Here is a 71,535-nt window from a genome sequence, read left to right as displayed (position 1 = left end):
AGCTTCCGAGATCGGACGAGATCGGGCGTATTCAGGCTGGTATGGCCGTAAGCGAAGGGACGATTCTTGGTACACTATATAAAGTCAACGTGTCGCTCACTCATAAGAGACAGCGAAATGTCCACTTTGTGACACACTCTGAAAAAGCTCAAACCTTGCTTACATTTCCACGCCCTATATTTGACTCTTGTGGGCGGGGGGGGGGGGGGGGGGGAGAGAGGGCATATCCTATGTTGACACTTATGACAACTTCATAGACTAGGGCCCTAGAAAATACGGCTCGCCCACACGGAGTCACGGAATCCAGACATTAAACCGAAATTCAACAATATTCTAAAATGTATTGACCTAAGGAGGAAATCAATTAAATCCCTTCAACTTGTTAGAAAATGCATTCATTTGCCCAAGTGAATCATAAGACTTGAACAAAATGCATCAGCGATTCGTTTTTCCATGCAACTTTCAGGAACGGCACAGGACTGCCCAATTTCTGTGCGCATTCGTGCGGAGCGCGCGCATGTCTACACTTTGTGTAGCCGTTAGCGATGAGGCTAATGATAACCTTCTTGTGGTAGAGAAGGAAAGGCTTCCCCCAAAACCTTCTCAATTAAATGTTAACTGCAAAGTAGCCTATGCCAGCCTGGCAGAATTATATCATGATTATTTGCGTCAATCCAGTGGCCATTTGTTTTGCAAACTCCGCAATCACATGAGCGCTACAGCAACACCGCTTAACCAAACAAAGGTCTCTCCCTGGCGCACACTCGGGTTTAAAGGCAGTCTATGTTCAACAATTGCCTGGTTATGTATTATAGAATCATATTATCAATTTTAGCAGTGACGTGCTCAAACAGGAAAATGACACGTAAATAACATGAAAGTAGGCTATAAACATGAACATCCAAGTTTGAGGTCACTTAGCTCACACGATTATTCTCTTTTGACAACCTTAGGGGGTGCACTGTTCCTGGAGGTACTGCAATACCAGGTCGATGCGTGGAGTAGACAGGGCAAGCCCCTATTCCATCTCACCGCAGTGCTGTCAGGCTGTGGCCGCCGGGACCTTAGGTGTTGTGGGGGACCCTTTGCCTTGGGTCGAGGCCCCCTTTCTTCTGTACCACCCCAGGGCATCCGTGGCAACCAAAGCCAATGCCTGTGGTGTGGTCTCTACCCGTTTTCCTACCAGCAGGTTTGCGGGAGGACCACAGTGCGTCCTTCAGACGCCATATAGCACGTGCGTTAGGGGGCATTCTCTCAACCAGCTTCACCTGGAATACTTTGCCAACAGTCTTAAAGGAGTTCCCACATATGCTGAGCACTTGTTGGCTGCTTTTCCTTCACTCTGCGGTCCGACTCATCCCTAACCATCTCAATTGGGTTGAGGTCCAGGGATTGTGGAGGCCAGGTCATCTGATGCCGCACTCCATCACTCTCCTTATTGGTCAAATAGCCCTTACAGAGCCTGGAGGTGTGTTGGGCCATTGTGCTGTTGTAAAACAAATGATAGTCCCACTAAGCGCAAACCAGATGGGATGACGTATCTCTGCAGAATGCTGTGGTAGCCATCTATGGTCATTACAATTGATGAGATACGTTAATTAATTTGTCGAATATGTTATATAGATTTGAATATCATTTAATATTGCATGAAATGTACAAAAGTTCGCTGAATTTGTCACATACATTCACAATACGCTAAATTTATAGGTTATGAAATTTTAGTTATGCTCGTCGAGGTAGCGTGGCCGAGTGGTCTAAGGCGCTGGATTTAGGCTCCAGTCATTTCGATGGCGTGGGTTCGAATCCCACCGCTGCCAGAATATTTTCTATTTCATTTTGAGAAATCAATGCAAAACGTACATTATAGACTACTTGACATTGACGTAATTTCAACTGCAACCTTTTATGGTGTTGCTGTATGATTTGTGGATTATGCAATTGCTCCCTCATGTAGTGCACGTATCATAGTACAGTCTGACATTTGAAAAAGTTTAACGCTTCTTTCGTTTGTCACGAGTCTTTTTCTGGAGGCAGAACTCAGCGATGTCCCCTGAAATAGGCAGTGGTGTAAAGTACTTAAGTAAAAATACTTTAAATACTACTTAAGTCGTTTTTTGGGGTATCTGTACTTTACTTTACTATTTATATTTTTGCCAACTTTTACTTTTACTTCACTACATTCCTGAAGAAAACAATGTACTTTTTACTCCATACGTTTTCCCTGACACCCAAAGTACTTGTTACATTTTGACAGAAAAATTTACCAAATCACACACATCAAGAGAACTTCCCTGGCCATCTCTACTGCCTCTGATCTGACTCGCTAAACACAAATGCTTTGTTTGTAATTATGTCTGAGATTGAAGTGTGCCCCTTGCTATCCGTCAATAATTGTTTTAGTTTACTGCGGAGCCCCTAGTCCCACTGTACATGCCTCAGATACCTCCTTTGTCCCACCTCCCACACATGCAGTGACCTCACCCAGTATAACCAGCGTGTCCAGAGATGCACTCTCTCTTATCATCACTCAGTGCCTGGGCTTACCTCCACTGTACCCGCACCCCACCATACCCCTGTCATTATGCACATTATGCCCTGAATCTATTCTACCACACCCAGAAATCTGCTCCTTTAATTCTCTGTCCCCAACGCACTAGACGACCAGTTTTGCTAGCCTTTAGCCATACCCTCATCCTACTCCTCCTCTGTTCCTCGGGTGATGTGGAGGCTAACCCAGGCCCTGCGTGTCCCCAGGTACTCTCATTTGTTGACTTCTGTAATCGAAAAAGCATTGGTTTCATGCATGTTAACATCAGAAGCCTCCTCCCTAAGTTTGTTTTACTCACTGCTTTAGCACACTCCGCCAACCCTGATGTCCTTGCCTTGTCTGAATCCTGGTTTAGGAAGGCCACCAAAGATTCTGAGATTTCCATACCCAACTACAACATTTTCCGTCAAGAAAGAACTGCCAAAGGGGGAGGAGTTGCAATCTACTGCAGAGATAGCTTGCAAAGTTCTGTCATACTTTCCAGGTCTATGACCAAACAGTTTGATCTTATAATTTTAAAAATGAATCTCTCCAGAAATAAGTCTCTCACTGTTGCCGCCTGTTATAGACCCCCCTCAGCTCCCAGCTGTGCCCTGGACACCATATGTGAAGTGATTGCCCCCCATCTGTCTTCAGAGTTTGTTTTGTTAGGTGACCTAAACTGGGATATGCTTAACACCCCAGCAGTCCTACAATCTAAGGTAGATGCCCTCAATCTCACACAAATTATCAAGGAAACAACCCTAAATCCGTAAACATGGGCACCCTCAAAGATATTATCCTGACCAACTTGCCATCCAAAAACACCTCTGCTGTTTTCAATCAGGATCTCAGCGATCACTGGATCATTGCCTGCATCCGCTATGGGTCCGCAGTCAAACGACCACCCCTCATCACTGTCAAATGCTCCCTGAAACACGTCTGCGAGTAGGCCTTTCTAATCGACCTGGCCCGGGTATCCTGGAAGGATATTGACCTCATCCCATCAGTTGAGGATGCCTGGTCGTTCTTTAAAAGTAATTTCCTCACCATCTTAAATAAGCATGTAGAACTAAGACCAGAGATAGCCCTTGGTTCACTCCAGACCTGACTGCCCTTGACCAGCACAAAAACATCCTGTGGCGGACTGCAATGGCATCGAATAGTCCCTGCGATATGCAACTGTTCAGAGAAGTCAGGAACCAATACACACAGTCAGTCAGGAAAGAAAAGAAAAGGCTAGCTTTTTCAAACAGAAATTTGCATCCTGTAGCTCTAACTCCAAAAAGTTTTGGGACACTGTAAAGTCCATAGAGAACAAGAGCACCTCCTCCCAGCTGCCCACTGCACTGAGGCTAGGTAACACGGTCACCACCGATAAATCCATGATAATCGAACATTTTCAATAAGCATTTCTATACGGCTGGCTATGCTTTCCTCCTGGCTACCCTAACCCTGGCCAACAGCTCTGCACCCCCCGCAGCAACTTGCCCGAGCCTCCCCAGCTTCTCCTTCACCCAAATCCAGACAGCAGATGTTCTGAAAGAGCTGCAAAACCTGGACCCGTGCAAATCAGCTGGGCTAGACAATCTGTAATCTCTCTTTCTAAAATTATCCGCCGCCATTGTTGCAACCCCTATTACCAGCCTGTTCAACCTCTCTTTCGTATCGTCCGAGATCCCCAAAGATTGGAAAGCTGCCACGGTCATCCCCCTCTTCAAAGGGGGTGACACTCTAGACCCAAACTGTTATAGACCTATATCCATCCTGCCCTGCCTTTCTAAAGTCTTCGAAAGCCAAGTTAACAAACAGATCACTGACCATTCCGAATCCCACTGTACCTTCTCTGCTGTGCAATCCGGTTTCCGAGCTGGTCATGGGTGCACCTCAGCCCAGCTTAAGGTATTAAACGATATCATAACCACCATCGATAAAAGACAGTACTGTGCAGCCGTCTTCATCGACCTGGCCAAGGCTTTGACTCTGTCAATCACTGCATTCTTATCGGCAGACTCAATAGCCTTGGTTTCTCAGAGGACTGCCTCGCCTGGTTCACCAACTACTTCTCAGACAGAGTTCAGTGTGTCAAATCGGAGGGCCTGTTGTCCGGACCTCTGGCAGTCTCTATGGGGGTGCCACAGGGTTCAATTCTCAGGCCGACTCTTTTCTCTGTATATATCAACGATGTCGCTCTTGCTGCGGGTGATTCCCTGATCCACCTCTACGCAGACGTCACCATTCTGTATACACCTGGCCCTTCTTTGGACACTGTGCTAACTAACCTCCAACGTGCTTCAACACCATACAACTCTCCTTCCGTGGCCTCCAACTGCTCTTAAACGCTAATAAAACCAAATGCATGCTTTTCAACCGTTCGCCGTCCACACCCGCCCGCCCGACTAGCATCACTACTCTGGACGGTTCTGACCTAGAATATGTGGACAACTACAAATACCTAGGTGTCTGGCTAGACTGTAAACTCTCCTCCCAGACTCATATCAAACATCTCCAATCCAAAATCAAATCTAGAATTGGCTTTCTATTTCGCAACAATGCCTCCTTCACTCACGCCGCCAAACTTACCCTAGTAAAACTGACTATCCTACCGATCCTCAACTTCGGCGATGTCATCTACAAAATAGCTTCCAATACTCTACTCAGCAAATTGGATGTAGTCTATCACAGTGCCATCCGTTTTGTTACCAAAGCGCCTTATACCACCCACCACTGCGACCTGTATGCTCTAGTTGGCTGGCCCTCGCTACATATATTCGTCGCCAGACCCACTGGCTCCAGGTCATCTATTAGTCTTTGCTAGGTAAAGCTCCGCCTTATCTCAGCTCACTGGTCACGATAACAACACCCACCCGTAGCACGCGCTCCAGCAGGTATATCTCACTGGTCATCCCCAAAGCCAACACCTCCTTTGGCCGCCTTTCCTTCCAGTTCTCTGCTGCCAGTGACTTGAACGAATTGCAAAAATCGCTGAAGCTGGAGACTTATATTTCCCTCACTAACTTTAAACATCAGCTATCTGAGCAGCTAACCGATCGCTGCAGCTGTACATAGTCCATCTGTAAATAGCCCACTCAATCTACCTAAATCATCCCCAAATTGTTTTTATTTACTTTTCTGTTCTTTTGCACACCAGTATCACTACTTGCACAGTATCACTACCATCATCTGCTCATCATCATCTGCTCATCTTTCACTCCAGTGTTAATCTGCTAAATTGTAATTACTTTGCTACTATGGCCTATTTATTGCCTTACCTCCTCATGCCATTTGCACACACTGTATATAGACTTTCTTTTTTTCTATTGTGTTATTGACTGTACGCTTGTTTAGTCCATGTGTAACTCTGTGTTGTTGTTTCTATCGCACTGCTTGGCTTTATCTTGGCCAGATCGCAGTTGTAAATGAGAACTTGTTCTCAACTAGCCTACCTGGTTAAATAAAGGTGAAATAAAAACAAAAGAAAAGAAACAAAAGAAAATGGTGCCATCTGCTTTAATTAATATAAGGAATTAGAAATGGTTTATACTTTTACTTTTACTTTTGATACTTAAGTACATTTTAGCAATTAAATGTACTTTTGATACTTAAGTATATTTAAAACCAAACACTTTTAGACTTTTACTCAGGTAATATTTTACTGGGCGACTTTCACTTTTACTTGAGTAATTTTCTATTAAGGTATCTTTACTTTTACTCAAGTATGACAATTGAGTATTTTTTCCACAACTGGATATAGGCAAAGTCAACATTGGCTATATTGTAAAAAATTCATTAAACAAATATATATTTTTGGTCTGAATTTAAGGTTAGGTTTAGGCATTAGGGTTAGCAGTGTGGTTACGGTACGGGTTAAGGTTAGGGTTAGGTTTAAAATCAGATTTTATGACTTTCTGTCCCACTGTCACAAAATGACAAACAGTTGTGTTTACTAAGGCTTTATTCCATTCATGTCATTCAGCAAAACATATTATTTAATAATTGTTTCATATTGCAATATTTGAATTGAAGAAAAATGGAAGAGCAATGGAGCAATTAAATATTTCTCAGATACACACCATAAACATAAAAACTATTCTTAATACAAAATAGTAATTGGCATTCAACATAGAAAGGCTTTCTCTTTTTTTCCAAAAGCTAATAAAATGACTATGACTGGTTGATTAAATCCTACAGACTAAATGTGAATCACAACAAATCCCTCACCAAAGAAGATGAGGGGGAAGAATGCATTATTAGGAATGACAATCAACATGTTTATATATATATATATATATATATATATATATATATAGCACCAGTCAAAAGTTTGGACACACCAACTCATTCAAGTGTTTTTCTTTATTTTTTAAATGTTTTACATTGTAGAATAATAGTCAAGACATTAAAACTGAAATAACACATATGGAATCACGTAGTAACCAAAAAAGTGTTAAACAAATCAAAATATATTTTAGATTATAGATTCTTCAAAGTAACCACCCTTTGCCTTGATGACAGCTTTGCACACTCCTGGCATTCTCTCAATCAGCTTCACCTGGAATGCTTTTCCAACAGCTGAGCACTTGTTTGCAGCTTTTCCTACACTCTGCAGTTCTACTCAAACCATCTCAATTTGGTTGAGGTCGGGGGATTGTGGAGGCCAGGTCATCTGATGCCGCACTCCATCACTCTCCTTATTGGTTAAATAGCCCTTACACAGCCTGGAAGTGTGTTAGATCATTGTCCTGTTGAATAACAAATGATAGTCCCACTACACACAAACCAGATGGGATGGCGTATTGCTGCAGAATGCTGTGGTAGCCATGCTGGTTAAGTGTGCCTTAAATTCTAAATAAATTACAGACAGTGTCACCAGCAAAGCACCCCCACACCATCACACCTCCTCCTACATGCTGGGAACCACACATGCAGAGATCATCCGTTCACCTACTCTGCGTTTCACAAAGACACAGCGGTCTTCTCAATTTGGTTGATCTCCATATGTGCTATTTCATAGTTTTGATGTCTTCACTATTATTCTACAATGTAGAAAATAGTAAAAATAAAGAAAAACCCTTGAATGAGTAGGTGTGTCTAAGCGTTTGACTGGTACTGTATATATATATATATATATATATATATATATATATATATATATAGTATATAAACATCAATGCAAAGAGGAATCCTTTTTACTAAAACTTCAGTTTTCACTTCAGTCCAATAAAATGTTTAATTTCTAATTTCACAGAAAGTCATACCATTTACATTTACGTCATTTAGCAGACGCTCTTATCCAGAGCGACTTACAAATTGGTGCATTCACCTTATGATATCCGTTGGAACAACCACTTTACAATAGTACATCTATATCTTTTTGGGGGGGATGGTGGGGGGGGGGGGGGGTTAGAAGGATTACTTTATCCTATCCTAGGTATTCCTTAAAGAGGTGGGGTTTCAGGTGTCTCCGGAAGGTGGTGATTGACTCCGCTGTCCTGGCGTCGTGAGGGAGCTTGTTCCACCATTGGGGTGCCAGAGCAGCGAACAGTTTTGACTGGGCTGAGCGGGAACTGTGCTTCCGCAGAGGTAGGGAGGCGAGCAGGCCAGAGGTGGATGAACGCAGTGCCCTTCTTTGGGTGTAGGGACTGATCAGAGCCTGAAGGTACGGAGGTGCCGTTCCCCTCACAGCTCCGTAGGCAAGCACCATGGTCTTGTAGCAGATGCAAGCTTCAACTGGAAGCCAGTGGAGTGTGCGGAGGAGCGGGGTGACGTGAGAGAACTATACCATGTAGTAGCCTAATACTTTGCAAGTCTGGTATGATGTACTTGCATATAGACTGACACCTACACGCACCTACACAAAACTGCTATAGAATCAAAATACGTTTAAGGAATGGTCAATAGGTTTATGACCATATTAAAGCACTGTACTGTATTCACATTATGATTCTCTGGTTCAATATAAGAACCTCTTTCTCAAGAAAATAAACCCAGATATATGATACACTCCACCCTATGAAAGGCAATAGGGTTTGAACAAAGCACCATATTATTTCAAATATTCTACATACTACACATTTGATCATCATCCATCTACAGCCTTAGTCAACTGTACGATAACATGATATACCATGATAAACATTATAGAAGGGCGGAGTTGCTAGCATTAGGTCAACAGTATGTGGTATATTCATATGGTCTTCTATGTGTATCTAGATGTACACTATGCATGCTTTCTATCATTGCTTTTAGCTTGACGTAAGGCCAAGACCATAGGTGTCCAGAAAGGCGGCTAACAAATAAAACGTATTAGTGAATGTATTAGCTGTGTTAAGATTTAGGTTGGGTCTTAGTGGGTGGGCTGTTACTTAAGTTTTAGCCACAGTAGCAACCTAGTGTTCCCAGAGCCAGGAGCAAAGCAGGAGGACAGCCAGGCTGAACCCCAACACCAGCAGGAGGACCAGGAGCAGGGGAACAGTCCGAGAGGGGCCTAGGGGGGAGGGCCTGGAGCGGGATGGTCGGGACCGTATGTACTGGTCCACTGAGTCCCCCAGGCTGTAGCGTCTGGGGCAGTAGCCCAGGTCTCGACGGGCCTTCTCGATCTTGAAGGTGTGGCTCACTGCAATGTTCCTCACCTAGGAGGATGCAGAAAAGATTCAGGGAAATGGTAGCCAGGTACCTGACTGTCTCTGCATTCAACAAAGTTAACTGTCTTGGTTGTTAAGACTTGACCCGTTGGTTAAAGCAGAAACAGACTGGCACCCAACACCCAGTTAAAGGAAATAGAGTTAAACAAGCTGTTAAGGAGAAGAGTGTTAGTGGTCTGTACTGTGCCCCTGTCTCTCGCCCCCGCCTCTTTGCCAAGAAGGCAGCTTAACAAACTCAACAGCACTCCTTCACTCATGTCCAATCAGGGTGCACTGAGATGGGCATAGTGCTCAGTACAGCCTGGGAGGCGGGTTAGGAGCTCTGGAGCTTCAATGGAGTTTGACTCCATGCTAATGTCTTTGAATAACCTTAGTTTACCAACATCCTGCCACCCCGTGTGAAGGATGTCTCTCTGGTCCCTATTTCCCTTACTGCACGGAGGATACGATGTCTGCATGGAAAATACCTGTAGTGACAGAAGCTCTCAGACAAACCCGGTGGCTCAGTGTAACACAGAGATCCAGCAAGTATACTATTGTCTCGTTGGGGTAAATCCATTTGAATTCACTTTTTGACAGCACCCCTTTTGATGTGGACGAAACCTTCCATACGTATTTGCCTTCCATACAAGTTCTCAGAAAGGGACTTTTTGAACCTGAATGTCAAAACATTCAAGATATAAAAGTGCTCCAAGTTGCCCCCTTTTGCATACCCCACCATACCATGAGACATCAATGTCTTCATCACTGGAAAATATAAACGGTTGAGATTGATATCATTTAAAAGCTCATGAACAGGATTTAAAACTATTTAATAATTTCTTGATATTTTTTTTTTATAATAACATTTTGAATTTCTTAACCATTAATGTCAATTCTCTAAATATTTGCATATGTTGCGGCTTTGACCCTATTTACATAATCTGAGATTTTTGTGTTGTGCCCACCATTAAAAACTATACTTTTGAAAGAAATTATGAAATAGTTTGACAACCCCGTTCATAAGCTTTTAAATAATATCAATCTCAACTGTTTATCTTTTCCTGTGATGAAGACATGGATGTCTCATGGTATGGTGGGGTATGCAAAAGGACTGAACTTTAAACACTTTTACACTATATATACAAAAGTAGTGGACACCCCTTCAAATTAGTGGATTTGGCTATTTCAGCCACACCCGTTGCTGACAGGTGTATAAAATTCAGCATACAGCCATGCAATCTCCATAGACAAACATTGGCAGTAGAATGGCCTTACTGAAGAGCTCAGTGACTTTCAATATTGCACCGTCGTAGGATGCCACCTTTCCAATAAGTCAGTTCGTCAAATTTCTTCCCTGCTAGAACTGTAAGTGCTGTTATTGTGAAGTGGAAATGTCTAGGAGCAACAACAGCTCAGCCACGAAGTGGTAGGCCACAAAAGCTCACTGAACGGTACCGTCGAGTGCTGAAGCGTGTAGCGCATTTAAATCTTCTGTCCTCGGTTGTAACACTCACTACCGAGTTCCAAACTGTCTCTGGAAGCAATGTCAGCACAATAACTATTCGTCTGGAACTTCATGAACTGGGTTTCCATGGCACGAGCAGCCGCACACAAGCCTAAGATCACCATGCACAATGCCAAGCGACGGCTGGAGTGGTGTAAAGCTCGCTGCCATTGGACTCTGGAGCAGTGGAAACGTGTTCTCTGGAGTGATGAATCACACTTCACCATCTGGCAGTCCAACGGACAAATATGTGTTTGACGAATGCCATGAGAACGCTACCTGCCCCAATGGATAGTGCCAACTGTAAAGTTTGGTGGAGGAGGAATAATGGTCTGGGGCTGTTTTTCATGGTTTGGGCTAGGCCACTTAGTTCCAGTGAAGGGAAATCATAAAACCACAGCTTCCAACTTTGTGGCAACAGTTTGGGGAAGGCCCTTTCCTGTTTCAGCATGACAATGCCCCCATGCACAAAGCGAGGTCCATGTAGAAATTGTTTGTCAAGATCGGTGTGGAAGAACTTGACTGGCCTGCACAGAGCTCTGACCTCAACCCCATTGAACACCTTTGGAATGTTACTTTTGGTCATGTAGTGTCTCTTTTGAATGTTTTGGTATTCATGTCTAAAAATACACTTTCTGACCACTTCTTCCATAGGCAAACATGTATGGAAAGTTGTGTTTAAAACAACAGTGATTGAATTCAAATGGATTTACCCTTTAGAGACTTAGCATGTATGTCTCTCTGTACAGCTGTCTGTCTCAGTAATCTCTGTTTGTCTGTCTCAGTATCTCCTAAGGAGATAACCCTAAAGCAAGGGAGCTAGTTGGAGTTGAGCCTGCAATGAAGTCAGTTCCCGTGTCCCCAGTGTTGAACTTCCTGACCCAGTCAATCGAGGTAGATGTTAGCTCTAACCACAGATCTGGGATTACCTTACAGTAAGTCACAGACAATCCTAGGAGGAGTAAAATAATGTCTGACCCTGGATCAGTGATTATGGGGCAACTTCTCCCTACTCCATCCCACCCTTCCAGGAGAAATACACACAACAGGCTAATATTTTATTCACAGGACAATTATCGATCTCCCGGTGGCAGCCGCCAGAATGTCTGACTGAAGCAGCTCCTGGACCAGCAGCCCTGTGGGCACGGCTTTGGTTTCTGTCTCATCACACATTCATGAAGTAATGCCTTCCTGGGTAAGACAGATAGCAGCTCCTACAACAAACAGCTCCTCGGGCCCTCCTCAGTGCCAGGGCAGGATGTATGCAATACTACTGCCATCAGTATGGCTGCTTTCCATTCCAAAAACATATTTTTCTACCTCCTTTGACAGACCTTGAAAGGTCGGAGATGTGTGACATCACACCTGGGTTCAAATACTATTTCAACTATCTCAATTACTTTCACATACATTTGAAGTAAGTATTCAGATATATTTCATTTGAAAAGACAAGTCATTCAATATTTTAATGCATTTGAATGTTCACAAGTGTATAAAACAATTATTGCCCTATTGCCCTCAGAACAGCCTCAAATCATCGGGGCATGGACTCTAAAAGGTGTCGAAAGCGTTCCACAGGAATGCTGGCCTATGTTGACTCCAATGCTTCCCACATTTGTGTTAAGTTGGCTCGATGTCCTTTGGGTGATGGACCATTCTTGGTACACACATGAAACTGTTGAGCGTGAAAAACCCAACAGTGTTGCAGTTCTTGACGCACTTAAATTGGTGTGGCTGGCACCTACTACCATACCCCAAATCTTCTTTTGTCTTGCCCATTCACCCTCTGAACGGCATACATACACAATACATGTCTCACTTATCTCAAGGTATAAAAATCCTTCTTTAACCTATCTCCTCCCCTTCATCAGCACCGATTGTGACATCAATAAGAGGTCATAGCTTTCCCCTGGATTCCCCTGGTCAGTCTATGTCATGGAAAGAGCATGTGTTCCTAATGTTTTGTACACTCAGTGTACACTTGGAAAGTATACAAAACATTTAAATACACTGACTCAAATACACTCCCATGCGTTTAAACCAGGTATTTGAAAAACAGTATTTGAAATAAGTATTTGAAAGTCCTTTAAAATAAACTGTCACTGTCAACTGTGTTTATTTTCAGCAAACTTAACATGTGTCAATATTTGAATGAACATAACAAGATTCAACAACTGAGACATAAACTGAACAAATTCCACAGACATGTGTCTAACAGAAATTGAATAATGTGTCCCTGAACAAAGAGGGGGGGGTCAAAATCAAAAGTAATAGTCAGTTTCTGGTGTGGCCACCAGCTGCATTAAGTACTGCAGTGCATCTCCTCCTCATGGACTGCATCAGATTTGCCAGTTCTTGCTGTGAGATGTTACCCCACTCTTCTACCAAGGCACCTGCAAGTTCCCGGACATTTCTGGGGGGAACGGCCCTAGGCCTCACCCTCCGATCCAACAGGTCCCAGACGTGCTCAATAGGATTGAGATCCGGGCTCTTTGCTGGCCATGGCAGAACACTGACATTCCTGTCTTGCAGGAAATCACGCACAGAGCGAGCAGTATGGCTAGTGGCATTGTCATGCTGGAGGGTCATGTCAGGATGAGCCTGCAGGAGGGGTACCACATGAGGGAGGAGGATGTCTTCCCTGTAACTCACAGCGGTGAGATTGCCTGCAATGACGACAAGCTCAGTCTGTGCTGTGACACACACCGCCCCAGACCATGACGGACCCTCCACCTCCAAATCGATCCCGCTCCAGAGTACAGGCCTCGGTGTAACGCTCATTCCTTCGAAATGCGACTCCGACCATCACCCCTGGTGAGACAAAACCGCGATTCGTCAGTGAAGAGCACTTTTTGCCAATCCTGTCTGGTCCAGCGATGGTGGGTTTGTGCCCATAGGCGACGTTGTTGCCGGTGATGTCTAGTGAGGACCTGCCTTACAACAGGCCTACAAGCCCTTAGTCTAGCCTCTCTCAGCCTATTGCGGACAGTCTGAGCACTGATGGAGGGATTGTGCGTTCCTGGTGTAACTCGGGCAGTTGTTGTTGCCATCCTGTACCTGTCCCGCAGGTGTGATGTTCGGATGTACCGATCATGTGCAGGTGTTGTTACACGTGGTCTGCCACTGCGAGGACGATCAGCTGTCCATCCTGTCTCCGTGTAGCGCTGTCTTAGGCGTCTCACAGTACGGACATTGCAATTTATTGCCCTGGCCACATCTACAGTCCTTATGCCTCCTTGCAGCATGCCTAAGACACGTTCACGCAGATGAGCAGGGACCCTTGGCATCTTTCTTTTGGTGTTTTTCAGAGTCAGTAGAAAGGCTTCTTTAGTGTCCTAAGTTGTCATAACTGTGACCTTAATTGTCTACCGTCTGTAAGCTGTTAGTGTCTTAACGACCATTCCACAGGTGCATGTTCATTAATTGTTTATGGTTCCTTGCACAAGCATGGGAAACAGTGTTTAAACCCTTTACACTGAAGATCTGTGAAGTGTCATGACGTTGGCCTGTGGGTAAGGTTTATGACCCCCCCTTAAATACCTTTCTCCCTTCCCTCTCTCTCTGACTCTACTGAAGGACTCTTGAATAGCCTTTGTTAAACATAGAGAGTCTGGGAACATCAAACAAGCGGGGGGAAAGGAACCATATTTTGGTAATAGAACCAGTTGAAAATATGCGTTGTTACTTAATGAGTATGGATGTCAGTTCGGTTGTCATCTGAGACATTATGACTGATGACAGGAGAACATAAACTGTATCTGGGAAAGTCTACACATTCTAGTTATCAGATTCACATGGAATTGTTGTGCAATTTAAATGTTTGAATATGAAGCTATTTGTGAAAAGATTAAATGTAATTTTAGCTTCCAAATGAGAGAATTGTGTTTTCATAAGGTTAGAGCCCTGCTCAATCAGTGGCCCGCCCCTGTGAAGAGACATGGGTTATAAACTATGAAACACACCCTTCTCTCCCTCCACTATATAAGCCCTTGACGAAAATGTAACCTTCTGTTCCGAGGACGTGAGGACGACGGTCCCATACGTTAAAAGGACTAACATGTCACCTACAGAACTAAGCCAACCTACATGTAATTCTGTGTGATTAGTTTGGTATTTAGTAAATAATGAAACCCAATTTTGTATTGCTGATTCAACTTGTTAGCCAGGGTTCGTGAAGATAACCAAGAATGTATAACTTTCAGATGAGACTGAAATAAGGTGACAATTAATATTGACTGCTATTGAGGTAAAATATTACTAGGTTTTTAAGAGTTTATTCGGAAGATAACAGATCTATAAACACTCTTTCGTGGTGCCCCGACTTTCTAGTTAATTACATTTACATGATTAGCTCAATCAGGTAATATTAATTACAGAGAAAGGATTTTATAGAATAGCATGTCATATCACTTAATCCGGCATAGCCAAAGACACGACAGAAGTTATTTGGATTTTTAAGAATTATCTTTGAAAGATATGATCCTGAAAAAGGGACGTGGTTGACTATTTGGTTTTTACAAATTAGCATTCAAATACTCAAATAAAAGTACTTGTTTTGCGATGTGTATTTGAAAATACTAAAATACACAGAAAAAGTATTTTAAATTCCAGATATTCAAATACACATGTATTTGTCCCCAGGTCTGTTTGACATAAACCATTTCCAGTCCAATCATATCCATGAAAGAGAGGGAACATCTACATTTTAGTCACTTAGCAGACACTCTTATCCAGAGCAACTTACAGTAGTGAGTGGATACATTTTCATACTGGTCTCCCGTGGGAATCAAACACACAACCCTGACATTGCAACCACCATGCTCTACCAACTGAGCGACACAGAACAAGGTAAAAAGGAGGGTGCCTATACATTCTGGGCAGTTATTGCTGTTTGCAGTAACAGATCGACTTTTTTCAACTGCATCTCAATGGTCTCATCAGTTCCTCTCCTGACTGCATCTAAATGGTCTCATCAGTTCCTCTGCTGACTGCATCGCAACGTTCTCATCCGTTCCTCTCCTGACTGCATCTCATTGGTCTCGTCATTTCCTCTCCTGACTGCATCTAAATGGTCTCATCAGTTCCTCTGCTGACTGCATCGCAACGTTCTCATCCGTTCCTCTCCTGACTGCATCTCATTGGTCTCGTCAGTTCCTCTCCTGACTGCATCTAAATGGTCTCATCAGTTCCTCTGCTGACTGCATCTCAATGTTCTCATCAGTTCCTCTCCTGACTGCATCTAAATGGTCTCATCAGTTCCTCTGCTGACTGCATCTCAATGTTCTCATCAGTTCCTCTCCTGACTGCTTCTAAATGGTCTCCGGGCAGCCGAGCGGAAATTGAGGAAAACTCGCCTCCCTGCGGACCTGGCATCCTTTCACTCCCTCCTCTCTACATTTTCCTCTTCTGTCTCTGCTGCTAAAGCCACCTTCTACCACTCTAAATTCCAAGCATCTGCCTCTAACCCTAGGAAGCTCTTTGCTACCTTCTCCTCCCTCCTGAATCCTCCTCCCCCTCCCCCCCCCCTTCTCCCTCTCTGCGGATGACTTCGTCAACCATTTTGAAAAGAAGGTTAACGACATCCGATCCTCGTTTGCTAAGTCAAACGACACCGCTGGTCCTGCTCACACTGCCCTACCCTGTGCTTTGACCTCTTTCTCCCCTCTCTCTCCAGATGAAATCTCGCGTCTTGTGACGGCCGGCCGCCCAACAACCTGCCCACTTGACCCTATCCCCTCCTCTCTTCTCCAGACCATTTCCGGAGACCTTCTCCCCTACCTCACCTCGCTCATCAACTCATCCTTGACCGCTGGCTACGTCCCTTCCGTCTTCAAGAGAGCGAGAGTTGCACCCCTTCCGAAAAAACCTACACTCGATCCCTCCGATGTCTACAACTACAGACTTCTTTCTTTTCTCTCCAAAACTCTTGAATGTGCCGTCCTTGGCCAGCTCTCTTGCTATCTCTCTCAGAATGACCTTCTTGATCCTAATCAGTCAGGTTTCAAGACTGGGCATTCAACTGAGACTGCTCTTCTCTGTGTCACGGAGGCTCTCCGCACTGCTAAAGCTAACTCTCTCTCCTCTGCTCTCGTCCTTCTAGACCTATCTGCTGCCTTTGATACTGTGAACCATCAGATCCTCCTCTCCACCCTCTCCGAGCTGGGCATCTCCGGCGCGGCCCACGGTTGGATTGCGTCCTACCTGACAGGTCGCTCCTACCAGGTGGCGTGGCGAGAATCTGTCTCCGCACCACGTGCTCTCACCACTGGTGTCCCCCAGGGCTCTGTTCTAGGCCCTCTCCTATTCTCGCTATACACCAAGTCTCTTGGCTCTGTCATATCCTCACATGGTCTCTCCTATCATTGCTATGCAGACGACACACAATGAATCTTCTCCTTTCCCCCTTCTGACAACCAGGTGGCAAATCGCATCTCTGCATGTCTGGCAGACATATCAGTGTGGATGACGGATCACCACCTCAAGCTGAACCTCGGCAAGACGGAGCTGCTCTTCCTCCCGGGGAAGGACTGCCCGTTCCATGATCTCGCCATCACGGTTGACAACTCCCTTGTGTCCTCCTCCCAGAGTGCTAAGAACCTTGGAGTGACCCTGGACAACACCCTGTCGTTCTCCACTAACATCAAGGCGGTGACCCGATCCTGTAGGTTCATGCTCTACAACATTCGCAGAGTACGACCCTGCCTCACACGGGAAGCGGCGCAGGTCCTAATCCAGGCACTTGTCATCTCCCGCCTGGATTACTGATCACGAACCTCAGCCTGCCCTCGACCTGCCCTTTGCCTGCCCCATGCTCCTAATAAATAATCTGAGAACTGTACTATCCTTCCCCCGTGTCTGCATCTGGGTCATATCCTGAGTCATCATAAAAAGGGTAGAACCAGCTTACCCGATTTTACACTATGATTTGACTATTAGATGTTCAATGTTTCTTTTGAAAAAGTTTTTAAAAAATGAATTGTTTCATCATATTAAAACGAGAGTTCAGTTCACGTAACAGGGTTGACCTTAAAATTAGGGACAGGATTTTTTTAACCTTAAAATGGATCAATAATCACATGAATAAATAATAATCTTCAAAAATGACTTTGTCAAACCAACAAAATAACAACGGCTTTACAATGATGGTGAAAACTTGGATAAATGTTGGGATTAAGTGTGTTCAAATATTCCTAGAAGTCACAGAGGATGCAAAGAGGGACATGTCCAAATGCAGAATTGTAGCACTTTAGTAAGTCTTTATTCAAAAAAATAAATCTGATTTATTGAATATTCCACGTGGTCTATATTGAAGGACACTTCATGGCTTTCAAATTTGTGCACAATTTCTACTTAAAATATCAAAGGCACTCATTTTGTGGAACGACCCTGCCACCGTGGCCCAGTGGGGTTCTACACTGACTGAAACATGTCACCATGACCCAGAATGCAATAACTTCAGAACTTTAGAACTCAAACAGAGTGAAAGGTCTAAGTAAATTCAAAATGTTCTCCCTTCTGTGTGTTTGCTCTTTGTATCGAGTATGTGACAGGAAAGAGACTGTTACACTTAATTAATACACTGAATATGTAACACTGGAAAACATGGAATATTTCTCAACAATGTTTTCTTGCAAGTGTGGTGAGGAAGGTTGGTCCTCACATCAGTGCTTGGCTGTAATGTAAAACTGAGAAGAGAGAAAGGAGGAAAGAAGAAGAATGGGTAAAAAGGCAGAGTAAAAATGGGAAGTGAGAAGAGGGGTTAGGTGTAGAAAGCGCTATGAAGGTAGGTATGTAGGCAGGTAGGCAGGCAGGCAGGCAGGTACATATAGATAGGTAGGTAAGTAGTAGATAGGTACTGTAGATACATAGCTGTATGCCTACCTCATTTCTGGTGAAGAGCAGAGGGATCTCCACTATTGGCCTCAGAGCCAGGTGTAAACATTCCATCAGAATGGCTGTGAAATACACACCTCAGATGAGGAAGGAAGACAGCAGCGTGGCAGGTCTGAGCTACGAGCAGCGTACTATTACAACAGTTTGGCAAGTATGAAACTGGTGTGTATCCTGACAGATTGTGGCTGATGTTAGGCATGATCAGCGTCCTGTTACAGCAGCATGGGTGTTTGTGTGTGTGCGTGCGTGTATGTGTGTGTGAATGCGTGCCCGTTTGTGTCTCCTACCTGCTGAATAGACCAGTGAGACAGGCAAGTGTATCAACGGTCGGCTGTACCCCAGCTTCTCAAACTAGAGAGGAGGGGAAAGACAGAGAGGATATCAAAGACCAAGACAAGATAAACTATATGTGTTAATCACCCAAAGAATATATAGAGTTAGTCACCAGTGGTGTTAACCATTCAAACAGGTTGACAGATTCCCCGTCGTTGATGAAGTAGGCCTGTCCACTCTGAGGGAGAAAGGTTGATATTACTATGTATACACCCCCATCCCAAACACACACAGGCATAAATATGTACAATGTGTACAAATGCCACTTGAAGGTAGAACAAACAAGTGCTGAAACGATCATTGGTATCCATGGAGATGGTGAGTAGTAGTAAACTCACAGCCACACAGTTCCTCTTGGGTGTGAGGCTTTCAGCAGCCAGGACGTGGGCCAACACCAGGTTGTCCACATGGACCCAGTTCATCTTGGCCTGGCGGTTTCCAAAGCTAAAACTGAACAACCGGCACTCCACATTCACCTGGGGAGAGAGAGAAGGAGAGAGAGAGAGGGAGAGAGAGAGAGAGAGAGAGAGAGAGAGAGAGAGAGAGAAGTGGAGAGAGAGAGAGAGAGAGAGAGAGAGAGAGAGAGAAGGAGAAGTGGAGAGAGAGAGAGGAGAGAGAGAGAGAAGGAGAAGTGGAGAGAGAGAGAGAGAGAGAAGGAGAAGTGGAGAGAGAGAGAGAGAGAGAGAGAGAGAGAGAGAGAGAGAAGGAGAAGTGGAGAGAGAGAGAGAGAGAGAGAGAGAGAGAAGGAGAAGTGGAGAGAGAGAGAGAGAGAGAGAGAGAGAAGGAGAAGTGGAGAGAGAGAGAGAGAGAGAGAGAGAGAGAGAGAGAGAGAGAGAGAGAGAGAGAGAGAGAGAGAGAGAAGGAGAAGTGGAGAGAGAGAGAGAGAGAGAGAGAGAGAGAGAGAGAGAGAGAGAGAGAGAGAGAGAGAGCGGGTTGATAATTCAACTGAATTCAGGTTAGACTGTATTGTTGTCCTGAGAGTATGTCTGTTCTCATGTGAGTGTGTTTGGGGTTGTGTACGTGTGTCAAGGCATGCATGGGTTTGTGTGTGTACAATGGTCTGACATTGAGTGAGGGGAGATGTAAACTGTATTAGTGAACCGGGAACTGCAGCATCCCAGCCCTGTTCTACCCAGCCCAGAATAGAGTATTCCTTCCCTTCATTCTCCCCAGGGGAGAGAGAGAGAGGGGTGAAACAGGATACCTTAAGAGGGTCCATTAATAATATATCCTCACCAGGTACACATTCTGCCAGCCAAGGATCTAAACCCTAAGATAACCTCTATACCTGATAGAAGGGCAATGAGACTGGGCTGTCATTTTATTGTGCCACCCGCACAATTAAATAGTACACAGACATTTATCCCTATGGTGCCGCCGTCTTGGATGGAAAGTAACAAATCAGGTGGAATGTAGAGATGTGTCAGTTCTTTTCATTGTGATTCTATGTGGTAGGTAGGTGTACGGACACTCACCATAACCCTGTGTAGGTGTCGTCTCTCTTCTGGCCCATAGATGCCTGAGGGTCTCAGGACACAGGTCCGCAACAGACCCCCACCTTTACAGAAGAGAATGGCATTGAATAATGAACTAAATCTGGCAACACTGAAAGTTTGTTACAAATGAGTTACTCCACCGTGTAATTACTTGTAACTGAGTCTAGAAATGTAAATTCCACTTAACTGCAAGATAGTGTACTATGCCAATGTATGTTGGTTACTGTAATACTGTATGTAAGTAGTAGTAATAGTTCATCAACATATATAATATGCTAACCTTTGCTTCAACCTGAACTCATCTTCCAGTGTTAATATATTTCCTCTACATCCTGTCTTAATAAATGCATGAATGGTCCAGTAGAGTATATAATGACATAGCGCCATGCTCCTAGCTTAGTTTAATATAGAAATAAGTGGTCATTGATAGGGGGTTAGGTTTCCCCCAAGGAGGGGCTGAAGGCATCACACCTATTTAACCAAGCTCTCACTGGAATCACACTAATGCAGTAAGAGAATTCCTACACACCTTCGAGACAGACGAACTGTACAGGGGTTTATGTTCATGGATACATTGTGTGTGTGTATCAATGTCTCCTGTGATTCTGACTGTCAGTTTTACAGTAAGTATGTACGTGACATCTGCCTGTGACGAGAGTCTGTACTGCATGTCTGGTACTACTGCTACTAACTGTGTGTCTCTGTGTGTGTAAGTACATCCCTGTGTGTGTGTTGCTTGAGACAAAACGGTGTCGGGTGAACACTGCTCTCCAGTCTCCAGTCTCATTGTGCTTTCCAGCTCTAAATTCAACTGGTGTCAGCAGGTCCACTTGGATTAGGTTGCACACACTTGGTTTCCATGCCAACCTCACTCACTCACAAATACACACACACGCACGCACGCACGCGCACGCACGCACACACACACACACACACACACACACACACACACACACACACACACACACACACACACACACACACACACACACACACACACACACACACACACACACACACACACACACACACACACACACACACACACACACACACACACACACACACACACACACACACACAGTTTGGCTGTGGATACATACAGCATCCATTCATACACACTGAGAATCATAAGACAATGTCAATGACCTGAACACACCATTTCCATTTGAGGATATCATCAGTGTCTTGATGCTGTAAGTAACCCCCATCCTATCACCTCAAGATCATGCCAGACAAAGTCACAGTGTCTCTGCCATAGACTCAGAATTATAATAATACATCTAATACGGTATATCTTCATTCTATTTCTAGGGTGTCTCTTACCTTTGAGTGAGCGTCCATTGGCTGTTAGGACCATCTGGTCAGAGATAGATTTGGTCCTGGAGTAGTGGTCTATGTGCTGGGACAGAACGCATCATATCTATTCATATCAATCCATGCGTTTTATTATTTCCTAAGACATAGCCATCAGAGGATCTATTCATTGTTACTGATGATGCTGAGGAAAGTACAGGTAACTGCCAGAATAAAGGAAACACTTGAGTAAATGAGGGATACAAAGTATATTTAAAGCAGGTGCTTCCACACAGGTGTGGTTCCTGAGTTAATTAAGCTATTAACGTCACATCATGCTTAGGGTCATGTATAAAAATGCAGAGCTGTTTTGATGGCAGTCTCAGACTGAAGTATGTAGTGCATGAGAACAGAGAAATAATTCAGTTTGAGTCATCAGGCAAGTGTTTTCCACCACCATCAACAAAACACCAAAATATGGAATTTCTCATGGAAGAATAGTGTTCCATCCCTCCAATTTAGTTCCAGACACTTGTAGAATCTATTCCAAGGCGCATTGAAGCTGTTCTGGCGGCTCAACGCTCTATTAATTAATACATTTATGTTGTTGTTTCCTTTATTTGGCCAGTTACCTGTATGTCCTTTGGAAGGGGTTGCAAGATAGATGCATGTCAGAGGTGTGACACCCATACTGTACACACCACACACACTCACTCTCTCTCACACACACCCCGCCAGTGTCAGGTTGACAGGCTTTGAGCCTCCAAGCTATCCTAAACTGTGTAACTCTACTCATGTGGGACTTATACAGTCATGCACAGCCATGTAAGCTGGAAGGAGCAGCTCTGGGAGAAGATTATATTCATGAGCTTCCTTTATCAGCCTGGTTCTGGATGTCATGTACACCATGTCAGCGTCAATCTCAAGGTTACTGTAAAACATCACATAGCAAAAGTGCCCAGTCCTTTAACCAATTGTACCACATGAAAAGTAAACTATGAAAAAAGATCATACGCACAGTAAGTTGTGTTTTCATCAACTCAGAGCAAACACTTATTCTATATAGACACAGTAAAGCTAGCCTGGGTAAAGCAGACAGAATGCTGCACTCACTATCATTCAGTCTGGTTTACCCAGGCTACAGTAAAGCTGCTCCTCATTGGGACATCCTGTTCTTACTCACCATGTCCAGGGGCACACAGGGCAATGAGTCCTCGTCGCCCTCCTCTATGGGTTTGCCAGCAAACGTCACATTGATCGTACTGGTGTAGACCAGCCTGGTGATGCCCTTCTCCACACACACTGAAACAAGCACACACACAGACAGGGTTATCATTGGGCCAAGTTGTTTAACTGAAAACGCATTCTTATTTAGGAGTTTATTTAATTTTCGAAACGTGGGTCATGACTCAAAAGCCTATTCGCCCACTGAGCTCAAGCCTAGTCATTATCTCTGGGAGTTAACACACGTCTGTAGGTCTTGGACAAGGAGACTGTTCTGCACCACCTCCAACTACATTTAGCAGGCATTATATGGCTACGCATATATGGCTGTACTGTTACACTGCACCACATTAGAAGCCCTTCAACAGGTCTCTTCCACTATTTCATCATAGGGGCCAAATGTTTACACATTATTGCGCAGGAGGGCCAAAAATGTTCCACCTCCTAGGACGTCTTGTGCCTATAAAAATGGATTTACATACAGTATGTTGTGCAAAGATAATACTGTATGTAATGTAAAGAATGTGTTGTTAATCGAAGGACTGGTCTACCTGTCTGTGTGAGAGGGGAAGTTGATGAGTGTGGCAATAGTTGAAGAGTGAGGTGAGGGAGGGAGGGAGGGAGGATAGAGGGGAGGAGGTAGGGAAGAAAGGAGGGGAAGAGGTAGGGAAGGAAGGAGGGGAGGAAGGCGGGAGGAGGGAGGGGAGCTTGTTACCATTAATGACGTTGTTCGTCCCTCCGACGTTGACTGACTCCACCTGCTCTTTCCTCAGCTGTGAGACACAGAACAGAATAACCTTTAACACTGTTTGTGTGGGAACTAATGAGTAATGTATAACTAATGTGTAGCCCTAAATCCGAAACCATGGGCACCCTGTTAGATATCATCCTGACCAACTTGCCCTCTAAATACACCTCTGCTGTCTTCAACAAGGATCTGAGCGATCACTGGATCACTGCCTGCGTCCGTAAAGGGTCCGCGGCAAACGACCACCCCTCATCACTGTCAAACGCTCCCTAAAACATTTCTTCGAGCAGGCCTTCCTCATCGACCTGGCTCGGGTATCCTGGAAGGATATTGACCTCATCCCGTCAGTAGAGGATGCCTTGTTGCTCTTTAAAAGTGATTTCCTCATCATCTTAAATAAGCATGCCCCATTCAAAAAATGTAGAACTAAGAACAGATATAGCCCTTGGTTCACCAGACTTGACTGTCCTTGACCAGCACAAAAACATCCTGTGGCGTTCTGCATTAGCATTGAATAGCCCCCGCGATATGCAACTTTTCAGGGAAGTTAGTAACCAATATACACAGTCAGTTAGGAAAGCTAAGGCTAGCTTTTTCAAACAGAAATTTGCATCCTGTAGCACTAATTCCAAAAAGTTTTGGGACACTGTAAAGTCCATGGAGAATAAGAGCACCTCATCCCAGCTGCCCACTGCACTGAGGCTAGGAAACACTGTCACCTGTCATCAATAATTTCAATAAGCATTTTTCTACGGCTGGCCATGCTTTCCACCTGGTCACCCCTACCCCGGCCAACAGCTCTGCACCCCCTGCAGCAACTTGCCCAAGCCCTCCCCCCCTCCCCCCGCTTGTCATTCACCCAAATCCAGTGGGCAGACAGCTGATGTTCTGAAAGAGCTGCAAAATCTGGATCCCTACAAATCAGCTGGGCTAGACAATCTGGACCCTCTCTTTCTAAAATTACCGAAATTGTTGCAACCCCTATTACTAGCCTGTTCAGCCTCTCTTTAGTATCGTCTGAGATCCCCAAAATTGGAAAGCTGCCGCGGTCATCCCCCTCTTCAAAGGGGGAGACACTCTAGACCCAAACTGTTATAGACCTATATCCATCCTGCCCTGCCTTTCTAAAATCTTCTAAATCCAAGTTAACAAACAGATCACTGACCATTTCGAATCCCACCGTACCTTCTCCAGTATGCAAACGGTTTTCCGAGCTGGTCATGGGTGCACCTCAGCCATGCTCATGGTCCTAAACAATATCATAACCGCAATCGATAAAAGACAGTACTGTGCAGCCGTCTTCATCCACCTGGCCAAGGCTTTCGACTCTGTCAATCACTGCATTCTTATCGGTAGACTCAATAGCCTTGGTTTCTCAAATGACTGCCTCGCCTGGTTCACCAACTACTTCGCAGATAGATTTCAGTGTGTCTAATCAGAGGGCCTGTTGTCCGGACCTCTGGCAGTCTCTATGGGGTGCCACAGGGTTCAATTCTCAGGCCGACTCTTTTCTCTGTATATATCAATGATGTCGCTCTTGCTGCTGGTGATTCTCTGATCCACCTCTACACAGACGACACCATTCTGTATACATCTGGCCCTTCTTTGGACACTCTGTTAACAAACCTCCAAACGAGCTTCAATGCCATACAACACTCCTTCCGTGTCCTCCAACTGCTCTTAAATGCTAGTAAAAATAAATGCATGCTCTTCAACCGATTGTTGCCCACACCCGCCCGCCCGATTAGCATCACTACTCTGAACGGTTCTGACTTAGAATATGTGGACAATTATAAATACCTAGGTGTCTGGCTAGACTGTAAACTCTCCTTCCAGACTCACATTAAGCATCTCCAAATTCAATCGAGAATCGGCTTCCTATTTCGCAACAATGCCTCCTTCACTCATGCTGCCAAACATACCCTCGTAAAACTGACTATCGTACCGATCCTTGACTTCGGTGATGTCATTTACAAAATAGCCTCCAAAACTCTACTCAGCAAACTGGATGTAGTCTATCAAAGTGCCATCCGTTTTGTCACCAAAGCCCCATATACTACCCACCACTGCAACCTGTATGCTCTCGTTGGCTGGCACTCGCTACATATTCGTCGCCAAACCCACTGGCTCCAGGTCAACTATAAGTCTTTGCTAGGTAAAGCCCCACCTTATCTCAGCTCACTGGTCACCATAGCAACACCCACCCATAGCACGCGCTCCAGCAGGTATATTTCACTGGTCATCCCCAAAGCCAACACCTCCTTTGGCTGCCTTTCCTTCCAGTTTTCTGCTGCCAATGACTGGAACGAATTGCAAAAATCTCTGAAGCTGGAGACTTATATCTCCCTCTCTAACTTTAAGCATCAGCTGTCAGAGCAGCTTACTGATCACTGCACCTGTACACAGCCAATCTGTAAATAGCACACCCGACTACCTCATCCCCATATTGTTATCTATCTTCTTGCTCTTTTGCATCCCAGTATCTCTACTTGCACATCATCATCTGCACATCTATCACTCCAGTGTTAATGCTAAATTGTAATTATTTGGCCTTTACGGCCTATTTATTGCCTTACCTCCCTAATCTTCTACATTTGCACACACTGTATATAGATGTTTCTATTGTGTTATTGACTGTACGTTTGTTTATGTGTAACTCTGTGTTGTTGTTTTTGTCGCACTGCTTTTCTTTATCTTGGCCAGGTCACAGTTGTAAATGAGAACTTGTTCTCAACTGGCCTACCTGGTTAAGTAAAGGTGAAATAAATACTAAAACAAAAATTAAAGTAATCACACCCTTTATAAAGTCACTTCAAAAAGTGAGTAAATCTCCTGCTATATGACCACTACCTTCAGCCTGTCCTTACCCACCAGCCAAACACACAGACAAGCTTTCTAAGTTACATAATCATCTCCTAGCTGACTGTAAATATTTCAGAGCGAGAGAGAGAGAGACTCAGTATCAGGCAGAGAGGGACTAGAGACACAGGTGATACTACAATGTGAACAGTTGAGTTTCACTAACAAAGCCTCCATTCAATATGTTATGATTTATCCTACTCTGGAACGCATAGACAGGCATCCATTCCATCTCTGTCACACGCCACTCAAGTCGTTGCATTTAAGACAAAAAATGTACTCTGTACTGTATTCTTGGAACAGTGTTACAGGAGACCAGCAACTATGGGTGATGGTTTTTGAATTGTTTCCATTCCCAGTCAGATAAATGAATAAAGAAAGTAGAAGGGTTAAATTCTACCCTCCATCTGTTCAGGAACTCACCTGTTCTGGGCCTGACATCCCATAGGAAGCGGTGTGGAATATACAGTCGACCCCCTCACAGATCTTATACAGAGAATCATAGTCCCGGATGTCGCTCTGCAAGGGGACAAAATCACTACTATGTAAGACAATGATATGCTGTGTTTTTTCCTCTACCCTATGACTTTACTTCACTGTTATACAGTATGTAATATAACAGTACGATAAACCATCGGATTAAACTGTCTCATGTTAGAAACAGTCAACCCTTTGTTCTATTCATATTAGAAAGAGCGGCTCTGATATTAGAGTGTCAGTAATGTGAGGAAACATTTGACATAATTCATCCATTCTGCTATGGAACTCTCCACCTTCTTTTCACGGTGAACTATCTTGTTGGGTAAGATGACAACTTGAACATATAGTACATGGTATGTCCATATATTAGCCAATGATTAGTAAGTACAATTAAGTTAAAGTGCCATGAAGGCTGCACCTGAAACCTGAATCAGAGCCCCGGCCTCCTTCTGTCCAAGTCAACACCTGGCACCCTCAACTAGATCACTTACCTGTGTCTTTATACCTGAGCCATGTATACCCAACCTTATTAGCTCCGTCTACCCAGGGGTATATGAGGAGAAATACTACACTAAAGACACTTGCATTTCAATGTATCCCCCTGATAACATACAGTGTTCTCTCCCTTTACTTTTTCAATTACGATCTTAACAAACCAAGTGGGGGAATTTCAAACTAGTAATCATTTAGTTACAATGATCAACAACAAAAGCAGTGGTGTAAAGTAAAATAACTTTAAAGTACTACTTCAGTTGTTTTTTGGGGTATCTGTACTTTACTTTACTGTTTATATTTTGGCCAACTTTTACTTTTACTTCACTACATTCCTAAAGAAAATAATGTACTTTTTACTCCCTGACACCCAAAAGTACTCATTACATTTTGACAGAAAAATGGTCCAATTCACACACTTATCAAGAGAACATCCCTGGTCATCTCTACTGCCTCTGATCTGAAGGACTCACTAAACACAAATGCTTCATTTGTAAATTATCTCTGAGTGTTGGAGTATGACCCTGGCTATGCGTCAATATATATATATATTTTAATTGTTCCATCTGGTTTTCTTAATATACGGAATTTGAAATGGTTTATACTTTTACTTTTGATACTTAAGTACATTTTAGCATTTCCATTTACTTTTGATACTTAAGTACATTTAAAACCAAATACTTTTAGACTTTTACTCAAGTAGTATTTTACTGAGTGACTTTCACTTTTACTTGAGCCATTTTCTATTAAGGTATCTTTACTTTTACTCAAGTATGACAAATTAGTACTTTTTCCACCACTGAACAAAAAGAAAGCAAAAAAACCCTGGGAAATCTAGGACTGGAGTTGCATACCCCGGGGATGAATCTTAACTTCCACTTAAGTCAAATTGTAACTTTGTCAAGCATTGATGACAGTGAGATACTAAGTAAACATTTGAAAGTTGAAAGTTAGGATTTGCCCCGAAGTGACAAGTGCGTCGACTCTACCTACCTGATGGAAGACAGTACCATCTGGAGTATCCCACTGTGGCTTGTGAAGATCCAGCAGCACCACAGATACTCCCTGGCTGACCAGAGCTCTCCCCAGTCTCAACCCGAAATACCCTGCTCCCCCGGTCACCAGCACCCTGCCTGTCCCCATCCCTGCCCCTCTCAAGGCCTGATCAGTCACTTCATCCAGGCGGGAGGGTGGACACTCCGGGCTGCTGCACCAGGCACCCACCACCCCATTGGCCCTGTGTCGGGAGGCTGGAGTTGGGGTTGAGGTTAGGTCTGGGGCTGGTCGGCTCACCCAGGACTGGAGCTGATGGTTGAGGTGGTGGTTGTGGAGGTGTCTATTAGCCTGTATATGGCACCCAGCACTGCCTGGGTCAGGCAGGGGGGCACAGGGGTAGGGCAGCTGCTCTACCTGGCACAGAGAGCCTCCGTTGTCCTTCATACTGGGGCCACACAACTCCATTCAGACTCCTCTTGCGATAGATGGAATTCGGAACCCTGTGAGTGACAGGGGGTTGAAATAGTAGCTACCTCATCAGTACAGCTATTCTCAATAAGATACACGGTAGCCACCTTCATCGGCTATAACTAATAACATTTTCTTTGCCAATTAATTTACATGACCAGACTATAAAACAATAACAAAGAAATACTAATTCATTTGACTGAGTAATCAATAGAGTAAAGTACAGGACTAAAACAAGTTTGACTGTGAGTCAGTCTGTACAGTGAGTCATCGCAGAGAGCGCTGCAGATACAGACAGACACCATGTGCCATTGTCTATTCGGATGTCAAACTCTAGTTATTTTATCTCAATTGTCACATAAGAATACTAGTTCCATGATACTATTTCCTTCTATATAGTACACTGGTGATTTCCTATGACAAAGTTGAGTTGCAAGTATGGGTTTCTAACATTGACCCACAACCAAAATGCGCAGATTCTAAAAGTTTTTTTTTTCTGTACAATTATATTGCATATTTTACAACGATCTTAAAAGAAACATACAATATCCAATCAACCTTCTGAATAAAGCAAAATATAGGCCTACCCAGTGATGCGCGGATCTGGTTGCCACATTACTTTCCATTGTAAATTATGTCACTAAAACGACTTTGGTAAATAGGCCTACTGTACCTTTCAACGTACTGTCATATATCTGCTTATGTCCATTGAATACATATCATTAAAATATCCCCCTTTTTATATTTTGACACCCCTCTCGCAGGTCCCTGCAGTCTACGCTGACAACCTTTGCCTGACAATCACTTGTGGCTTCACCTGAGACGCGTTACCGTAGGGTCTGGATGAAACGCGCACGCTCTGACTAAGATCGTGTTTCACAGGTACAAAATCAGCAAATGTACAGAATACCTATTTGTCATTCCTCCTCCACAAACCTCGCCCCTCCCCTAGTCCTGTCTCAACCCTGCACTTCTCAAGCGTCAACCCTTCTCCTCAAATCTCTGTGACGCCCACCCAACTCCCAGCATCCTTCTGCAAGTGCTGGCTCAGCTGCTTGCTTCTTGATGAAACCGTAACACCTTAAAGCGGCAATCAGGCAATCAGCGGTAGAAACAATACCAAATACTTTCCCCGCTCATGTTTTGGTAAAAAGCTGAGGGTCAGGACTGGAGAAGTGTAACCACTCTCAAATTCAGGACTGGCTATTCATGATATCAACATTATAGTTCGATTATTTTTTGAGGCTGTATAGTGTTTGTTGACATTTACTTTGTTTACAAACACTGGGGTAAAATAAGCTTATATTTTGGGTTTTGATGGGGTATGACAGTTGAACTAAGCTCATTAGACATTTCGAAGTTATATTCTTCAAGAATCAATGGGTACATATAATTAATTTACAAGTCCTAAATGGATGTAGCAACTGCACATTACTCCTTCAAATGTCATATTTACTGGGAAAGCTTTCCCAACCCTCATTTTTTCATTGTAATGTGTCATGTGTGTCGACCCAGTGCTTGGGAAGTCAACAGTATGAAGCCGTGTTGACTTGTCAAAAATGTCCTTTTGACACAAAGATCCTGATGAAATGTGGGATGATTTGGTGCTGTAAGTAGGTGTCTGATGGTGTCCGATATTATTGTAGTTTATTTGTGCTTCTATGTGTTTATTACCTTCATTACACCTAATAAAGATGTATGACATGCTAGACATGTTCATATTAGACATGTTAATGTTAGACATGTTCATGTTAGACATGTTAATATTAGACATGTTCATATTAGACATGTTAATATTAGACATGTTCATGTTAGACATGTTAATATTAGACATGTTCATATTAGACATGTTAATATTAGACATGTTCATATTAGACATGTTAATATTAGACATGTTCATATTAGACATGTTAATATTAGACATGTTCATATTAGACATGTTCATATTAGGCATGTTCATATTAGACATGTTCATGTTAGACATGTTAATATTAGACATGTTCATATTAGACATGTTCATGTTAGACATGTTCATATTAGACATGTTCATGTTAGACATGTTAATATTAGACATGTTCATATTAGACATGTTCATATTAGACATGTTAATATTAGACATGTTCATGTTAGACATGTTAATATTAGACATGTTCATATTAGACATGTTCATATTAGACATGTTAATATTAGACATGTTCATGTTAGACATGTTAATATTAGACATGTTCATATTAGACATGTTAATATTAGACATGTTCATATTAGACATGTTAATATTAGACATGTTCATGTTAGACATGTTAATATTAGACATGTTCATATTAGACATGTTAATATTAGACATGTTCATGTTAGACATGTTAATATTAGACATGTTCATATTAGACATGTTAATATTAGACATGTTCATATTAGACATGTTAATATTAGACATGTTCATATTAGACATGTTAATATTAGACATGTTCATATTAGACATGTTCATATTAGGCATGTTCATATTAGACATGTTAATATTAGACATGTTCATATTAGGCATGTTCATATTAGACATGTTAATATTAGACATGTTCATATTAGACATGTTCATATTAGGCATGTTCATATTAGACATGTTAATATTAGACATGTTCATATTAGGCATGTTCATATTAGACATGTTAGACATGTTCATATTAGACATGTTCATGTTAGACATGTTCATATTAGGCATGTTAGACATGTTCATATTAGACATGTTAATATTAGACATGTTCATATTAGGCATGTTCATATTAGACATGTTAGACATGTTCATATTAGGCATGTTAGACATGTTCATATTAGACATGTTAATATTAGACATGTTCATATTAGGCATGTTCATATTAGACATGTTAGACATGTTCATATTAGACATGTTCATGTTAGACATGTTCATATTAGGCATGTTAGACATGTTCATATTAGGCATGTTAATATTAGACATGTTAATATTAGACATGTTCATGTTAGACATGTTCATATTAGACATGTTAGACATGTTCATGTTAGACATGTTCATATTAGGCATGTTAGACATGTTCATATTAGGCATGTTAATATTAGACATGTTAATATTAGACATGTTCATATTAGGCATGTTCATATTAGACATGTTAGACATGTTCATATTAGACATGTTCATGTTAGACATGTTCATATTAGGCATGTTAGACATGTTCATATTAGGCATGTTAATATTAGACATGTTCATGTTAGACATGTTCATATTAGACATGTTAGACATGTTCATATTAGGCATGTTCATATTATTTATAACAGACATCATGGAATCATTTGTTTTATTCATGCCGATATGTTCATTGGTACATAGAAAGAATATAACACAATAAGGTTATTAGCTGTTTTTAGTTCAAACTAGAGAAACAATACCAAAGCGGTCAGCCCTGCCTCTTTACAGTGTTTGTTCACATTTACTTTTTTACAAACATTGGATTAAATCAAACTTTCTGATGGGTATGACAGTTGAAGTAAGCTCATGAGGCATTTATAAATTATAGTCTTCAAGAATCAATGGGTATATATAGAAATAATTTATAAGAAAAAAATGGATGTAGCAACTAAGCATTCTAGTTTTAAATGAAGAAAAGCAGAGGTTTGTCAATCTGAACAAAGCATACTGCACACCCAAATTAGGTCAAATAGAACTGTATACAGTATATGGTTAATCCGACAAAATTCATGTACACCAGTTTTAATCTCTTAACAACCACATTCTTCATATATTTAGTCATTGAAAATCTGAATTACAAATGTGTATATAAAATCATTGAAGTCAAATTCTTGGGTTTACAGTAATCTAGTTTGTTTGGTTGATTCTTGTTGTTTCCTCTGGATTCTTCTTTTCCAAAATGATTTCCCTGTCAAAAACAGGTCAAGGTCAGTCATGGACAACAGTTTTTATGCAAACTTGAACCCATTTGCTCACTGTAAGACAAACCTGAAGACCTGTGCCTTCTTCCGGAAATGTCTCAGTTTGTCAATTTCCTGAGCCAGTCTCCTCAAGTCATCTCCCTCGAGGGCCGGCAGGGTAGGTTCCTGTTGGAATCAGTTCACAATAGGGCCCTCAAACTTGAATATCTGTCTCTACTGTGTACTCATCCTTTGTACCCCTGACTGGTATGAGACAGGGAAAGCTGGTTCAGTGTTTGACTAATAGCACAGAGGCTATGACGCTCAGGTGTGTATACATGCGTACGTGTGTTTGTGTGTGCGTCTACTCACGTCTCCATCCCTAAGGCCCGATTCCAACAGCCCACTGAGTGCATCCACATTGTCATGACAACAGTGGTATCGACCCCCAGTTTGGTGGGCCAGTTTCTTCAGAAAGTCATTGGCTGAGCTGTCAGAAGTGTAATAGAGGGTCATAGTGAGGGTCATCGTGTAAGAGATGAAATGTACAAATCAATCAATCATTTAGTCAGACCTGTCTGTGCAGTTGAATGAGACAGTGTGGATAGTAATGTGGTTCCCTGTGGTCAGTCTCTCTGTCTCTTTCAGCAGCAGGCTGCAGCTGGAATCTGGCTTCCCATCACTCAGCAGGTACAGGCCCACACTGTCCCCAAACCCACAGCCAGTCTGAGGAGCATACATACAGAGGTTATAACATGACAAGGAGCATACAAATAGAGGTTATAACATGACATATATAAACATAATTGGTTAACATGACATAGCCATATACCAAGAACAGTAGGTACAGGCCCACACTATCCTCAAACCCTCAACCAGTCTGGGCAACATACATACAGAGGTTATAACATGACATAGCCAGTTATTACTTAAACCCGTCACCTGCAGGGCCTCCAGAGTGTTGGTTCCCCCATGGGTGTTGAGCTGATATGTCCACTGCACCGCGTCGCGGCATGCCTCCTCTGTAGGCTCCTGCAGTGCCGGACGCCACACCTTCACCCCCTCGGAGAACGCCAGCAGAGAGAACCTGGGACACAGTCAGAGAGAGGGTCTGGGGTTAGATATGACAATAACCAATGGGTGTGAGTGTAGCAGGGGTGAGATGGTTATATGAACATAATGAACCTAAGCTACAGTAGTAACAACCACAGAACTAGAATAAGATTTTATTTATATTTCTACTGTCACCATTGCCTGTAATTTTCCTCTATGAAACAGACAGATGGATAGAAAGAGAAACGTGAGCCTGTTTGTCGAGGCCAACACAGAGTTCCTTTTTTATTCTTTTTCTGGGATAGTCAACAGTGGAAGTGTCCAGGGGTAAGGAAAGCTTTTTAGGTTAAGTTTACCTGACTGTGTTGTGATGCAGCTGTTCCCAGATGAGAGAGGCCAGCTTGGTCTTCAGCTCCCCCAGGCAGGGAGCCATGGAGCCAGACACATCCAGCAGCACACACACCTCCCTCTCCAGCACCACCCCAAACACACGCCTGCTACCTGGGGACGAAGTGAGCGGAAGGAGCCAGACACTGGGGTTTCTTCAACCTTCAATCGGGCATTCATAGATATTTCAGTATTTTGGTACCATATAATTAGAATGACCAGAACAGAGAGAGACAGACAAGCTACAGTGACAGAGACATAGAGCGAGAGAGAGGCATACCGGAGAGCAGCCATTGCAGCCTCTGTATGTAGCGCAGCAGGAGTGTCTCAGTCTGAGAAAGGTACTGTTTTAACTCTCCTGGAGTCAGCTGCAGGTGCTTCACCATCCCCTGAAACAACAACCACAGACAGAGAGACAGGAGGCTCAGACCAGCATGGGAGGGGATGCTGGTTGGATAACCTGATATTTTTATTATTTAGAATCAAATCTAATTCTTTTTTCACCATTTGGCCGCATTGGACATTTGTACTCGTACTTGAACTTAGTTGCTAGCATTTTAATTTGTATTCATGCCAAAATATGTTATTGAAGCCATTCTCCTCTGACTCACGTTGATGTGGACACTGGGGAAGATGGAGCAGTATTTGGCAGACTCTCTCTTGAGGACCGAGGGGACCAGCTTCTTATGATGAGTACAGTCAGGTCCAGACACCAGCTTATAGATGTCAAGCTTCTGCCTCTTAATACTGAACCTCTTCAGCCACTACAGGTCAGGGCCAAGAGACATATGAGAAAAAAATGTATCTTGCCCCCCCCCCCCCCCCCCCCCACACACACACACACATTTTTAGCACATTGCCTTATCAGAGCGACTTATAATTAGAGCATTTAAATAAGGCGGCTGATGTTAGATGAATAGATCAATCTGATTGGTTGACTTGATGATTGGCATGCATATCTCATACTGCACCCGTTTGGTGGAGCAGATCTCTTCCTGCTTTGGCAGAGTCACTAAGGGGATGGACTTTCGGACACTTTTAGGTTTGGGGTAAGACTTGAACACCACACCTAGGGCAAGACAAGAGTGAAAATACAATCACAACCCAAAAAGTCAACACACACACACACACACACACACACACACACACACACACACACACACACACACACACACACACACACACACACACACACACACACACACACACACACACACTCTTACCCAAGTTACCATCTTCCAGGTAGAACACAGACTGGGAGACCTGAGAAGGCTTCCTCTGTTTGGCTTTAGTCTCTACTGGACCCCAACCAGTCATGGGCTGTACTGAAGGAGACACAACAAACAAGCTAACTAATAAAAGGCTATATCAATCATACAATCATTTCAACTTGAAGAAAACACTCATCCTTTGTATACAAACTATAAAAACATTGCAGTTTTGTATTATCAGAACACAACGATTCATCTCATGTGTGTATCCCTGGGAAAACAAAAATAAAAAAATAACAACAACAATAACAACAAGAAAGCTAGTCTGAGGTAAACGGGTAATGTTTTAGTAGAGGACAAAAATAGAGCTGAGTCATCCTTCATTCATTACACTGAGGGGAGAATCCCTAACCCTGGCTGACGAGGTGGTGATGTACCAGGGGAGAATCCCTAACCCTGGCTGACGGGGTGGTGATGTACCAGGGGAGAATCCCTAACCCTGGCTGACGAGGTGGTGATGTACCAGGGGAGAATCCCTAACCCTGGCTGACGGGGTGGTGATGTACCAGGGGAGAATCCCTAACCCTGGCTGACGAGGTGGTGATGTACCAGGGGAGAATCCCTTACCCTGGCTGACGAGGTGGTGATGTACCAGGGGAGAATCCCTAACCCTGGCTGACGAGGTGGTGATGTACCAGGGGAGAATCCCTTACCCTGGCTGACGAGGTGGTGATGTACCAGGGGAGAATCCCTAACCCTGGCTGACGAGGTGGTGATGTACCAGGGGAGAATCCCTAACCCTGGCTGACGAGGTGGTGATGTACCAGGGGAGAATCCCTAACCCTGGCTGACGAGGTGGTGATGTACCAGGGGAGAATCCCTAACCCTGGCTGACGAGGTGGTGATGTACCAGGAGAGAATCCCTAACCCTGGCTGACGAGGTGGTGATGTACCAGGGGAGAATCCCTAACCCTGGCTGACGAGGTGGTGATGTACCAGGGGAGAATCCCTAACCCTGGCTGACAGGGTGGTGATGTACCAGGGGAGAATCCCTAACCCTGGCTGACGAGGTGGTGATGTACCAGGGGAGAATCCCTAACCCTGGCTGACGAGGTGGTGATGTACCAGGGGAGAATCCCTAACCCTGGCTGACAGGGTGGTGATGTACCAGGGGAGAATCCCTAACCCTGGCTGACAGGGTGGTGATGTACCAGGGGAGAATCCCTAACCCTGGCTGACGAGGTGGTGATGTACCAGGGGAGAATCCTTAACCCTGGCTGACGAGGTGGTGATGTACCAGGGGAGAATCCCTAACCCTGGCTGATGAGGTGGTGATGTACCAGGGGAGAATCGCTAACCCTGGCTGACGGGGTGGTGATGTACCAGGGGAGAATCCCTAACCCTGGCTGACGGGGTGGTGATGTACCAGGGGAGAAACCTCATTACTGAGAAAAACAAGACCTAAGTGACTGCTAGGCTGTGTCTCAAATGCCACACCACCCTATTTCCTGTATAGCCCATAGGGCTCTGGTCAAAAGTAGTGCACGATATACAGTCAGTGGTGGAAAAAGTACACAATTGTCATACTTGAGTAAAAGTAAAGATATCTTAATAGGAAATTACTCAAGTAAAAGTGAAAGTCACCCAGTAAAATACTACTTGAGTAAAAGTCTAAAAGTATTTGGTTTTAAATACGCTGAAGTATCAAAAGTAAATGTAATTGCTCAAATATACTTAAGTATCAAAAGTACAAGTATCAATTATTCAAATTCCTTATATTAAGCAAACTAGACAGCACCATTTTCTTGTTTTTTTTTATTTACGGAACGTCAGGGTCACACTCCAATAGTCAGACATCCTTTACAAACAAAGCATTTGTGTTTAGTAAGTCCACCAGATCAGAGGCAGTAGAGATGACCAGGGATATTCTCTTGATAAGTGTGTGAATTTGACCACTTACCTGTCCTGCTAAACATTCAAAATGTAACGAGTACTTTCGGGTGTCAGGGAAAATGTATGGAATAAAAAGTACATTATTTTATTTAGGAATGTAGTGAAGTAAAAGTAAAGGTTGTCAAAAATATAAATAGTAAAGTAAAGTAGATACCCAAAAAACGACTCAAGTAGTACTTTAAAGTATTTTTACTGAAGTACTTTACACCACTGTATACAGTACCAGTCAAATGTTTGGACCCCTATTCATTTTCTTTATTTTTACTATTTTCTTCATTGTAGAAAAGTAGTGAAGACATCAACGCCTTGAAATAACACATATGGAATCATCTAGTAACCAAAAAAGTGTTTTATATATATCTTTTAGATTCTTCAAAGTAGCCACCCTTTGCCTTGATGACAGCTTTGCACACTCTTGGCATTCTCTCAACCAGCTTCATGAGGAATGCTTTTCAAACAGTCTTGAAGGATTTCCCACATATGTTGAGCACTTGTTGGCTTCATTTCCTTAACTCTGCAGTCCAACTCATCCCAAACCATCTCAATTGGGTTGAGGTCGGGTGATTGTGTGTAACACCCTGGCCATAGAGAGGGGTTTTTGTTCTTTATTTTGGTTAGGCCAGGGTGCTACATTGGGTGGGCGTTCTATGTTCATTTTTCTATGTTTTTGTATTTCTTTGTTTTGGGCCGTGTGTGGCTCCCAATCAGGCACAGCTGTAGTTCATTGTTGCTGATTGGGAGTCACACATAATGAGCCTGTTTTTCCTTTGGGTTTTGTGGGGGATTGTTTCTGTTGTGTGGTTTGCACCAACAGAACTGTTGGCTTTCGTTTTCCCTGTTTGTTTTTTTGAAGTGTATCATTAAAAATCATTATGACCACTTACCACGCTGCATCTTGGTCCCCTCTTCCAGACGATCGTTACATTGTGGAGGCCAGGTCATCTGATGCAGCACTCCATCACTCTCCTTCTTGGTCAAGTAGCCCTGACACAGCCTGGAGGTGTGTTTTGGGTCATTGTCCTGTTGAAAACAAATGATAGTCCCACTAAGCGCAAACCAGATGGGATGGCGTATCGCTGAAGAATGCTGTGGTAGCCATGCTGGTTAAGTGTGCCTTGAATTCTAAATAAATCACTGACAGTGTCACCAGCAAAGCACCCCCACACCATAACACCTCCTCCTCCATGCTTTACGGTGGGAACCACACATGCGGAGAACATCCAAAAATCACAAATTTGGACTCATCAGACCAAAGGACAGATTTCCACCGGTCTAACGTCCATTGCTCGTGTTTCTCTCTTCTTCTTATTGGTGTCCTTTAGTACTGGTTTCTTTGCAGCAATTCGACCATGAAGGCCTGATTCATGCAGTCTCATCTGAACAGTTGATTTTGAGATGTGTCTGTTACTTGAACTCTGTGAAGTATTTTTTGGGGCTGCAATTTCTGAGGCTGGTAACTCTAATGAACTTATCCTCTGCAGCAGAAGTAACTCTGGGTCTTCCTTTCCTGTGGCGGTCCTCATGAGAGACAGTTTCATCATAGTGCTTGATGGTGTTTGTGACTGCACTTGTAAAACTTTCAAAGTTCTTTACATTTTTGACTGATTGACTGACCTTCATGTCTTAAAGTAATGATGGACTGTTGTTTCACTTTGCTTATTTGAGATGTTCTTGCCATAATATGGACTTGGTCTTTTACCAAATAGGGCTAACTTCTGTATACCACCCCTACCTTGTCACAACACAACTGATTGGCTCAAATGTATTAAGGAAAGAAATTCCACAAATTAACTTTTAACAAGGCAGACCTGTTAATTGAAATGCATTCCAGGTGACTACCTCGTGAAGCTGGTTAAGAGAATGCCAAGAGTGTGCTTAGCTGGCATCAAGGCAAAGGGTGGCTACTTTGAAGAATCTCAAAAAAATATATATTTTGATTTGTTTAACACTTTTTTGGTTACTACATGATTCCATGTGTGTTATTTCATAGTTTTGATGTCTTCACTATTATTCTACAATGTAGAAAATAGTACAAATAAAGAAAAACCCTTGAATGAGTAGGTGTGTCCAAACTTTTGACTGGTACTGTAGGGAAAAGGGTGCCATTTGGGACAAAGCACTAGTCTACTCTTCACATCTTTAAAAGCATCTTGAAGACACAAAGCATCTGTAGAGTGAAAGATAAAGGGAAGGTCAATATACCCGTTGGAAATATGGGTAACTCCTTACCGACCCAACATGGATTTAATTCCTCATGTAAAGGACTTTGATGAACTGGAGCCATCCTCCATTTGTTTAATAGTTTATTAACTTTTAGTCTGGCACTCACTTTGACTGGGGTTGGGACAGGAGCAGCAGTGAACTGGTACTTACTGCACTCGCTGTGGTACAGAAAGGTGACAGTTGCTCTGTCTGGCATTCCATGTTTTAGACCGTTTGTTTCTGTTTGGTGCCTAATGAACTGGGCCCTGCTCTAGCCCCTGCCTGACACTCACCTGAGATACAACCTTCACTCGACTGAACTGTCACCCACGGGGGAAGTTTACCTAGATACCGCTGGTAAACTTCCAGCCTGGCATTAAAACTGATTCAGTCTGGTTTAACCAGGCTAGAATGCTGACTCACCCGGTGGGATAGCCGATGTGGCACTGCTGGGACGCCATGCGAGAGCCTTCTGAGAGGAGGAATGCTCGTTTGTTCGGCCTTCCTTCATATGCTGTCAGCAGAAAATAAAAATGTATGTAAACCTTTACATGGAGTGGTGATATGCATTATAAAGCACTCATAAAACCTTTATTTGCATGACATAAAGCGTCATAATGCCCTACATATGTTTATATAATCTTCATAAATGCTTTCATGCGGTCTTATATAGCATCGACACAAAACATAACATCCACTCCATATTTATTAGCACCTTACTTTGTCTCGGCCCAAGATGAGGCATTTCTAAAATAATCTTTCATCTGATATTCTGTTTGTTAGTTGAGAGTTGAGAAAGAAATGTTGAAAGTGTTGTTTGATGTTGAAATGAGAGAGGACAAAGAGGAGAAAATATTATTGTTTGTGTGTGTGTTCGTACATCCGTGCATATGTGTGTGCTCTAACCAGCCTGGCGAGGGTGAGTGCAGTGGGTCGCGGTGGGGGCTGTGGTCTGTCTCTGCGTCTCCAGGCCAGGGGGGACTGGGCCGGAGCTTTGTGCCCAGGAGAGAGATCCTCCCCTGGGCACCTACAGTCAGACTTCTGGGTCAGGGAGTCCACCAGCATGGCGCTCTGGAGCCACACACAGAAATACAAAGAGATAGAGGTCATCCTTTAACTAGCAATGGATAGATTTGCAATGCCAGTCTTACAATGTTAAAGTGGTTGAATATTTTTTTCTTCCATTAAAATAATGTAAACAGAATACCTTACAGTATGTTGTCAATACATATGACTAGTATCTGAATCTAAATGTTTTGAGTAGTTTAGGACAGATGTGTGTAAGCCGTTGTTGTTGCTGCTGTTTAGCACTCTCCCTTCCCCATGCTGTTCCAATCTCACCTTCTGCCAATAATTAGCAGCCCTCTCCATCTCTCCAATCAGAGCAGTGATGTCATCGCTCTCCAGGATGCCTGCAGGGAGAGGACAGGACAGACCAGGGCTCAGGGTTTCCACCCAGCATCACACACACACACACACACACACAACATGCATACATACACACACACACACACACACACACACAACATGCATACATACACACAGACAGGCAACATGCATACATATACACACACAGACAGACCGGCAACATGCATACATACACACACACAGACAGACATGCAACACACACACACACACACACGCACACGCACACGCACACACACACACACTGTATAGTAGGAGTAACTGTTGAATAGGCCATTAGCTGGGGGATAAGTGGGTTCACACAGCTGGCTGGTAGCCCCTCCAGGAAGTAATCACCTCTGTGGTGGGTAAGTGTTTCTACTTCTACTGTCATCACTGGCGCTCATTTCTTCAACGTGCCACTTGATAGTGGAGTAATCTATTTTTCCATGGCACTTTTTGAAGTCTTCATGAAGATTGTGTGTGTGTGAATTCTCGCGTACCTGTCTCACTGATCCAGTGGAAGCGTCCGTTGCCAGCTTGTGCCAGTTCCCTCAGTGCCCCCGCAGTCTCCTCCCTGGTGGCATGGTGAGTCTGTGCCTCTGTCTGTCCCTCTGTCTCCTCTCCAGTCAACAGACAGATGTGGAGACGTAGAGGCCGGCCACTGCAGCACTCTGACACATATGAAGACACCGTTGCCTGGGAACAAAGCAACAACAGACTTGTTCTGGATTGATTGTCATTCATTTGACTTTTTGAGAGAAGAGGGTTTTTTATAAAAAATGTATTCACATGTTCATAGAAACGTACAGCTGCCAGACAACAAGCATGGCCATATGAATATGTAGGCACAGTATATCAGTGACACCTAGCTAGTGCATTAACTCATTTCCAGCAGCAGAGGGCACCAGATTGAAGCATGTCTCTATTATAGTGCCCTGTTGGGATGATTTCAGATCAGCTCTTCCAATACCAGTTCTAATGTTCACCATCATGAGTCATCATCACCAATTGATATAACTGTTGCCAGGACAGTGTCATACAATTTCCTGGTCAGGCACTCCGCTGGTGAAGAGGTAGAGGCCCTGGGTGAGAGGGGGGGACGGAGGGAGAAGAGGAGAGGGAGAGAGGGGGGGTGTCCCACCCCCATGGAGGTCCCCCTCCAGAGGCAGCCTCAGAGCAGCCAAGGTGTTCCTGCTCCCTGAACACTGTAAACCCTGGACCCACCTGGAGGAGAGAAAGAGACACATGGTCAGAGCCATACACCTCCGTGTGCAGCCACGCAAACACACACGCAAGCATGCTTGTACGCACACTCACAAATACACGCAGATGCACAAAGGCACATGCACACGCAAACGCACACACACACCATCAAACAAGCAAAGCGTCAATACAGGATTAAGATTGAATGCTACTACACCGGCTCTGACGCTCGTCAGACATGGCAGGGCTTGAAAACTATTACGGACTACAAAGGGAAACCCAGATGCGAGCTGCCCAGTGACACGAGCCTACCAGATGAGCTAAATGCCTTTTACGCTCGCTTCGAGGCAAGCAACACTGAAGCATGCACGAGAGCACCAGCTGTTGTGGATGACTGTGTGATAACGCTCTCAGTAGCCGATGTGAACAAAACCTTTAAACATGTCAACATTCACAAAGCCGCTGGGCCAGACTGATTACCAGGACGTGTACTCAAAGCATGCGCGGACCAACTGTCAAGTGTCTTTACTGACATTTTCAACCTCTCCCTGACAGAGTCTGTAAAACCGACATGTTTCAAGCAGACCACCATAGTCTCTGTACCCAAGGAAGCGAAGGTAACCTGCCTAAATGATTACCCCATGGCACTCACGTCGGTAGCCATGAAGTGCTTTGAAAGGCTGGTCATGGCTCACATCAACAGCATCTTCCCGGACACCCTAGACCCACTCCAATTCGCATACCGCTCCAAAAGATCCACAGATGATGCAATCTCAATCGCACTCCACACTGCCCTTTCCCACCTGGACAAAAAGAACACCTATGTGAGAATGCTGTTCATTGACTAGAGCTCAGCGTTCAACACCACAGTGCCCACGAAGCTCATCACTAAGCTAAGGATCCTGGACTTCCTGACGGGCCGTCCCCAGGTGGTAAGAGTAGGCAACAACACGTCTGCCACACTGATCCTTAACACTGGGGCCCCTCAGGGGTGTGTACTTAGTCCCCTCCTGTATTCCCTGTTCACCCACGACTGTGTGGCTAAACACGACTCCAACACCATCATTAACTTTGCTGATGACAACAGATGTAGGCCTGATCACCGACAACGATGAGACAGCCTATAGGGAGGAGGTCAAAAAATTGGCAGTGTGGTGCCAGGACAACAACAACCTCTCCCTCAATGTGTGCAAGACAAAGGCGCTGATCGTGGACTACAGGAAAAGGCGGGCCGAACAGGCCCCCATTAACATCGACAGGGCTGTAGTGTAGCGGGTCGAGAGTTTCAAGTTCCTTGGTGTCCACATCACCAACGAACTATCACGGTCCAAACATACCAAGACAGTCGTGATGAGGGCACAACCAAACCTTTTCCCCCTCAGGAGACTGAAAAGATTTGGCATGGGTCCCCAGATCCTCAAAAGGTTCTACAGCTGCACCATCGAGAGCATCCTGACCGATTGCATCACCGCCTGGTATGGCAACTGCTCGGCATCTGACCGTAAGGTGCTACAGAGGGTAGTGCGAACGGCCCAGTACATCACTGGGGCCAAGCTTCCTGCCATCCAGGACCTATATAATAGGCGGTGTCAGAGGAAAGCCCATAAAATTGTCAGAGACTCCAGTCACCCAAGTTATAGACTGTTTACTCTGCTACCGCACGGCAAGTGGTACCGGAGCTCCAAGTCTAGGACCAAAAGGCTCCTCAACAGCTTCTACCCCCAAGCCACAAGACTGCTGAACAATTAATAAAATCACCACCGGACTATTTACATTAACCTCCCTCCCTTTTGTACACTGCTGCTACTCGCTGTTTATTATCTATGCCTAGTCACTTCACCCCCACCTACATGTACAAATTACCTCAACTAACTTCTACCCCCACACTCGGTACCGGTGCCTCGTTATTTTTATTCTTATTGTGTTATTTTTTATTTGAGTCTACTTGGTAAATATTTTCTTAACTCTTCTTGAACTGCACTGTTGGTTAAGGGCTTGTAAGTAAGCATTTCACGGTAAAGTCTACAGTTGTTGTACTCGGCGCATGTGAGAAATACAGTTTGATTTGATTTGATACAGATGCACAAATACACGCACGCACACGCGCACGCGCACACACACGCACTTTGAAATACTTTTGAAAGACGTCACTGCATAGCATGTGACTAAAGCACTATGTGAAATCTCTCCAGTCTCCATACAGGCAGAGAACTGCCTCCATAATGAAGTAGAGCTAGAGACCAGGGAAAGAGAGAGAGAGAGAACAGCAAAGAGCCCTCAAAAGCAGAGACACCATACAGAAACATCAGACCGCCTCACAGCCAGGCTTACACATGCACACACACACACTTCAAGGACCTTACTGCCAGGCTTCCTGCAGGTTCTCTGGAGAGGTGAGGGCCAACCTCTCCCTCCAAGCTCTGACAGCTGAGCCGAACCTGACAGAGGAGAGAAAGACAAGTAGAACACAGTGGAGTTATTATTCTACACACTGTATAGTACTACAGAGAGGAACACAATGACAACCTTGAAACAACGTCTTATATGGTAGAAGAAAGAAACTCCGTCAAACTTGTACAACTGATCTGAGAGGACAGGATATGTCTTCTTCAGACTGATAGTGGGGAAGAAACAGAGGAGAGAGAGTGATGACAACTTGAAACTGAGGAATGAAGAATGTTAAAGGTGAAGAAGTTCTAGAGATATGGGCGCCACATGCCAACTTGAATCAAAGCGATGTGGAGGACTGATATTAAAAACTATAACACGTAGTAGAGGGGTGAAGACCGGAAAGATATCAACCTACAAGCATATTAACATATTATACATTCATCTCAAATGTATGAAAGGAAAGAAAGAGTGAAAATATACAGTACATGGACTCACACACATTCATACTGACTCTACACACACACACACACACACACACACACACACACACACACAATCATACAGACTCTACACACACACACACACACAATCATACAGACTCTACACACACACACACAATCATACAGACTCTATACACACACACAATCATACAGACTCTACACACACACACACACACACACACACACACACACACACACACACACACACAATCATACAGACTCTACACACACACACACAATCATACAGACTCTACACACACACACACATACAGACTCTACACACACACAATCATACAGACTCTACACACACAATCATACAGACTCTACACACACGACTCTACACACACGACTCTACAGACTCTACACACACACACACACACACACACACACACACACACACACACACACACACACACACACACACACACACAGACTCTACACACACACACACAATCATACTGACTCTACACACACACAATCATACAGACTCTACACACACACAATCATACTGACTCTACACACACACACACACACACACACACACACACACACACACACACACACACACACACACACACACACACACACACAACAATCATACTGACTCTACACACACACACACACACACACACACACACACACACACACCACACACACACACACACACCACACACACACACACACACACACACACACACACACACACAGACTCTACACACACACACATTAATACTGGCTCTACACACACACACACATTAATACTGGCTCTACACACACACACACCCACATTCATACTGACTCTGCACACACAGACACACACACACACACACACACACACATTCATACTCACACACACACACACACACACACACACACACACACACACACACACACACACACACACACACACACACACACACACACACACACACACACACACACAATCATACTGACTCTACACACACACAATCATACAGACTCTACACACACACAATCATACAGACTCTACACACACACAATCATACTGACTCTACACACACACAATCATACTGACTCTACACACACACACACACACACACACACACACACACACACACACACACACACACAATCATACAGACTCTACACACACACACACACACACAATCATACAGACTCTACACACACACACACACACACAATCATACAGACTCTACACACACACACACACACATACAGACTCTACACACACACAATCATACAGACTCTACACACACAATCATACAGACTCTACACACACGACTCTACACACACGACTCTACAGACTCTACAGACTCTACACACACACACACACACACACACACACACACACACACACACACACACAGACTCTACACACACACACACAATCATACTGACTCTACACACACACAATCATACAGACTCTACACACACACAATCATACAGACTCTACACACACACAATCATACTGACTCTACACACACACAATCATACTGACTCTACACACACACAATCATACTGACTCTACACACACACACACACACACACACACACACACACACACACACACACACACACACACACACACACACACACACACACACACACACACACACACACACACACCACACACACACACACACACACACACACACACACACACACACACACAGACTCTACACACACACACATTAATACTGGCTCTACACACACACACACACATTAATACTGGCTCTACACACACACACACCCACATTCATACTGACTCTGCACACACAGACACACACACACACACATTCATACATTCACACACACACACACACACACACACACACACACACACACACACACACACACACACACACACACACACACACACACACACACACACACACACACACACACACAATCATACTGACTCTACACACACACACACATTAATACTGGCTCTACACACACACACACATTAATACTGGCTCTACACACACACACACACACATTCATACTGACTCTGCACACATAGACACCCACACACACACACCCACACACACACACACACACACACACACACACACACACACACACACACACACACACACACACACACACACACACACACACACACACACACACACACACACACACACACATACTGACTCCACACACACACACTAACATACAATCCTCATATACGATGCTGCTACTCTGTTTATCATGTGTCCTGATGCCTAGTCACCCTACCCCTATACATATCTACCTACATATCTACCTGTACCACTCCTGTATCCCTATACATATCTACCTACATATCTACCTGTACCACTCCAGTATCCCTGCACATACTACCTACATATCTACCTGTACCACTCCTGTATCCCTATACATATCTACCTACATATCTACCTGTACCACTCCTGTATCCCTATACATATCTACCTACATATCTACCTGTACCACTCCTGTATCCCTATACATATCTACCTACATATCTACCTGTACCACTCCAGTATCCCTGCACATACTACCTACATATCTACCTGTACCACTCCTGTATCCCTATACATATCTACCAACATATCTACCTGTACCACTCCTGTATCCCTATACATATCTACCTACATATCTACCTGTACCACTCCAGTATCCCTGCACATACTACCTACATATCTACCTGTACCACTCCTGTATCCCTATACATATCTACCTACATATCTACCTGTACCACTCCTGTATCCCTATGCATATCTACCTACATATCTACCTGTACCACTCCTGTATCCCTATACATATCTACCTACATATCTACCTGTACCACTCCTGTATCCCTGCACATATCTACCTACATATCTACCTGTACCACTCCTGTATCCCTATACATATCTACCTACATATCTACCTGTACCACTCCTGTATCCCTGATCACATATCTACCTACATATCTACCTGTACCACTCCTGTATCCCTATACATATCTACCTACATATCTACCTGTACCACTCCTGTATCCCTGCACATATCTACCTACATATCTACCTGTACCACTCCAGTATCCCTGCACATATCTACCTACATATCTACCTGTACCACTCCAGTATCCCTGCACATACTACCTACATATCTACCTGTACCACTCCTGTATCCCTATACATATCTACCTACATATCTACCTGTACCACTCCTGTATCCCTATACATATCTACCTACATATCTACCTGTACCACTCCTGTATCCCTATACATATCTACCTACATATCTACCTGTACCACTCCAGTATCCCTGCACATATCTACCTACATATCTACCTGTACCACTCCAGTATCCCTGCACATACTACCTACATATCTACCTGTACCACTCCTGTATCCCTATACATATCTACCTACATATCTACCTGTACCACTCCTGTATCCCTATACATATCTACCTACATATCTACCTGTACCACTCCAGTATCCCTGCACATATCTACCTACATATCTACCTGTACCACTCCTGTATCCCTATACATATCTACCTACATATCTACCTGTACCACCCTGTATCCCTATGCATTCTACCTACATATCTACCTGTACCACTCCTGTATCCCTATACATATCTACCTACATATCTACCTGTACCACTCCTGTATCCCTGACATACTACCTACATATCTACCTGTACCACTCCTGTATCCCTATACATATCTACCTACATATCTACCTGTACCACTCCAGTATCCCTGCACATACTACCTACATATCTACCTGTACCACTCCTGTATCCCTATACATATCTACCTACATATCTACCTGTACCACTCCTGTATCCCTATACATATCTACCTACATATCTACCTGTACCACTCCAGTATCCCTGCACATATCTACCTACATATCTACCTGTACCACTCCAGTATCCCTGCACATACTACCTACATATCTACCTGTACCACTCCTGTATCCCTATACATATCTACCTACATATCTACCTGTACCACTCCAGTATCCCTGCACATATCTACCTACCTATCTACCTGTACCACTCCTGTATCCCTATACATATCTACCTACATATCTACCTGTACCACTCCTGTATCCCTATACATATCTACCTGTACCACTCCTGTATCCCTATACATATCTACCTACATATCTACCTGTACCACTCCTGTATCCCTGCACATTGTAAATATGGTATTAGTGGTACATTGGTCTAGTCACCTTACCCCTATACATATCTACCTACATATCTACCTGTACCACTCCTGTATCCCTATACATATCTACCTACATATCTACCTGTACCACTCCTGTATCCCTGCACATTGTAAATATGGTATTAGTGGTACATTGGTCTAGTCACCTTACCCCTATACATATCTACCTACATATCTACCTGTACCACTCCAGTATCCCTGCACATACTACCTACATATCTACCTGTACCACTCCAGTATCCCTGCACATACTACCTACATATCTACCTGTACCACTCCTGTATCCCTGCACATACTACCTACATATCTACCTGTACCACTCCTGTATCCCTGCACATTGTAAATATGGTATTAGTGGTACATTGGTCTAGTCACCTTACCCCTATACATATCTACCTACATATCTACCTGTACCACTCCTGTATCCCTGCACATTGTAAATATGGTATTGGAACTGACCCTAAACTGACCCTGTATATACAGTAGCTTACTTACTTGTTCATGTTCTTCTTATTTCTATTTTCTTGTGTGTTTTTGTTCTACTTTATTTTATAGTACTACTGATAATGATTACTGCGTTGTTGGAAAAGAGCTTGCAAGAAAGGTGTTTCACTGTACTTGTCCACGTGACTATAAAAAGTGAAACTTGAGTGCTGGTGATGCCACAAACAACCAACCATACAACTCCATTGTAACCTTGTCAACTGACAGTGAAGGGACAACAACGAGAGAGTAGATTAGGGATCACAACATGCAACAATGTACTCTGCAATGTACTGCACATACTACAGAAACATCATCCAGATACAGTATATGCACTTCAATTCCAGTAACAACTCTATATTTCAATACCGCATCCAATCTGCATTAGAAATAGATTGAACTCCGACAATTACCTATGACCCCAGGCTTTCTCTATCTCAATGAGAATGAGCAGGGATAATTTGGATTCTTATTAGAGTGAGTCATTCCACTCTATTAAACATCCCATCATGCAAATGTCTGTTGAAAACGTATGTGGTGAGGTGAGGTCACGGTCTGCGAGGCAGGTAGACGTGCTAACGCACAGAGAGGCTTTGACAACCAAATCAATTACATCTATTCTCATGCAGAACGTAAGCAAATCACACATGAATAAACTGGAGATTGGGGGAGTGGAGGTGAGAGAGTGTTGGAGTGTACAGGCTTGTCATGTCAAAGAGTTGTCTTATCAACGATTAGAACATGCAGCGTTGTGATTGGATTCATGTGAGCTCAATGTGCTATCAAATGGTGATTGTATATGTGTGTGTGTTTCTGCATGCCTCTGTGTGTGTGTGTGTGTGTGTGTGTGTGTGTGTGTGTGTGTGTGTGTGTGTGTGTGTGTGTGTGTGTGTGTGTGTGTGTGTGTGTGTGGTGTGTGTGTGTGTGTGTGACCTACGCGATGATGTTGAAGCTGTGTTTGTTGGCCAGCTGCTCCTCCAGTAGCACCCTGAGGGAATGCTGGATGTGGAGAGAGAAGCCAGGGATCATCATAGACATGTCTACCACAATCACCACCCTACAGACAGACAGAGAGACAGAGAGAGACAGAGATCATCATAGACATGTCTACCACAATCACCACCCTACAGACAGACAGAGAGACAGAGAGAGAGAGAGAGACAAGAGAGAGAGAACCTCCTGCCCAATGTATGACCATATTAGAGACACATATTTCCCTCTAATTACACAGACCCACAAAGAATTTTAAAACAAACCCGATTTTGATAAACTCCCATATCTACTGGGTGAAATATCAGTGTGTCATCACAGCAGCAAGATTTGTGACCTGTTGCCACAAAAAAAGGTCAACCAGTGAAGAACAAACGCCATTGTAAATACAACCCATATCTATGCTTATTTATTTTCCCTTTTGTACTTTAACCATTTGTATATCGTTACAACACTGTATATATACATAATATGACATTTGTAATGTCTTTATTCTTTGGAACTTCTGTGAGTGTGATGTTTACTGTTCATTTTTATTGTTTATTTCACTTTTGTATATTATCTACCTCACTTGCTTTGGCAATGTTAACATATGTTTCCCATGCCAATAATGCCCTTTGAATTGAATTGAGAGAGAGAGCGAGAGAGAAAGAGGGACAGAGAGATTGGTGGACCTTTGAAACTGCTTTATTTGAGCCAGTTTGCTACAGCAGGAAAATAATCCTGAAGCAATAGTAAATGTGAATTATTATGTAGATTATAATTAACTGACATTTTGTGTAGGGGTTGATACATGTTTTGTTAGGGCAAATCCAGTCTGTCATTTTAAAGTGGACTTTAGAAGCATTTTTAAACTTCAAATACACTACAAGTTTGCATTTCCAGCTGTACAGGAACATTTCTCAGCAACAAATGAAGATCCTACATCTGTATACTGTGACAGAAAATAACTGCCCCTGACACAGGCTAGAGAGATAATGGACATCATTATAGCTGTGTATGAGAGGAGAGAAGCCCAGCGTCCTACAGTACCTCTGTTCACACACTGTCCCCCAGATCTGCCTGCTCCCACTGCTCAGCCACCGCACCCTCCTCTCCAACACAGCCACCGCAGACATCAGCTGCTTCTGTAAGGGACAAAGGGAGGGATGAGAGATAGGGATGTAAGAGAGAAAGACAGGATGGACAGGGGTTATGGGTGAGATAGATACAGACGAAAGGTGAGAGAAAATCATCACTATAACCACACTTACACTAGTGAGAAGATAACTGTTTTTATTGGTCAGGAAGAGAAGAAAGGTTTAGACTAAGACTAATAATCAAATCAAAAGACAGACAAGACATCATGTGCTTCTGACATCACATCCTGACTGGTGAACCCACCTGGTAGTGGTAGATTAAGGGCAAGTCCACATGAACGTTCTTCACCGTTCCATCATGCCACTCAAACTGCACCATGGCCTTCTGGGTAGGATCCAACATGGAAGGAGGAAGTCCAGGACAAATACATTCATAAACATAATTGTTTGTGACCAAAGGTTTTATATTTCACAGCTAGAAAGGTACAAGAGACTAGAGACATATCTAGCCTGGTGGAAACTGTCTGATCTGACATGCTGTTTCACTTGAAACGAAACGTGAGCGCAGTGATCAGTCTGTTTGACCAGGCTAAGACATATCAGCCACCTCCCATCCTCCCACTTGAGATAAAAGAAAGGAAAAAGGACAGAACAGTCGTAAATACAAAGCTTACTAACCAAGAGAGACCGACGCAATTACTCTAAATTATTTTCCTCCAAGTCCTCCCCTGCCCAGACAGAATGAAACATCACTAAACTAGGAAGAGTAATTGATAAAGTAGCATTGATTAACTGATATTAGTTCATTATGCCCAGTCTAATAAGCATTGGGTTCCACTCCTCTGCACCACCTAAAGAGGTTTGGTCAAGGACCACATTAAGATTGACTGGAACATCAAAAGACAGGGAGATAAGAGAGAAAAGGAAAGAGAAAGAAAGAAAGGGATAGAGGGATTGACAGAGTGGTACATCCTGTACTGTGACCTGGCCATAAAAAGAAGAGCCAGAAGAAAATGAGAGAAAGCAGTGTGTGTGCAGAAGATAAAAATAGCCAGTCAGTGATACCTCATGAACCATCGACTGTCGGGCCATTACAAGAAAATGAGAAAAGAAAACAGTCTAGAAGGAGAAATAAGAAAGAAGAGACAGACAGTAGTACCTCATGGACTGTTGAGCTGACAGTCTTGTTCAGGATAGGAACAAACCCCTCCAGTAGAGAATAGGCATTGGGAGACAGAACCTGGTACAGCCCCAGTCTCTTAGCTACAGGTAGAGAGAGGATTAGATAATACATCCAACATCAGAGTTTAGGACAGAGGCTTCATTCAGTTTCAATCTGAATCTATTATTGTCATGGCCAATGGCTTTTGGAATCAATACTTGGTTGCCACAGTTACTTTTAGAGTAGGATGAAGTTGACTTTAACACGGATCTATGGTCAGTTTTGCATTGTTCCTTTTTAATGGTTAAGGTTAGGATAAAAGTGGGTAAGCTGATTCTAGATCTGTGCCTATGTGTAACTTCTACCTAGAGCACTTACCTTTCAGTCCATGGTTCCTCAGCCAATCAGCCGAGGAGCTGGGCTGGACACCTGGGGGCTTGATGCTCAGGGGGGCATTGTGATTGGGTGGTCTGGGGAGCGAGGGAGAGAGTGAAAAGCTGTCCAACTCTGTGGAAATCTGGGGGAGTACAGTAAGAGGAAAGATTCACTAAAAGGTTTATGTTAGATGTTCAAAAAAGATGCTGTACACAGACACCAGCACTGACACACACACACAGAGTCCATTCACCTGTTGTCCCACCACAGTGACAGACATGTCCCTCAGCCGTCCCTGACGCAGGGCCTCAGTGTGTCCCAGCAGCTCTCTGGCTGCTTTGATCTCTGTCCACAGCAGCTCCACATCTGTACTGCTGTCCACTACACCCTGATACACACACAGACACACACCACACACACACAAACAGCAGGGAAAGTTATTTTTTGAGCACAACACACTAAAACACAAACCCAAATAGCACAGTCAGGACAGACAGGTTACCAGGGAAGCTGAGAAGATGTGGTGGCGTCCCCGTGTAACTTCAGCTAGTCTCTTTACAGTTGCCTGTTTGAGGCAGAGACACAGTGAATCATTGACCAAACTTTTCACAGGTTAGAAAGTTGAGTAAATCTGTCCCTCTATTAATAAAAACACATGATTGTTGGTGACCTGAAGGTCCAGCAGTTTGACTCACAATGGTCAGATGGCTAACGCTACAGTAGGACACCACATGGATCAACAACGCCCTTCCCAAAATGCTTTGTCCTACGTAATCAAAGAGGGCATCTGAGGTCTGGTCAGGGCTAGAGAGAGGAAAGGAGAGAAGTTAGAGGAGGAGGTACTATCATCAAACACAGGGGACTTGTTACTTGTCATGTGTAAGAATAACTTTCTGATCCGTCTCTTTATAATGACATCGTCATAACCCCACTCTCTGATTGGTCTCTTCAAAATGACATCATCATAACCCTCCTCTCTGATTGGTACCTTCACAATGACATCATAACCCTGCTCTCTGATTGGTCATCATAACCCTGCCCTCTGATTTGTCCCTTAAAAATGACATGATAATAATAATGACATTGTCATACACCTGCTCTCTGATTGGTCATCCTAGCCCTGCTCTCTAATTAGTTCATTCATAATACATAATACCCAATGTGTAGATGGTGTACAATCCAATGTAGTTATTGCTGTACTTTCATTATCAGTTCCACTACATCACTGTCCTGTTGAAGTTGATTCACCTGGAGCCCAGGACGATGACCAGGGAGTCAAGCTGAGTGCAGCCCAGGCCAAGGCCTCTCTTCAGGGCCTGGAGGAGGTTACATCCCCCCCTGGCTCCCAGCTCATCCACCCAGCCACAAGCCTCCTGCAGTCTGGAGATAGAACAGGCCACAGAGACACAATCTACTGTAGAAGGCAGGCTAAACAGATCCACTGACAACGAGTCAGCCTATAGAAACTAGCACTTTAGGTCTAGTTCAAGTTCATGTTCAATTACACCCACACAGCAGTCAATACAAACTGAAATCCATGAGCACACAAATGGTATAGCTCTATCTAAAACATATTGATAAATGGATAAAAGGATGAAAAGACATACATTTGAAGTCAGAAGTTTACATACACTTAGGTTGGAGTCATTAAAACTCATTTTTCAACCACTCCACAAATTTCTTGTTAACAAAGTAAATTTTTGGCAAGTCGGTTAGGACATATACTTTGTGCATGACACAAGTCATTTTTCCAACAATTGTTTACAGACAGATTATTTCACTTATAATTCACTGTATCACAATTCCAGTGGGTCAGAAGTTTACCTACACTAAGTTGACTGTGCCTTTAAACAGCTTGGAAAATTACAGAAAATGATGCCATGGCTTTAGAAGCTTCTGACAGGCTAATTGACATCATTTGAGTCAATTGGAGGTGTACCTGTGGATGTATTTCAAGGCCTACCTTCAAACTCAGTGCCTCTTTGCTTGACATCATTGGAAAATCAAAAGAAATCAACCAAGACTTCAGAAACAAAATTGTAGACCTCCACAAGTCTGGTTCATCCTTGGGAGCAATTTCCAAACGCATGAAGGTACCACGTTCATCTGTACAAACAATAGGACGCAAGTATAAATAACATGGGACCACGCAGCCGTCATACCGCTCAGGAAGGAGATGCGTTCTGTCTCATAGAAATAAACGTACTTTGTGTGTGAAAAGTGCAAATCAATCCCAGAACAACAGCAAAGGACCTTGTGAAGTTGCTGGAGGAAACAGGTACAAAAGTATCTATATCCACAGTAAAACGAGTCCTTTATCGACATAACCTGCAAGGCCGCTCAGCAAGGAAGAAGCCACTGCTCCAAAACCTCCATAAAAAAGCCAGACTATGGTTTGCAACTGCACATGGGGACAAAGATCGTACTTTTTTGAGAAATGTCCTCTGGTGTGATGAAACAAAAATAGAACTGTTTGGCCATAATGACCATCTTTTTATGTTTGGAGGAAAAAGGGGAAGGCTTGCAAGCTGAAGAACACCATCCCAAACGTGAAGCATGGGGGTGGCAGCATCATGTTGTGGGGGTGCTTTGCTGCAGGAGAGACTGGTGCACTTCACAAAATAGATGGCATCATGAGGCTGGAAAATTATGTGGATATATTGAAGCAACATCTCAAGACATCAGTCAGGAAGTTTAAGCTTGGTCACAAATGGGTCTTCCAAATGAACAATGACCCCAAGCATACTTCCAAAGTTGTGGCAAAATGGCTTAAGGACAACAAAGTCAAGGTATTGGAGTGGCCATCGCAAAGCCCTGACCTCAATCCTATAGAAAATTTGTGGGCAGAACTGAAAAAGTGTGTGCGAGCAAGGAGGCCTGCAACCTGACTCAGTTACACCACACCAGCTAGCAATGCTACCAAATACTAATTTAATGTATGTACATTTCTGACCCACTGGGAATGTGATGAAAGAAATAAAAGCTGAAATAAATCACTCTCTCTACTATTATTTTGACATTTCACATTCTTAAAATAAAGTGGTGATCCTAACTGACCTAAGACAGGGAATATTTACTAGGATTAAATGTCAGGAATTGTGAAAAACTGAGTTTAAATGTATTCTGCTAAGGTGTATGTAAACTTCCGACTTCAACTGTATCTACTTACAACAATAAGAACAAAAACAAACTAGCATTAAGTGTGTATACGGACGTTTCACACAGAACATACTAACCCAACACTGTAGCTCTATTACCTCCTACAGTACTAGATCAACTGTATGTTGTGCTATTTCATTGAGGAAACATGAGTGTATTACTCTACCTGAAAATATGGGCGTCCCCCAAACTATACACAGTTTATGTTTTCACAAACCAGTGTAGGAATGGACTGGTTTTTTAAAGCACAGATACACTTAACTGTAGGAATGAGTGATGATCTATGAGGGTATTAAAAGATGGAACGCTTAACATTTATTTACACTAATAGATACTAAAGTGTTCATTATGAAAACACATTCTGTTTGTATTCTTTGGCATTAGTGTTGAATACAGCCAGTCAGTCACCACAGAACAGTGCACAGTAGCTCTCACTGTCCCTCACTCTTCCTTGTGTGTGTGTGTGTGTGTGTGTGTGTGTGTGTGTTGTGTGTGTGTGTGTGTGTGTGTGTGTGTGTGTGTGTGTGTGTGTGTGTGTGTGTGTGTGTGTGTGTGTATGTATGTGTGTCTTCCTCTACTAACACAGGCACAAACTGTTCTCGCATGTACACACGCATTCCCAAATGACTCATCTAAAATAACACAAGAGGCATAAGAAGCATATTAAAATAGACATTATAACCTAATGAAAATAAACGCAGGAGCGAGCTGAAATAAACAGTGGGCGCTGTGCTGGGTTAGGTCCGTGAGACTGCAGGGACACACACATACAAAGGCCGTGAGACAGTCCAGCAGGCCTCTCCCCTCCAGCTCCATGCTGTTACATCAACATCCAGAGTCCTCTGGTATTATCATGGAACTTGAGCTAAAGTGACTGGGAAGCTTTTTAAGGATACTATAGCAACATCTGAAAAAGAATAGTATTTTATCCCACCAAAACACTATAATATCCTCTCAATGGTGAACAACTGGAATTCTAGAGTGGACTATTTTGTGGTTAAAAATAATATGCCTGTCATCCCTCTGGGTCAAAGGTGGATTCTGTAGTTTCCTTTCTGGTTAAAGAAAACTACTTGGCAGGCTGACGGGGTACCTAAATGCATAGCCACGGGAAGTAGTTTGGGGGAGGGGCTGGAAAAAAGTTTTGCCCATGCTGCTGTCACGTCCTGACCCCTGTAAGAGGTCATTTGCCATAGTAGAGTGGTCAGGGCGTGACAGGTGGTTGTGTTGGGTGGTTTTGGGTTTTCTGTTTGTAGGTGGGGTTTTTCTAGTATTCTATTTCTATGTTTTGTTTTCCAGGTTTGGCCGGGTATGGTTTCCAATCAGAGGCAGGTGTCTTTCGTTGTCTCTGATTGGAAGCCATACTTAGGCAGCCTGTTTTCCTTTGGGGTTTGTGGGTAGTTGTTTTCCGTTTTGTCGATGTACCTGACGGAACTGTTGGCTGTCGGGTTTGTTAATTTGTTTAAGTGTCATCCTAAATAAAGGAAATGTGAGCACTTTACACGCTGCGCCTTGGTCCCCTTTCGACGATGTGTGACAGCTGTGACAGCTGCAGACTGATATATCGGTCCGCTAATACAGGACTTTTAAAGGCCCAGGGCAGTACTTTTCAGATTTTTCTAAATTATAATTTTTAGAAGATATATTCTTTCAACAACAACAAAAAATAATCCCGATTTTTCAGGGGGTTCTGCAGCACCCTCAGCACCCTACTTCGCGCAGCTACGCCAAAATGGTGTGTGTATGTGTGTGTTTGAGCATGGATTATTTCAGCATTTAGTCTGATGGCCACAGGGGGCAAAAAGGTTATGGGATACACCTTTAAAGCACAATGTTATGACCTCGATGACCTCTCTTAGCACTTCTCACCTGAAGGTGTTGACGTCTCTGGGGCCGTCCCAAAGGCTGCTGGTCTCAGTACCACAGGACATCAGGTACAGCTGACGCTTACAGCTGAGCTGCTCTTCTATCAGAGACTGACACACCCACACACACACAAACATACACACATAAACACACACACATTCAATGCTTTCTGAGAGACAAAGCCCATAGTAAATGAAGTAAATGATGAGGTGAAACTAGAGGTTTAAATGTCTATCTAGCTCACCAGTAAATGAGAGGTGAAACCAGGGGTTTAAATATCTATTTATCTTACCAGTAAACGATGAGGTGAAACCAATGATATATACAAACTCTGGATTGCTGATGCAATATATTGGCCATTGAGAGGCTTTGAAGCCACTGGTCGGCCATATTAGCACTCCTTTGTAGGAGCAGTCCTCCATAGGAATGAATGGAATTCTACAGTATTTCAATGAAATGTTTCAAGGACAAAATTACTTGTATTTAAGAATGTTTTTGTTGTAGTGAGGACACTAATATTAGTATTCTCTAAAGAAATACTTTAAGGTCATTTTTTTAATATAATTTTTCATTTGTATGTTTAGCTCACATAATATAATTTCAAAGTATGCATTAAAGTGTCTGTAATAGAATAAACATGTCAAAAACGAATCTAGACATGAATAAATGCATTTTTATAGCTTCCAAAATCTTTTTTACACGGGAGGAGGAGTACCAAGATGGCTGCATGGTAGCTTTATTACACCGCCCCCTGTCAGTCATCCAGGGTTTATAAACATCACTGGGCGAAACCAGGGGTCTAAATGTATATTTATCTCACCAGTAAATGATGAGGTGAAACCAGTGGTTTAAACGTCTATCTATCTTACCAGGAGGTTCCTCTGTAGATCTGGCAGTCTGAACTTGGTGCAGTTAACATCTGAGGTGTCAACTATGACCCCTACTCTGGACCCCTTCACCAGCCCAAACACCTGCCACACACACAGGGGAATGGCACAGCTATACTGTCACTCTGGACACTTTAGGTTGTATAGCAATAGTTATATACTGTATATGATGATGATGAAGATCTACTATACCATACCTTCCTACTTCCTTGGTTCAGCCATCTTATTCTGCCATGGTACAGCTCAATGGCCCTGTAGAGTCCAAACAACACGTTCATTATCACAAACAGTGGCAGTCACGGTTGCAGCTGTGTGTGTGTGGGTGACAGCACTTGTTTTGTGTGTGCGTGTGCTTGCATGCCTGCGTGGGTGGGTGCATGCCAGTGTGTGTATGTGTGCCTGTGTGTGCGTGGCACCACATGCCAGTGTGTGTGTGTGTGTGTGTGTGTGTGTGTGTAAGAGAGGAGTACTCACTGGTACAGCTGGAAGTCAAAGTGAATGAGTGCTGCAGCAGTGATCTCCAGCTGTCTGCTGAGGCCTCCATCCTCCCCAGCACTGCCACCAACACAGAGAGGTCAGAGCAGAGGACAAGGGCAACTGCTATCAGCTCATAGTTCATACGTGGCCGTTCAGGCAGCCTTGCTCAGGCAATAACTGCCCAGATGGGATAATTTGGATGGAGGTGCATAGGGCATTTGTAATATGGAACGAGCTAGACGTGCTAGGGACCTGGGCACGTATTAACAAAGCGTCTCAGTGTAAAAGATCTGGTATCAGGTCCCTGCTCTTTTTCATTATGATTTAAGTCAAAACTGATCCTAGATCAGCAGTTCTACCCTGATACTCTTTGTGAATATGGGCCCAGATTTGTAAAGCTGGCCTCTGTCACACACACTTACCTGATCTTGGTGGTCCCGTGTGAGAGGAGTGTTGAGAGGGAGAGGCCGGAGCTGTAGAGACTGTGGGTCAGGAGCCAATCAGAGGAGCTCTTCCACTCCGCAGCCTGACCCTGTGACCTCTGGGTTACAGAGAGGAGCACAGACAGTAAGGTAGAGGACAGATACACTCTGAGGCTCACAACTACAGATAGGAGCCCAGAAAGTAAGGTAGAGTACAGATATACTCTGAGGCTCAGAGTGTATCTGGTTGGCCTATAGCACAGACAGCCTTACAGACAGACAGGGGCAATAAGGACTAAAACACAGACAGCATTACAGACAGACAGGGACAATATGGACTAAAACACAGACAGCATTACAGACAGACAGGGACAATACGGACTAAAACACAGACAGCATTACAGACAGACAGGGGCAATAAGGACTAAAACACAGACAGCATTACAGACAGACAGGGACAATATGGACTAAAACACAGACAGCATTACAGACAGACAGGGGCAATACGGACTAAAACACAGACAGCATTACAGACAGACAGGGACAATACGGACTAAAACACAGACAGCATTACAGACAGACAGGGGCAATACGGACTAAAACACAGACAGCATTACAGACAGACAGGGGCAATACGGACTAAAACACAGACAGCATTACAGACAGACAGGGGCAATACGGACTAAAACACAGACAGCATTACAGACAGACAGGGACAATATGGACTAAAACACAGACAGCATTACAGACAGACAGGGGCAATACGGACTAAAACACAGACAGCATTACAGACAGACAGGGGCAATACGGACTAAAACACAGACAGCGTTACAGACAGACAGGGGCAATACGGACTAAAACACAGACAGCGTCGACACAGGCAGTAATAACGTGGAGAAAGAACTAGAAAGACACAAACAAGATTTACCCCATTACCCTGTGGATTCAGCATCTGAATGACTATACATTAGACACAAACTACAAATCAGTTCAATTAAATGCTTTCAAGGGAAGACTAAACACTATTTATCCAGGTTAGTCTCATGGAGATAAAATGTATTTTTCAAGAGAGAACTTGACCAGCTCACCAGTAAGTCCTGTGTTTGGTTGACATTGGTGACCAGTAGGCCATCGTCTCTGTGAGGGGCAGACAGAGACACATCTTCCCAGGGAGGGCAGTCATCTCTGAGGGAAGTACTGGCCGCTTCCATCACACCTGTTCACCAATGAACACCCAATAAAACCCAATAAAAACACACTATAAAACACACTGGATCTCCAACCTTCATTCAGAATGGCAATATTGTGCATCATGCAACCCTTGGTAACAGTGTGCAACCCGCTGCAACACCTTTGGAGTGTGCAACATCCTCATAGGCCGGTGGCTTATTAACATGGATAAATTGGCCATCACCTCTGATCTAATGACAGACAACACAATATGACACTCTTGACTTCTTCTAAAAGAGTTCCTCAAAGGCATCTGTAAGACCTGCCAAAGTACAGTAACTAACATCCTCTTTGCACACCCAGGCTGCATCACTTCCGGCCGTGATTGGGAGTCCCATAGGGCAGCGCACAATTTGCCCAACGTTGTCCGTTTTTAGCCCATCATTGTAAATAATAATTTGTTCTTAACTGACTTGCCTAGTTAAATTGAGGTAAAGAAAACACCCTTATGAAAGGACAGAAGGCAGCAGCTCCCTGTAGTGTGGCCGTAGCAGAACAGATGGAGACATCCAGTGTAGTTAGAAGAGTTTGTAGTGAGACACAGTTCAGACAGAAGCAGTAACCCTGTGAGCTCTGTGGCCACTGGGGAATAACAAAACAGCAGCACAGCACTGTCACAGACTGACTGGGGCTTCAGTGTAATCAATACCCATTGATTCTGTTCATGAAGGATCTTAGCCATGCAGCCATCTGTCAGACACCTGTCCACCAGAGGAGGTGGCAGGAGCTATAAAAGGGCTCATTGTAATGACTGGAATGGAACTAATGGACTGGAAGAAAAAATATGGTTTCCATGTGTTCGATACTGTTCCATGAATTCAATTCCTGCTATTACAATGAGCCCATCCTCCTATAGCTCAGCCAACCAGCCTCCTCTGCGGTGCACAGACTTCCCAGGAGAGGATAAGAAGGGAGGGAAGGTAGTGCCTTCAGACTTCCCAGGAGAGGATAAGAAGGGAGGGAAGGTAGTGCCTTCAGACTTTCCAGGAGAGGATAAGAAGGGAGGGAAGGTAATGCCTTCAGACTTTCCAGGAGAGGATAAGAAGGGAGGGAAGGTAGTGCCTTCAGACTTCCCAGGAGAGGATAAGAAGGGAGGGAAGGTAGTGCCTTCAGACTTCCCAGGAGAGGATAAGAAGGGAGGGAAGGTAGTGCCTTCAGACTTCCCAGGGGAGGATAAGAAGGGAGGGAAGGTAGTGCCTTCAGACTTCCCAGGAGAGGATAAGAAGGGAGGGAAGGTAGTGCCTTCAGACTTCCCAGGGGAGGATAAGAAGGGAGGGAAGGTAGTGCCTTCAGACTTCCCAGGGGAGGATAAGAAGGGAGGGAAGGTAGTGCCTTCAGACTTCCCAGGAGAGGATAAGAAGGGAGGGAAGGTAGTGCCTTCAGACTTCCCAGGAGAGGATAAGAAGGGAGGGAAGGTAGTGCCTTCAGACTTCCCAGGAGAGGATAAGAAGGGAGGGAAGGTAGTGCCTTCAGACTTCCCAGGAGAGGATAAGAAGGGAGGGAAGGTAGTGCCTTCAGACTTCCCAGGGGAGGATAAGAAGGGAGGGAAGGTAGTGCCTTCAGACTTCCCAGGAGAGGATAAGAAGGGAGGGAAGGTAGTGCCTTCAGACTTCCCAGGGGAGGATAAGAAGGGAGGGAAGGTAGTGCCTTCAGACTTCCCAGGGGAGGATAAGAAGGGAGGGAAGGTAGTGCCTTCAGACTTCCCAGGGGAGGATAAGAAGGGAGGGAAGGTAGTGCCTTCAGACTTCCCAGGAGAGGATAAGAAGGTAGTGCCTTCAGATTTCTATCACCTGAAGCATGCGCACAACATACAAATACATGCACTAATACATGCATACCTGCCAATAGTGCTAAGCGATTAACCATTTTTTTAAAAGTTTTTTAAACAACTAATTGACTGACATAGGTTAAATTATTTGAATTCCATTTTGTTCTTTTTTTTCTGTGAGCTCAATGAGTTTTTCCAGAGATAAATCAATTCCAGTCTGAACCGTGCGATGTAGTAGGGAGTAGTAGTTTCCAACAGGCCAATATTCTAAATAGTTTAACCCATAAAATGTGAATAATTAACTACAATGCCTTATTTACTTTGAAGAAGTACTAAATAGTGGTTTTGTCAGACAGCATAGGCAGCAGCTCTATAGAGATGAGATGATGACTTGGAATGAAATTATAAAGTAATTAAATAAAACAAATGTAATATACAAAACAACTGAAATATTTGATTAAAGTTGAATAAATGATGGTTAATAATTGATAAGCAGTAATAGCCAGTCACTACCATCATGGAACTTTCATTAACTGTTTAATTCTGTGTTGTTACAGCATTCAACCCACATAATGCACAATGCATTTAATGTTGAAAAAAATTATCTAAACCAAAATCAAAACAGTGATTATTTTTTAATAATCGAACCGAAACAGAACTGACCTCAAAAAACACAAATCATAAAACACTAATCCCTGAGCAGTACTTGCCGATTTGTGCATGTGTTTACATGGTTATGCGCATGCTTCAGGTGATATAAATCTCAAGGAACTACCAGCGCTTTGAAAAATGTATATATACTGAACAAAAATATAAACGCAACATGTAAAGTGTTGGTCCCATGTTTCATGAGCTGAAATAAAAGATCACAAAAATTGTCCAAATGCACAAAAAGCTTATTTCTCTAAAATGTTGTGCATAAATTTGTTTACATCCCTGTTAGTGAGCAATTCTTCTTTGCCAAGATAATCCATCCACCTGACAGGTGTGGCCTATCAAGAAGCTGATTAAACAGCATGATCGTTACACAGGTGCACTTTGTGCTGGGGAAAATAAAAGGCAACTCTAACATGTGCAGTTTTGTCACACAACACAATGCCACAGATGTCTCAAGTTTTGAGGTCGCGTGCAATTGGCATGCTGACTGCAGGAATGTCCAACAGAGCTGTTGCCAGAGGATTTAATGTTCATTTCTCTACCATAAGCCAACTAGAGAATTTGGCAGTACGTCCAACCGGCCTCACAATCGCAGACCACGTGTAACCATGCCAGCCCAGGAACTCTACATCCGGCTTATTCACCTGCGGGCGGGATCGTCTGAGACCGGCTACCTGGACAGCTGATGAAACTGAGGAGTATTTCTGTCTGTAATAAAGCCCTTTTGTGGGGGAAAACAAATTATGATTGGCTGGGCCTGGCTCCCCAGTGGGAGCACCCTGCCCAGTCATGTGAAATCCATAGATTAGGGCTTAATGACTTTATTTCAATTGACTGATTTCCTTATATGAACTGTAACTCAGTAAATTCACTGAAATTGTTGCATATACAGTGCATTCCGAAAGTATTCAGACCCCTTGACTTTTTCCACATTTTGTTACGTTACAGCCTTATTCTAAAATGTATTAAATAAACATATTTCTTCATCAATCTACACACAATACCCCAGAATGACAAAGTGAAAACAGTTTTTTAGAAATGTTTGCAAATGTATTAAAAATAAAAAACAGAAATACCTTCTTTACATGGGGCGGCAGGTAGCTTTGTGGTTACCGAAAGGTTCCTGGATCGAGTCCCTGAGCTGACAAGGTTAAAATCTGTTGTTCTGCCCCTGAACAAGGCAGTTAACACACTGTTCCTAGGCCGTCATTGTAAATAAGAATTTGTTCTTAACTGACTTGCCTAGTTAAATAAAAATAAGTATTCAGACACTTTGCTATGAGACTTGAAATTGAACTCAGGTGCATCCTGTTTCCATTGATCATCCTTGAGATGTTTCTAGAACTTGATTGGAGTCCACCTGTGGTAAAGTCAATTGATTGGACATTATTTGGAAAGGCACAACCTGTCTATATAAGGACCCACAATTGACAGTGCATGTCAGAGCAAAAACCAAGCCATGAGGTCGAAGGAATTGTCTAGAGCTCTGAGACAGGATTGTGTCGAGGCACAGATCTGGGAAGGGTACCAAAACATGTCTGCAGCATTGAAGGTCCCCAAGAACACAGTGGCCTCCATCATTCTTAAATGGAAGAAGTTTGGAACCACCAAGACTCTTCCTAGAGCTGGTTGCCTGGCCAAACTGAGCAATCGGGGGAGAAGGTCCTTGGTCAGGGAGGTGACCAAGAACCTGATGGTCACTCTGAAAGAGCTCCAGAGTTCCTCTGTGGAGATGGGAGAACCTTCCAGAAGGACAACCATCACTGCAGCACTTCACCAATCAGGCATTTATGGTAGAGTGGCCCGACAGAAGCCACTCCTCAGTAAACAGCCTGCTTGGAGTTTGCCAAAAAATACATCGTTTTTGATTTGTAATTATTGGGTATTGTGTGTAGATTGATGAGGGGGAAAAAATATACATTTTAGAATAAGCCTGTAAGTAACAAAATGTGGAAAAAGTTAAGTCTGAATACTTCCAGAGTGCACTGTATTTTTGTGGGTGGGTATATTGTCTCACATTCCTACCGCCAAAAACGACCAACTGCCAAAGACAACCGGTAAAGTACTGTACGTTAAAATGTAACGTTATTAAACATTCGTGGCTTGTGGATGTGAGGAAACTTTGGTTTAAATTCTCATTTATGCCCAACGTCGGGTTTCAAGGCAAATCATTATAATCCCAGGATGGCCCTTTTTTAACCACATTGGTTTAAGGCATCATATTCTTAGACTACTCCTTATTTCAAGAAAAATACTATAGGGTTTTGAAAACATGCGATTAAATTACATCATATCTGAATTAGATAGGATGCAGCAGAGTTTCAGAATCTTGTCATTTGTAAATTGATACAATTTCACCGGCGGGTTCTACCTTTGCGTGCAGGCTCGACCGGTGGACAATCAGAGCGTCTTCTTTCTCAAGACATTCTGAAGGCGCAAAACATGGATGTGTCCGACAGGTGCCTCGCGACAGTTTATGCAATCATCGCTTTTTTCTCAAAGCTTCTTAAATCGTATATAAAGTTGTATAGATATATTGAGGGTGCTTCGCTGAGAGTTTTCGTGTGGAAAGTAGAGGCTGAGACAGTCGTAACCTACCCTCCTCAATGTTTCTCATCTCCAAGGTGACCGACAATTGCGTGAGTGCGCATTTTTGAAAGAGAGCACATAAAGACTTAGAGGCAGGTAAAGGCATGGAACATAAAATACCTGTAACTGTATTGACAGGAAAATGTTATATAGATTTAACATCTGAATCAAAAACGTTAATATTTGACCTGTAGGGTAGGCCTAGGCAGGCCAAATAACACTGTTCTCAGTCTGGTCTCATAGACTAGACGTAAAATAGTAAATGTCAATCCGGGACACCAACATTAGTATGATATGTTACGTTTAGTAGTGTTGATAAGACAAATGGTTACTTAAGGCAAAAACAAAAGCAGGATGGTTAGTCGGGTGGGTGTATAACGCAAATGTCTAGCAACCCAAAGATTGCAAGTTTGAATCTCATCAGGAGAACTTTAGGATTTTAGGTATTCACCAACTTTTCAACTACTTACTACTTTTTGCTTCTTTTTAACTACTTAGCATGTTAGCTAACCCTTCCTCTAACCTTAACCTTTTTAGCTAAACCTAACCTTAACCCTTTAACCTAACTCCTAAACTTAACCCTAACATTAGCCAGCTAGCTTGTTGATGTTAATGTGTTGATGTTCTCTGTATCCATAGCCAGAATGATTTTTCAGTGCATGGTGATTGAACAGGTTTCCTGTTATATTCATCAGAGGTGTAGGGAGGGTGAAGTCTGTGAATCCAAAAATTGTAATTATACAGATGTTTAACAAAACATGCACACAACAGTATTCATACCTTGGTTTTTGTGTTAAATGTGAATGAAAAAATTATGATGATTTTCATACACGTACCTTGTAGAGGCCTATGGGATATTCATTGAAGAGGTAAGGGAAGATGATGATACATGTGATCTGCATAACATACCAATAGACATGCCTTTGTATGCCTCCTCGTCTGTATACCTGCAGACACAGACACAAAAGTGAGCAGTTCAGTCATCTGCACCCAATACAGCTAGCCTTCAACATATTCTTACAGCCTACACATTCTTACCTCTTTGTTGATTGATATCCATTGAATTGTGTCCATTTTCTGTTTTAGAAAGATTTGTACAAATATGAAAAGATAGATGGTATCATTACAAAACAATATCCATTTAGATCATATAAGGGACAAACCTTATCTTAAATTGAGGAGATCTTTACATTTCTCAGTTAAGTGCCTGCACCTGCTGTCCATTCAACTTCAAATCCAAATGTTTCTAGTTGGGAAGTTAGGTTCCTGCAGGAACCCCCAAGAACTAAGGAGGTTCCTCTATGAACCCCACCTCCTATGGGGTTTTTGGAAGAACCTTTTGGGGGCAATTTTCAGTGCCAAGAACACTAAGGTTCTTCAAATAACTTTGAGGATCTTAGAAGAATCCTTGTTAAACCTCTAATTTTTAGAGTGTAAGCTACAGCTTCCTGCCAAATTCACTACAGTGACCTCTGTCCTCACTGCTGCATGGAGAAGGAGAGACTGCTGCAGCCTGGCTGGTATTATCTGCTCAGGTGAACTAAATCAAGTTGGAAGGCCATCAAATGAGCAGATGGGCACCACGTTTCAGTCTAAGTGCACTTGGCAGCACTGACACAGTAATCTATCACAGTCAACAAACGTGAAAGCCACAACGCATAAAAAGCATGCATTTAGCAAGAAAAAACATTGTTGCATTCAATTACATCCTTTGAAAATGAAATGTTTCCATATACAATATTATTTCCTGTGAGATTGTGTTCCTACACTTCCCACCCACATAACATATGCCCCTATAAATCAGCACCTGTCAGTGTGTAGGCTACAACACCTACAGAGATGGTATCAACACCTGTCAGTGTGTAGACTACAACACCTACAGAGATGATATCAGCACATGTCAGTGTGTAGACTACAACACCTACAGAGATGATATCAGCACATGTCAGTGTGTAGACTACAACACCTACAGAGATGATATCAGCACATGTCAGTGTGTAGACTACAACACCTACAGAGATGATATCAGCACCTGTCAGTGTGTAGACTACAACACCTACAGAGATGATATCAGCACATGTCAGTGTGTAGGCTACAACACCTACAGAGTAGTATGGAGCAATTAACCAACATTTAGGTTACTAATATATGCCATTTAGCAGACACTTTTATCCAAAGCAACTTAGTCATGCATACATACATTTCACACAAGGCAGGCCACAGCAGGAATCAAACCCACAACCCTTGGTGTTGTAAGCACCATGCTCTACCAACTGAGCCACACAGGACCACAGGATATTGGGAAAAGAAAGGGGAATACCTAGGCAGTTGTACAACTGAATGCGTTCAACTGAAACGTTTCTTCCGCATTTAACCCAACCCCTCTGAATCAGAGAGGTGCGGGGGGCTGCCTTATTCGACATCCATGTCTTCGGCATCCGGGGAACAGTGGGTTAACTGCCTTGCAGAATGACAGATTTTTACCTTGTCAGCCCAGAGATTTGATCCCGCAACCTTTTCGGTTACTGGCCCAACGCTCCTACCCGCCAGTCTATGCATGTATCAGTGTACCTACATTCATTAACCTCTATCTAGATATATAATGTCATTTTAATGATGTGCTTAGGATATAAATGTGTAATGAATGGTTAATATTATAGAGTTAGGAATAATATAAAAATGTTACCTTTATGAAGACAAATGTAGAGTATGCAGGAATTAAAACAGTCAGTTCATGAAATCCTTAAGCAGTGGATTTTATTTTGGTACATTTGCTCAATAACATAAGTACAGGTGATGAAAAGGGGTTCCTTGTTCATAAACCACAAATCAACAGAAGAATACAAATAAAAACACATTCTGAAAAGTTAAAATCCCAAAATATATAAACAATTATAACCTGTGATATCTTCCCAGACATACACCACAAAAAAACATACATTGGTGATTATTACAATAATTCCCCAGCATTTCCGGCAGAGAAATACCAAATAATGTTCAAAATCGACATCGACTTGAGTGTGCTTCATCGCTAAAGACTCTTCATTTTAGTCCCATTGAGGAGTCAGTTGTTTGTACAGTGAACAGCTCTCTCCTTGATAACCTCAATGTGGTCTGCTAATAAATCTATACAGACAAGATGCCGGTTGTTTCCATCATCAAAGCAATGTACCATTTTGACTGATATAGGCCTATAGGGTGCGTGTGTGTGTGTGTGTGTGTGTGTGTGTGTGTGTGTGTGTGTGTGTGTGTGTGTGTGTGTGTGTGTGTGTGTGTGTGTGTGTGTGTGTGAATCTGTGTTGGTATAAGTAAAGACAACAGAAAATATATAGGGACTGTGTACTTGATATGGCCCTCTGAACATTTCATCAGTAGAATGAATCATCACTCATCATAGAAGTCAGCTATTCTTCCACAATTCTCTTAGCTCTGTATAAATTATACAGATTTATAATAATAATTTGATGGGTGCTGATATTTGTCCTATTTCACACCAATACAAGCGTGTATTAATACGCATGTGTGAATTGGAAATGTGTTTTTGTATCTACCACTCTCCCTGAGACACTCAGAGAGTGGGGTCACGGACAGATTTTGAAAATAGATCCATAACATGTTCTTGGTGATTGGGTATCCTAATATGATCAGGTTGTGCTCCTACTTAAAATGTAACATTATGTGGAGAAAAATAGGCTTTATATTCATCAATATGAAAAAGGACCCATCATTATTATGTCTGCATGGTGTTGCTTCAGGCCAATCTGATTGCAGGGTTTCAATTTGATTACATTCTGAGCTCTCAATGAATCAAGCTTAATTAATTGAGCTCTTAATTGCGATTGAGTGGTCAATTTAAGATTAGCTCTTTGTTCAATTCATCATCACATGACCATGATGCTTTTAGTCAAGTTCGCAACTGATTCATCTTAATTAACGTTAACTACAAACAAATATTCTTAATTGATAACTAATTTGCATTCGAGAATGGTCTCAAACACTCTATACATTTCTCCCGCCGGTTTTAATGATATAAAACTGTTTTAAAATGGTTTCAGCGTGAATATAGATCTCCTCTGCAAACTGTTTTACCAATGACTCATTCCAAGCACGAGAATGTGGCAAACATAGAAATAGAATTCCTAGAAGAGAAAATGGCTTTCTATTTTTATGGTGGCAAATGAATGGATTGGTTAGTCACAGACGAGCTAAGGGACCAGAGAGAGCCTCTGACTGTTTGAATCCAGCCAGCACACCCACACTTCTCTCAGATCTGTCAGGGCTCATCAGCCAGGGCTCATCCCAGGGCTCATCAGCCAGGGCTCATCAGCCAGGGCTCATCAGCCAGGGCTCATCAGCCAGGGCTCATCAGCCCGGGCTCATCAGCCAGGGCCCAGAGGGAAGCCCATGTAATTCTAGGCTGGGAGACTCATCCTCAAACCTCATAACCTGTCACTCAAACATACACACACACCCACACAGACATACATAAGGTACCCGCACATGCGCAGATGCATGCATGTGCACACACATACACTATGGCTCTGTGAAGGCTTTCAGCTGTCATTTAGCTCAAGCTACTGAGAAAAACAACAACATTGTACCAACAGAGCAGAGCAGAACACAAAGAGAGGGGAAGAACCTCAGATGGTGAGGGAATATGGGTGGAAAGAGTGTGTGCTCAGACAGAGCAGATAAACAGATTAGACACGTACTGTATGTAGATGAGTCACCATTGAGGAGGAAGAGATGTGGCTGCTGTTCTCTATGCATGTAAAGCTGTTCTGCAACAAAGTCATGGTCTAGTCTCAAGGCAACCATATCAGATCACTCCATAACAGAATTAGGGTCTGGAATTTTTTCGGGATCACGTGATGTCACCTGGAAAACCTCTGAACCTAAATTATATACTAGGCTATACACTCTTAGAAAAAAAGGTGCTATCTAGAACCTAAAAGGGTTCTTCGGCTGTTCCCATAGGAGAACCCTTTGAATAACCATTTTTGGTTCCAGGTAGAACCCATTATGTTACAGGTAGAACCCTTTCCACAGA

At 43.2% G+C, this 71,535-nt stretch overlaps 2 protein-coding genes and 2 non-coding genes across 4 annotated transcripts in view; 1 reads left to right on the top strand and 3 right to left on the bottom strand.

The window, feature by feature from the left end:
* Positions 1-53, bottom strand: part of LOC123743579 (5S ribosomal RNA) — a 119-nt gene extending 66 nt beyond the window's left edge. Inside the window, exon 1 of the ribosomal RNA XR_006770435.1 lies at positions 1-53. This exon is cut by the window's left edge and continues 66 nt beyond it. This is a non-coding gene — a ribosomal RNA (5S ribosomal RNA).
* Positions 54-1,735: 1,682 nt separating this feature from the next.
* On the top strand, positions 1,736-1,817 carry trnal-uag (transfer RNA leucine (anticodon UAG)). Its single transcript has one exon. It is a non-coding gene; the product is annotated as a tRNA-Leu (tRNA).
* A 6,168-nt stretch (positions 1,818-7,985) lies between these two features.
* On the bottom strand, positions 7,986-28,962 carry LOC106592406 (putative short-chain dehydrogenase/reductase family 42E member 2). The gene is made up of 11 exons (XM_045721304.2): positions 28,472-28,962; positions 26,930-27,025; positions 23,615-23,672; positions 22,859-22,977; positions 21,706-21,781; positions 20,359-20,441; positions 19,222-19,359; positions 18,996-19,061; positions 18,838-18,901; positions 18,539-18,612; positions 7,986-9,159 (listed from the first exon to the last, which is right to left on the bottom strand). Exons 1-11 carry the CDS (start codon positions 28,937-28,939, stop codon positions 8,917-8,919), a joined length of 1,485 nt encoding a protein of 494 aa, XP_045577260.1. The 5' UTR covers positions 28,940-28,962; the 3' UTR covers positions 7,986-8,916.
* Positions 28,963-32,255: 3,293 nt separating this feature from the next.
* vwa3a (von Willebrand factor A domain containing 3A) lies at positions 32,256-66,732 on the bottom strand. The gene is made up of 32 exons (XM_082976403.1): positions 66,268-66,732; positions 61,330-61,457; positions 60,242-60,360; positions 59,817-59,897; positions 59,540-59,594; positions 59,325-59,426; positions 58,459-58,565; positions 54,679-54,810; positions 54,126-54,234; positions 53,933-53,995; positions 53,684-53,818; positions 53,434-53,572; positions 53,053-53,156; positions 52,198-52,278; positions 51,847-51,941; positions 50,762-50,881; positions 44,616-44,690; positions 42,090-42,273; positions 41,550-41,745; positions 40,984-41,054; positions 40,549-40,713; positions 40,066-40,156; positions 35,500-35,601; positions 35,248-35,345; positions 34,888-35,040; positions 34,557-34,665; positions 34,246-34,390; positions 33,779-33,923; positions 33,411-33,562; positions 33,209-33,326; positions 32,925-33,022; positions 32,256-32,844 (listed from the first exon to the last, which is right to left on the bottom strand). The coding sequence occupies exons 2-32, from the start codon at positions 61,450-61,452 to the stop codon at positions 32,784-32,786; spliced, it is 3,528 nt and encodes a 1,175-aa protein (XP_082832529.1). The 5' UTR covers positions 61,453-61,457; positions 66,268-66,732; the 3' UTR covers positions 32,256-32,783.
* Between the last annotated feature and the right edge of the window lie 4,803 nt (positions 66,733-71,535).

Source organism: Salmo salar, chromosome 06 (assembly GCF_965601325.2).
Source record: "Salmo salar chromosome 06, fSalSal1, whole genome shotgun sequence".
NCBI lineage: Eukaryota > Metazoa > Chordata > Actinopteri > Salmoniformes > Salmonidae > Salmo > Salmo salar.
This window is presented reverse-complemented; position numbering and strand designations above follow the sequence as displayed.

Bases quoted from the DNA above. Each gene is read 5' to 3' on its own strand.
- vwa3a (XM_082976403.1), bottom strand. From the start codon at position 61,452: ATGGAAGCGGCCAGTACTTCCCTCAGAGATGACTGCCCTCCCTGGGAA. The intron at 41,746-42,089 runs GTATGACACTGT...CTTTGTTCCCAG, and splicing joins GAGTGCCTGACCAGGAAATT to GCAACGGTGTCTTCATATGT. The intron at 33,327-33,410 runs GTCTGACTAAAT...CACTTCTGACAG, and splicing joins TCATTCAACTGCACAGACAG to CTCAGCCAATGACTTTCTGA.
- LOC106592406 (XM_045721304.2), bottom strand. From the start codon at position 28,939: ATGGAGTTGTGTGGCCCCAGTATGAAGGACAACGGAGGCTCTCTGTGC. The intron at 23,673-26,929 runs GTGAGTTCCTGA...TGTGTCTCACAG, and splicing joins GGATGTCAGGCCCAGAACAG to CTGAGGAAAGAGCAGGTGGA. The intron at 19,360-20,358 runs GTGAGTGTCCGT...CTCTCTCCCCAG, and splicing joins GACACCTACACAGGGTTATG to GTGAATGTGGAGTGCCGGTT.